Source organism: Dromiciops gliroides, chromosome 1, assembly GCF_019393635.1.
Source record: "Dromiciops gliroides isolate mDroGli1 chromosome 1, mDroGli1.pri, whole genome shotgun sequence".
Taxonomy (NCBI): Eukaryota; Metazoa; Chordata; class Mammalia; order Microbiotheria; family Microbiotheriidae; genus Dromiciops; species Dromiciops gliroides.
In genome coordinates this window covers 15528187-15589134 of record NC_057861.1, presented here as the reverse complement: position 1 = coordinate 15589134, position 60948 = coordinate 15528187, and the positions used below count along the sequence as shown (strand labels likewise).

Sequence of the window (60948 nt, the reverse complement as noted above, 5' to 3'; positions counted from 1 at the left end):
TCTGAGACTGAGGAGGATCCAGCATTCTGGTCCAAACTGCCTCGTACTCTAAGCTAGAAATTTAACCTTTTCTGGGCCCAGGGAGAAGAAACATAGTATTTTCTCCCTCTCCACTAAGAGACCCACCCACATGCACAATCTGAACTGGGTTCATTTTGGTGGGGGTGGGGCAGGAGCCTGACTCTAGAAAAATCAAACAGATTTCTTTTCTCAAATTCTTTGGTTCATTATATTCCCCCCATGGGGCAGCTAGGTGGCGAAGTGGATAAAGCACTGGCCCTGGATTCAGAAGGACCTGAGTTCAAATCCATTCTCAGACGCTGGACACTTACTAGCAGTGTGACCCTGGGTAAGTCACTTAATCCTCATTGCCCCACCAAAAAAACAAAAAAAAAGACTCCTGGCATTATATTCCCCCCATCCCCACCCCTGCTCCCTAGGGGAAAATCACTTAAAATATAGTATAGAGTCTCCCCAAAGGGTAGAGCAGAAAAGTACTCAAGGCACAATGTCAATCAGATATGGAATAGGTATTTATTTCCTCCAGACAAGAGAAATGCTAAACAGGAAAGGCTCTGTCCAGGGCACTGTGACAGAAGCTTAAACAAGCAGCAGCACGGTCATGTCCTCCTAGGAAGCTGAGACTTAAATGTTAAAACACGCAGCCCTTGACAAAAAAGGAAGATAATAAATGTTGGAGAAGCTGTGGGGAAATTGAAACACTAATGCATTGTTGGTGGAGCTGTGAACTAATCCAACCATTCTGGAGAGCAATTTGGAATTATGCCCAAAGGGCGATAAAGCTGTGCATACCCTTTGACCCAGCAATTCCACTTTTAGGTCTTTTTCCCAAAGAAATCATGGAAGGGGGAAAGGGACCCACATGTACAAAAATATTTATAGCTGCTCTTTACGTGGTAGCAAGGAATTGGAAGTTGAGGGGGTGCCCATCCATTGGGGAATGGCTGGACAAGTTGTGGTATAGGAATACAATGGAATACTATTGTGCTGTAAGAAATGATGAGCAGGAGGAGTTCAGAGAAACCTGGAGGGTCTTACGTGAGCTGATGATGAGTGAGATGAGCAGAACCAGAAGAACATTGTACACAGTATCATCAACATTGAGTGTTGACCTACTGTGATGGACTATATTCTTCTCACCAATGCAATGGTACAGAAGAGTTCCAGGGAATTCATGATAGTAGAGGATCTCCAAATCCAAGAAAAAAAAAAAGAACTGTGGAGTATAGATGCTGATTGAACCATACTGTTTCTTTTGTTTTGGGTGCTGTTGGTTTTTTTTCTATTTTGAGGTTTTGCATCACTGCTCTGATTTTTTCTCTTGTAACAGGACTAATGCAGACATAGGATTAATGTTATTATGTGTATATATATATGTGTGTGTGTATATATCTATCTATCTATATGGATATGGATATGATATATAGATATATAGATATAACCTATATCAGATTACCTGCTGTCTAGGGGAGGGGGGAGGGAGGGGAGGGAGGGAGAAAAATCTGAAATTGTAAAGCTTGTATAAACAAAAGTTGAGAACTATCTTTACATGTAACGGAAAAAATAAAATACCTTATATGTAAAAGAAAACAAAAAACCACGCAGCCCTTTATGGGACCTCGGAAGAGGCACTGTTACATTTCCCCTCGGTTCTTCACTGTCCTAACAACTCCTTTCAGGGCCGTGTCTTCTGGCACACCGGGCCAAAGGCTGGGCTCCTCTTGCAGGTGATCTCTTTTCCGCTGCCCAAAGCAGGAGCTCCAAACTTTTGGAACCCATAAACCCACCTTGGAGACAGGACACAGCCATCCTAGGATCACTGTTCAGTCTCCTGGACCCGGAAAAGAATAAACCCTGCAGCCCCAAACCCAGGGTCAAGGCCACCTAGACAGGATGTGTCCTTTAGTTGCCGTGTGCTCAAAGTTGGCTGTTTCTGTTGGGCTGCGAGAATGGGCACTAGTGGCCACACAGGAAATGAACAAAAGAAAAGAGTCCCTTCCCCTTGGAAAGGTCCCCTGATATAGGGGCCCCGGGCGTGGAGTCAAACTGAGCCTCAGATGCTTTTTAGCTGTGTGACCCTAGACAAGTCACTTCCCCTCTGCCTGCCTCAGTTTCCTCATCTGTAAAGTGGGGATAAAAATAGCACCTCCTTCACAGGGTTGTGAGGATCAGATGAGGAAATAGTTGTATAGCCCCTAGCAGATGGTGCATCGATGTCAGTCATTATGATTGTCATTGTTATTCATCTTCCTGCTTTATGGCCCAGAAGGGGATGCTCCATCATCTCTGGAGCACTCATCTTCCAGGCTGATGGAGTCATTCTTGGCCATCCCAAAGCGGCTCCTTTGTCCCCAAAGCTCTGCAGCGAGGGCATGGTGCGTGTGGCTGGCAGAGGAGGCAGAGCCTTTCAAGGCATTCAGTGTTGCCATTACAAGGGACCTCAGGGAGCCTGACCCAGGCTTCCCTCTGGGGAAGCCAGCACCTCTTGAGGCAGCTCATTGCACTTTGGGATGGCTCTCACTGTTAGCAAGCGCTTCCTGATGTCAAGGCTAAATTTGCCTGTGTACTTATGGCTTCTAGTTCTGTCCTTGGGGTGGGGATTGGGGGGGGCGGGCAAAGGGAACAAAGCTGATTCTTCCTTCAAGTGACTGCTCATCGAATACTTGAATTCACCTATCTTTGAAGGGCAACTAGGTGTTGCAGTAGATAGAGTGTTGGGACTGGAGTCAGGTCTCATCTTGCTGAGTTCAAATCCAGCCTCAGACACTTACTAGCTATGTGACCCTGGGCAAGTCCCTTCACCTGTTTGCCTCAGTTTCCTCATCTGTAAAATGAGCTGGAGAAGGAAATGGCAAACCACTCTAGTATCTCTGCCAAGAAAACCCCAAATGAGGTCACAAAGATTCTTTTCCAAGCTCAATTAACCAGTCGTTATATGGGTACATGCTACATATCCTTAATAGAAAGAAAGCTCCTTGAGGTAAGGGACTGTTTTGTTTTGTCTTTGTATCTTCAGTGCCCAGGACAGTCTGGTCACAAAATAAGTGCCTAATAATCATCAACTGATTGATTGATTATGAACAAGTTGAATCTCCCCAGTAAAAGTCTCTTGGCTCCAAGAATTTTTTGTCTGTCCCCTATGCCTGAAACACTTTCCCTCCTCCGCTCTGACACCTTATCTCTCTGGCTTTCTTTGAGTCCCAGCTAAAATCCCACCTTCTACAGGAAGCCTTTTCTAACTGCTCTTAATTCCAGTGCCTTCCCTCTGTTCATTTTGTCCTATTTCTCCTCTACAGAACTTGCTTTGTACATATTTGGGTGCAAATTGTCTTCCCATTAGATCCCCTCCCTCCCTCTCTTCCTTCCTTCCTTCTGTTATGGGCCCAAAGCACCCCAGAAGTTCTCTGGGGTACATCAAGGAACTTTCTCCTCGAGAAGCTAAACCAAAGGACAGACACACCTAAAGAGATAAGCGGAACCAGATTGGACTGAACTAGCTTCAGGACCTCCACCTTTCATTCTGGTCTCCCTCAACCCTGGGGAAATAAGACTAGGTGTGGCTGCTGCCTTTGTGTCCTGAGGAGATGGCTTGAGAGATCTGCAGCCACTCCTCACCCAACTCCTCCAACCACCACCAGTGGGGGATGGTCCTCCCTCACTAAGGGAACTTTCCACAGTCACATGGTCACCTCCATCGGTCCTCTATAAAAGTATCTGCCTGTCTCCTGCTCGAGGAGATTGGAATCTCAGAGCCAATTTCTGTGCCATGCCTTTCTCCCCATGAGAAGTCCAAGGATTTCTCTCATGGTTTCCTTTCCCTTCCCTTCCTCAGCCCTGAAATAAACTACCATCTTATTCTAATTGCTTTTGTGTGCAAGAGGGTGTAATTTCTTTTTTTTCTTTTTCTTTTTTTTTAGTGAGGCAATTGGGGTTAAGTGACTTGCCCAGGGTCACACAGCTAGTAAGTGTTAAGTGTCTGAGGTCGGATTTGAACTCAGGTACTCTTGACTTCAGGGCCGATGCTCTATCCACTGCCCACCTAGCTGCCCTGAGGGTGTAATTCTTTAAAGAGGAATTCCTAAGGACCCCAAACCCCTAACCCCTTTCCCAGACCCCTATCCCTAACCCCCTACCCCATTTTCCCCATGACACTTTCTTCCTTCGTTCCTTCCCTCCTTCCTTCCTATCTTTTTTGGACACAGTCAGGGTTACACAGGATCATATAGCTAGTAAGTGTCTGATGCCAGATTTGACTCAGATTCTCCTGACTCCAAGGCCATCTACCCATCTCTATCCACTGCGCCACCTAGCTGCCCTTTGACCATTAGATCATGAGCTCTTTGAGGGTAGGGACTATCTTTTGCCTGTTTTTATTTTGTCAGGGCTTGGTGTAGTGCTTGGCACATAGTAGGCACTTAATAAATGTCTATTGATTAGTTGATGGATTGATACACTGGAAATTCTTTGAGGTCAGGAATTATTTCATTTTTTGTCTTATATCTCCAGTCCTTGGCATACTTCCTGGCACATAGTAAATGCCTAATAAACATTTATTGACTGACTGACCAACTCTATAAGTAAGTAGCCATCTAGCCAAAAGAGGCCTTGGATGTGATCCAGCCTCTATCATTGTATGCACACACAATGCTAGGACATTTTCTTCCTCATGCTTCTCTCCTCTCATCTTTGAGATAAAACTCAGAGCCTTCAGATCTTGCCATGGCATACAACTGTCTTCTCCTGACTCTGTGTCAATGCGATCGATTACTATCCTGCATCTCATTCTGGTTGCTAGGAGGGAAGTTAAGCAGGGGTAATCCGGATGACAAGCAAAAGGGGAGTGAGGTAAAGTGCTGGATTTGGAGCTCAAATCCTGCCTCTGACATAGGCTGCCTGTGTCAGACAGGTGACTTGGTTCCGCCACCTGTGTCACTTCATCTGGTTGTTGTGAGACTCTGATGAGATCATATGTATGGGATGCTTCAAAAGCTTTAAGGAGCCATATAAATGTTAGTGATTATGATTAGTTTTCCAAGCATTGAGCCGATGCTCATGGAAATATGCTTCTTGATCGGTTGTGTGGAGAATGGATTACAGCAGGATTCCCAACCAGCTGTCGTGGTGTCTAGAGCTGAAGCGGAAGGCAGAAGGAATGCTCTGAATGCATCTGAGAACGGCAGCAAAGAGCCTTGCATGGTTAGTTGTGGGCAGCTGGGAAACAACAGCGACAGACAGGCTTGTCTGATGAGCAGCTGCAATTTAATTCAGATCAATTTTCGTCAGAGAAGGCCAGATGAAAAATCATGCCATTCACTCCGAAGTGGCTGTAATGGAAAACCAAATCGGGGGAGAAACATTTGTGAAAGCTTGGCATTTTTGGAGTGTGAGACCTGGGTTCAGCATTGGATCTTCCACATTCCACATGTTATGGTCTTGGGTAAACTAATTTCTGGGGCAGCTAGGAGACACAGTAGATAGAATGCCTGACTTGTAGTCATCTTCCTGAGTTCAAATCTGGCTTCAGACATGTACTGGCTGTGTGACCTTGGGCAAGTCATTTCATCCTGTTTGCCTCAGTTTCCTCTTCTGTAACATAGGCTGGAGAAGGAAATGGCAAACCACTCCAGTATCTGCCAAGAAAACTCCAAATGGAGTCACAAAGAGTCCGACACTACCTCAACCCCCCCCCCCCCCCCCCCCCCCCCCCCCCCCCCGACAAACAGCAAAAGTCCATCCCCTCATAACTAAACGACAACAAAAAGTCAATTCCCCCCTAAACAACTCTTTTTCCCATCCCCTCAGGACTAAATAATAAAAAGCTGATTTCCATCTTCTCGCATTAAACAACAACAAAAAGTCAATTCCCACCCTACCAGCCCCCAATCAACAAGAAGTCAATTTTCATGGCCTCACAGGCCCTTGTAATGGAAGTTGGGCTCTTTAGCCTATGATTCAGATTGGCTGTGCTCAAGGCTCTCCCCACTCCAATTCATCCGGTATTCAGCCTCTAAAGTGATTTTCCTAAAGCGCAACTCCGATCCCCTCACCCTAGTACTGCCTAAACTCCACCCGCTCTCTATTGCCTCTAGAATCAAAGAACAAAATGCTCTTCTCGCATTCAAAGCCCTTCATAACCTTTCCAGCCTTCTCCCGCCTGACTCTGCACACGTTCTCTTGCTTTCAGTGACACTGGCCTCACAAAGACCCCCTCCCTACCTCTTGGCTCCTGGTATTTTCTCTGGCTGTCCCCCCATGCCTGGAAATGTTTTCCCTCCTGCTTTCCCTGGCTTAAGTCCCAACTAAAATTTCAGCTTCTGCAGGAAGCCTTTCCCAACACCTCTTAATTCCAATGTTTTCCTCCTTTTAATGATTTCCTATCTATCTTTTTTGGTATATTTGTTTACTCGTTGTCTCCCCCCATTAGACTGTAAACTCCTTGAGGGCAGGAACTGTCTTTTTGGCATCTTATTGAATCCCCAAGGGTTTAACAAACGCTTATCAATTGATTAACTAAATGCTCGTTGATGGAATTATCAATCCACAACCCTGAAACAGTTGTAGAAGTGACTTCCCCTTTTAATTTAAAAATTTCCCCCTGTTCTTATGCAAAGAGTTTCCTAGCCAATCACAGAAGAATCCGCCCTTGCCCAATATGGCCGCGGAGGCGTCAGGAGCTGGGGCGGGGCCAAAGGTTGCTTGAATGGTTTTACCCGTTTCCTTCTCCCCACCCCCTCTGAGCCTGAGCCAATGGAAAAGCCCGAGTTGTGGACGAGATTAACTGGTGCATTCGGGGCAGGGAGGGAGGTCTGGTGGCTCGGGAGAAGCCGAGTTTGAGCTTCTCGCTTCAGCGCCCTGAGGCGGGGACCAGCCACGCTCGGAATGGGTTGGAAGCTTCGTAAGCCCAGGGTCGGCCGCCGGAGCGCCCCGGACGACCCCGGCCTGAGCAGCCGCAGGTCGAGCCTCCCCCCCGACCGGCCCGGGATGGTTCGGCCCAGCCCTTCCCTGTTTGGGACAGTTCGGGCGGAGAAGTCGCGGGCGGAGCGCGCCGGCGTCGGGGCGGAGGCGAGCGGGGCGGCTATCGGCCGAGGCCGGGGGCTTCGGGCGGCGGAGGGCGAGCGAGCGAGCGAGCCGACCGGGCCCGTCCCGGGGGCTGAGAGCCTGGGGCCGGGGGGGCCGGGGGGGCCGGGAGCCGGGAGCCGAGCTTCGCGCCGGGCCTGCAGTCCCCTTCGCCGCTCGGGGTCCCCCGGGGCCAGCCGGGGCCTCAGCATGTCCTGCGGGGGGGACGGCCCCAGCAGCCAGTTCCCTCTGCACGCTCTGGTCTGGAACAATGACTACCGGCAGCTGGAGAAGGAGCTGAACGGCCAGGTGAGCGGGCTGAGCTCGGGGGGGAAACTGAGGCCCGGACCGGGCTTGGGGTAGGGAGCGTCAGGGGATCTCGGCTCTATCGACGCCGAGGGGAAACTGAGTCCAGAGCCGGCCCGGGGCCGAGAGCTGCAGGGGACCCCGACTCACTCCATGGATGGAGGGTGCAGAACTGAGCTGGGGCGGGGGTCTGGGGTCAAGAGCTGCAGGAGACCCCGATTGCAGCTCTCTATTTTTCCGGGGGTGGGGGTGGGAAGGGTGGGCTTGAAGTGTCGAGAGGTCCTAGGCCTCCGGGGTGGAAGGATCTTAAGAGACCCTCTCGTCTAGCCCCCCCCCCCCCCCCGTATGTGCCCGGGGAGAGACTCCCGAGAGGTGGCAGCGTTGAGAGTGGGAGGGACCTTAGGGGCCATCTGGGCCAAGGACAGTCAATGAGCCCTTATTCAGCGCCTCCGGGGTGCCAGGCACTGTTCTGGGCGCCCCGAGATCCAAAGACAGGCAAAAGACAATTGCTGCCCTCGATGAGCTCATAATCTAATGGGAGAGACAAGCTCGAGACGGAAGGCGGGCTTAGGAGAGATTAGGAAAGGTTAGCTGCACCCCCAAGGAGTCTGGGGGCCAGAGAGGAGGGAGGGTGCTCTGGGCATGGGCAACAGAGTGGGGAGATGGGAGTGGCAGGGTTGGAACAGGTTAGGAAGGGCTTTGACCTCCAGGGGATTTCCTTGTTCATCCTGGAGCGGATAAGGAGTTTTTATTGAGTAGGGGGTGATATGATTGGATTTGTGCTTTAGGAAAATCAATTTGGTGACCGAATGGAGGATGGATTGAAGGGGGGAAGGGAATTGATGCAGGCACACCTCCCCCAGCAGTAGTGCCAGGCTGAGGGCCCACACCAGGATGTGAGGACTGGGTCAAAGGAAGGAGGGTGTTTGTATTAGGGAGATGTTATAAAGGGGAAATAGCTAGGTTCTGGCAAAAGATTGGAATTAGGGTTGAGAGTGAGGATTTCAGGCTGACACCTGGGCTGGGGGATCCGAAGGATAGGCTAGCCCTCTATCTGTACAGAGGGGCCCTAGAGAGGATTTCGAGCTCGACTGGGAAGACCTTTCAACCCTCAGAGCTGTCCAGAAGTGGGGTGAGACAGCTGCCTTGTCCTGGGAGGGCTCGGGATGGGGAAGGCTGAGCTGGATCCACTTCCCAGCTCCTTCCAGCGCTGAGATTGTGGTTCTGGATCTTGGGGACCATTGGTGTTCTTGGCATGGCATATCTCCTTCATAAATGCTTGGTGGGGTCATTCGTTTCAAGCCCCACACTGTACAAATGAGGAAGTGGGCCTAGCAGACCTTCGAAAGGCTTGCCCCAATTGGCCTGCACGCTGGACTTTGTTCTGTTCTAATGCACTTGAGCATCATCCTTGGGATCATAAACTATGTGGAGACTGCCTGTCTTACTGCCTTACTCGAGTGCTTTGGGGTCAGGACCTGGCCCTTGACCTTTTGTCTCCTCCAGCGGGAGCTTTGGACGTGATGATTAGCCATATTTGTATGGCACTTTCTTCTCAGTAACCTATGTCAGAGGTCAGGCAGCATCATTATCCCCTTTTTACCTGCATGGAAACAGACTCAGAGATGTCACACAGCCAGTAATTCTTGGGGCACAGTCTTCTTTATGCTGTGCCAGGCTCTCTCTCTCAGTGAGTCGTAATTAGCGAATGTTTGTTGTATTGTGTTGTCCAGTTGTATGGTGCCAGCCTGGCACCGTAGACACTCTGGTAGTGAGTAGTTCAGACCAGGGAAGGACATTGAGTGGTGTCTCTGAAAATCGGGGCCTCTTACTATCGGTGTGGGTCACTCTTTGGGTCTGAGGCAGGTGTGCCAGGGCATTTGTTGGCTCTAAGGTCATCAGGAAAATGCAGTGGAGAAGCACAAATGATTTTCATTTGGTTGGCTGAAAAAATCCGCATGCTAAGCATCGCCCAGTTGAGTGAAAAGTTGCTGCCAAGCATGGGCCTTCACCCTTGCCAGGAATCTGCCCGCTGCTGTTCTCCTAAGACAGCCCACTGTAAAAACACCCAGAAACCCATTGAAAACCAGGTGCCTTTTCCCTCCTGGTAACAATGGCTGGTACTTGTTTCTTGCATTTTCTCTGCCCAGACTGGTTGAGTTTCTTTGTAAGGTTCATCCCTTTTAATTAGGTGACACAGTCCCTGCAGAATAGTGAGATACTTTGGCACACCCCCTTGTCCAGATGATTCACTAGCCCTGGACCGGCCAGCCTAGTCCTTCCTGACTAGCCATTCACTGTTCCATTTCCTTTCCAGCACAGTTAATCCTTTTGGGCTTGGTCTTATTGAACGATGGTGAACATATGTCTTTTTAAGTGTTCAGGGAGGACTTGGTCCCTGTTCTGATAGTGGGGTCTTTTCTAGGTTAAATATTTGGAAACTCCCAGCAGCGTTTTATTTCTGGCTCTGTGGGGGTGGGGAGAGGAAATGGCTGTGTGTGATGGGTGTGGGCGTGTGTGTGTCCATCCCCATGTCCCTGTGCACACACAAAAAGAAAGTAGCTCCAGATCTGAAGCCTGCTTGGAAGAGTCAGGAAACACCGTCCCGTGTCTGCATACTCTTTGCCCCCTCCTCTGGCTTTTTTCAGGCTGTTCGGATACCACCTCCTAAGACTCTTCAAAGTGATTTTGTACAATGTCATATAGACTTTCTTTTTCTGAACTTAAAGACCACATTGAACAGGTCTTTGCACATTTATGGTAGAACACAGAAGGACAGTTGTATGAATCGACAAGTCTCTTTTATCGACTGCTGGTTTTTCTTTTCCAGTCTGTCATAAGATCAGTCTTCGCCTGTACTCTGTGGCTACTCCTCTGTGTAGGTCTGGCATCCTCCTGACCTCCCAGAATGTCAGCACCCTCCGAAAAGAGGCTCGCTCATTTTGTTTTGTCTTCGCGTCTAGCCCTGGTGCCCAGCAGCTCATGGAATAGGGACTGAATTAAATTGTGTCTTGGATATATTTTAGTGCTTGGCATTTTAAAGTAAGCAAGTATCTTCCCATGGGTGTCTATATATTCCCAGAATTCACTTTAGGTAAACAGTGGAATTAAGATGCAATATAGTTCTTTGCTAAATCATAAACAAGACGAATGAACTAGGTCTTAATTTGTAATGGAAAATATCGTTTAGTTGAAAAATCATTTTGTTTTCTTTCTGTTAACAGTAGTCAAGTAAACTGTTCACTAAAAATTCTTCATGGTTCTTGACTTCAGCTAGTCATCCTCATCCATGTGGTCATGGAATTCGCTTTTTTTTTTTTTTTTTTGGTGAGGCAATGGGGGTTAAGTGACTTGCCCAGGGTCACACAGCTAGTAAGTGTCAAGTGTCTGAGGCCAGATTTGAACTCGGGTCCTCCTGACTCCAGGACTGGTACTCTATCCACTGTGCCACCTAGCTGCCCCGGAATTCACATTTTATAATGATTAGATTCATTTCAACTTTTCACACAACTGGGCGATGCTTAGCATGTGGATTTTTTTTCAGGCAGGCAGGTAGGCAGGTAGGCAGTCAACCTTTATTTAGTACCCCTTCTCTGCCAGGCATTGTGCTGATGGCTGGGAGTACAGGGACTACAGTCTCTGCTCTCCAGCACCATGTCTCAGTCCAGTGGGGGAAAGAACGTGCAAACAACTATGTACAAATAAGCTATGGTCAGTATGAACTGAGGGAACAGTAGCCCCCCCCGCTTGTGAACTAATTGCTGAAAAAGTTCTGCAAACCCTTTTCAGCTCTGCAGTGAGTGGAATTGAAGTTTGCTGCCTTGTTGTCAAGATGTCTGGCGTAGAGGGAAGCAGAGCAGTTCAGAGAAGGGATGCTCACTTGGGAAATGCTGAAAGTGTGGTGGGTGGTGGGGGAGGAGACACTGGATCTAGAGAAGAGCAGACATGGGTGGGGATGGTGGCTAATATGCTGTCATAGCCTTCAAGTGTTTCAAGAGGTGCAGTGGGACAGGACCAGGAGCCCTGGGGGTGGGGGTGGGTGGTGGATGTAGGCATGGGGTGTCCTAGCTGTCCGAACCCTTCACTGTACCCTGCGATGCCTCCTCCTCCCTGGACGTGTTTGGGCCCAGGCAGGGTGACCGCTTGTGGAGAGGGCACAGGGAGAAGTACAGATAAGCAGTGAAAGTGTTTGCCAGGATCCTCTTTCTCATTTGCCCACAGTTTAAGGTTTGTGATGGCTTGTTTGGAGTAGCTTCTGTGGTGGGGGTGGTGGTGACCAGTTCCTTAATTTAGAATTTGTTACTTTTCCTGTGCAAAGATTGTCTCTGCAGAAAGTACATGACTGGGTCTTACCACTCCCCTTCATCCGGGGCTACCAGGTACCATTCAGTAGATGAGGAGTTAACATGCTTTGGAAAGTGCTAAAACCAAACCTTGCTTCGCCATGCAAGCTTCAGGCCACGTATCTGTAAAATGGGACTGTCTGTAGTACCTTTCTCAAAGGGCTGTTGTGAGGATCACATGACCCTAGGGAAATGGAAGGCTTTGCCAACCTTCCAGCCCTCCCTCATCCTTATGCATTTAGAGCCAGGGGAGACTTTGGAGATCACCACCCCCTAATAACCTGCAAGACTTGGCCAAGGCATTTATCTCCTCAGGCGTCTCCTGTACAATGAGTGTTGGTGGTGGAGATTCTCTCTGAAGGGATCCTCCATGTTCAGATCCTATGAGATGGACGTGGGCTTCCTGCATTGCAAGGAGTCAGAAGAGCTGGGTTCAAATCCTGGTTCCCCTTCTTACTTGTGTGATCTTGAGCAGGTCATTTATCTTCTCTGAGACTCAGTTTCTTAATTTGTAAAAGGAAAGACCTGAACTAGGAAGAAAACAGTTATTAATCACCTGCTGTATGCCAGGCATGGTGCCAGATGCTTCACAAACATTAGCCCATTTGATCCTCACTGTCACCCTGGGATCTCTATTTTACATTTGAGGGAACTGAGGAAGACAGAGGTGAAGTGACTTGCCCAGAGTCACACAGCTAGTAAGTGTCTGAGGCTGGATTTAAACTCAGGTCCTCCTGGCTCCGGGCACAGTGCTCTGTGCACTGTGACTCATTGGTTTCTAAGTGCCTTGTTCGAGGTCATACTCTTAGTAAGTAGCACACCTGAATTAGCAGAGCAGCTACTCTGACTCTGGATCTGAGGGGCTCGTCACAACATGCTGCTGGCTCCCTAATTATATTAGGTAATGGGTATAAACCACTGCACATAAGACTTACTTCCTGCCTTGGCTTCCATTTACTCAAAGCTTATAGTGAAGCCAAATCTTCATTGCCAACCAGAGTGGTGGCCTGTGCTGCTGTTTGGGGGTTAGCACTTCTGGAGAGAGGAGAAAAGCAAAGATTTAAGAGGGAGAGGGAGAGACAGAGACAGAGGCAAGAGACAGAAACACAGAGGCAGAGAGGGAGAGAGAGAGAGACAGACAGACAGAGCGAGCGATCGAGAGGGAGGGGGGGATCCTTGGTGCTAGCAGCCTTGTCCTGTGGACATTCTGAGGGTGCTAGCACCTGGTTTGGGCTGCAAGCTGTGTAACCCACATGCCTAGGGATTGGAGAGCCCAAATAGATCTTGCCATTGTGAAATGTAACAGGAGTTTCCTCCCAGATTTGTACTTGGGGCGAGATGGGTTTTTGGTTGGAAGGACAGGTTGATATGAAAAGGCAGATTTCTGTTGGCCTCATAATGAGACCGGAAGTCTTGTCTGTCAGATTCCCTGCTTCCCTTTCTTTCACGCCTTCCATCACGTGAATGGGAATATCCCCAAACAAGTTAGTGTCCGAAAGGGTTTTCTTACCTTGTTCTAGGAACAACGCCACAGAAAAAGTAAACGCTCATCCAGCTGAAAGGGATGAACACATTTCTGAATGTCTGTGTGCCAACTTGAACCCAGAGACCTTGGCCTTGTTTCCAGATGAACAACTTGAGGCCAGCCGTGAAACTATTCAAAGCACTCTCAGCATTTGGCAGAAAGAGAAAGCGATCCAGTGCATCTGCCTTCAAGGTCCTCTGCTCTGCATGTGGCCTCGAAGCTTGGTGGCCACAATGAAAGCCATTTGTTTTCTGGTCATTGCTAAGAGTTTATGGTAAATGAGAAGTGCCCCCCTTGGACACTTAGCTCTTGTTTGGACTGCACGATGGGTCCACAGTTTGTTATGGAACCAAATGGAAATCAAGCTTCTCTGCTCAGATGGCTGTTGGCAGCATAGTGGTGTTTTATAGCCACAACCAATGACATTTTTGCTTCCTTTAAATTTACTTGTAGCTGAGTTGGGTTGGTGAATTTGGGCGATAGAGCACTGTGCTTGGCATCAAGAAGACTCTTCCTGAGTTCAAATCCAACTTTAGGATACTTCCTAGCTGTGTGACCCTGGGCAAGTCATTTAACCCAGTTTGCCTCAGTTTCCTCATCTGTAAAATAAGCTGGAGAAGGAAATGGCAAACCATTCCATTCCATTATCTTTGCCAAGAAAACCCCAAATGGGGTCCCAGAGAGTTGGACGTGACTGAAATGATTGAACAACAAAAATTCTAGTGACCTTTGCTCCAAAGATGAGAAGACCCTCCACTCTGTGCTGTTTCTGGACCTCCCAAGGAAATCTCTTGTGATTTTAGAGCCTGTGACAATCTCAGGAGCCCAGTAACTACAGACCTCCTCATCGGGCCATTGCTTAAGATGGGGAAAACGAAAGGCCAGAGAAGAACTTTTGGACCCAGAAGTCAGTTAGCTAAAGTAATGATTGTGCACCTGAGAGACTTGAAGTTCAATTTATTTGACCTTCCAGTTTCTTTAGGAAGAGGGATGCTTTTTATTTCTGCACAGCCTGAGGCTGAAATGACCTACCCGGAAGACTGATTTAGCTGCTTGGGTGGGCCCTGGAGTCTCTATCCTTGAGGGATGGATTTAAGGTTAAATACAGGACACTCGTGTGCCCTGAGGTAATGTGTCATTGCTGCGGCAGCCCCTGAACTTGTCTGTTAGCCATAATGAAATTTGAACTGAGGCCTTTTCATATGGGAAGTGAAAATGGAAACGCTAATGCCCTCCCTAGGATGGCTTCATTATCCGAAATTGGCTGCATCTGCACACGTGTTCGGGCCTCCTGTGTGTGTGGTTAATAAGGATGACCAGCTGATCAAGGAGAGGGGGAGAGGAGGTAGAACCAGGACTGGAAATAGATGCTTCCCTGCAGCATCTAATGCATGCCTCTCCTCTGTCTTTGTGTATTTGGGGGGTTAATTTGGATTCTTTGTAGATTTAGAATTTCTCTATCCTCTTCATCCTCTGTAACAGAGGTAGGTACATCAGCAGTGATATATAACTGTAGATGCTACATACATGTTATATGTTCATGGGGGTCTTTGGGCAAATGCTCTTATCACAAGCCCCGAAGGAGGCCCAGCCAGATGTTCCCAAATGGTCAGTGCTTTCCAACACTGAATTGCGGAGAATTATGGGCCCTCCTGCCACGTAAGCAACATTTCCTTTGGCATCCAGTTTGATAGCGAGATTGCTGAGATGCAGTCCTCTTTGTAGCATGTCCATTTGTTGGTCCCTGAACAAAGATCTTCTATTTCGACAGTCTAAGGAGAGTGTCTTCTTTTCTGGGGCCATCTTCAATATAGAAGACGATGCCACCCCCCCCCCCCCCACCTGACCCTCATTTTGTGGTTTTCTTTCTTATTAGAATGTGAGAGAAATTCTAGCTGGAAGAGTCAGGGAAGGCTTCATAGAGGTGATACTCAAGCTGGGCCTAGGATTACGATTGGAGCGAAATGAGGGAAAAAGATACTAGAACAGTTTGAACAAAGGCTTGGAGGTAGGAAATCTTGTGACAAGTCTGAGCAATGACAAAGTAGCAGTTAAGATTTGAACTTTAAGGAGAGAAATCTAGCAACAGTGTTGGCAGGACAGATTAGAGAGAAGAACCCTATTAGGAGATTGTTACTAAGTAATCTAGGTGAGAATAACAATGTCAGCCTTGGAAGGGCTCTCCCAGACAACCAGGCTCTCTACCGAAGGCTGGCAGGGAGTCATTGGTCCTGTGGGAAGACTTTGAAGTAAGGGTGACTGCCTCCTGAGACAGCCCACTCTGCTTTGGGACACCCTTGTGGAGTTTTCTCCCCACCCCGCATCAAGCCTGCACTGTGTCTTCCCGGTTTGTACCCATTACTCCTATCTCTGCCCCCCAAGGTCAAACAGAACGAGTTCAATCCGTCTTCCAAATGGGTATCTTCAGATACCCAAAGACATGGTGGCCTGGGCTGAGAACTTGGCCAGGGAACAAATGGGCTAGAGATTACAGGGCTCACTTCAGCAGAGCCTGTGGGTTGATGAGATGGGAGAGGAGGAGTAAAGAGATGACAGTTCAAATGATCATAGCTGACATTTAGATGGGGCAGGAAAGTCTGCACAACCCATTTGCTGTTATTGCAGGAGACAGCAATGTTAACCCCGTGGGGCTGCTGACATGCTTCACAAGGGTGTGATAAATGCCGACTTGACAGGAGGGCACCGCAGCACACATTGGTGTCACGGTGGGAGCCTCAGACCCCAGGTCTGGTGCTTGCTCTCCTCTGATGGAGTCATGGTGGGCGCAGTCAGAAAGGGTTATCAATAAGTGCTTTGTCCTGTAGGCAAAGCCATGGTGGCATTTCATTTCTCTTAGAGCTGCTGGTGTCTCTTTGGCTTTTGCCTTCTTTTTGTACAACTAGTTTTCTCCCCAAGGATTGTTTCCTTAGGTGGTGCAGTGGACAGAGCCCTGAGTCTGGAATCAGGAAGATCTGAGTTCAAATCTAGTCCTAGGCACTTATTAGCTATGTGACTCTAGGCAAGTCATTTCACATCTATTTTCCTCAGTTTCCTCAACTGTAAAGGGGGGATAGTAATATCACCTACTAGGGTCGGAGAGAATTTTTGTAAGATGCTTAACTCAGTGCCTGGCACATAGTAGGTACTATATAGATGTTATTTTTGTTATTAATGTTATTTAGACTGAGGACGTGGCACAGTGGAAAGACTTCTGACTCTGGAGTGAGAGAACCTAGGTTCAAATCCTGCCTATGTTGTGCACTCCTTGTGTGACTTTGGACAAGTCACATCCTGACCTTGGTCTTCAGTTTCCCCAACTGAGTGTTACAGGGTCCAGAGCTCTGTTTATGAGCCTATCTATACCTTTCCTTGTCTTGACTGCAGATATTTTGATCCACCTTAAGGTGCAGACTTTGAGCTGGGAGAGGTGACATGGCCATGCCCTCTGCAGAGTCAGCCTGGTGCTGAAGCTGGGCTTGCCTTCCCACTCTGCTGTCCCCTTTTCCCGTGACCTCATTTTACAGAGCAGCCTGGTGACCGCTCAGCCTACTTCCTGCTCTGTAAATTGAAGGCATTGGAGGAGATGACATCTGAGGTCTCCATTCTGACCCAGTGGAGGTCCACCTTCTCTGAAGCCAGAGCTGGGGGAGGAATAAGGGGGAGAATAAGGAGAGTCCAGCCAGTTGTAGAGGCCAGGAATGAATGCCTGGAGTTCGGGTGGCCATATTTCACATTCTCTTCCCATCCGCACCTCACCTCACAAGTCCCTCTGCTGGTCCTGAGGGCCATCGATCTGATCCGGTTTGGTTTGAGCACTGCTTTGGTGGTTTGGGCCCAGGTGCTCATCCGGTAATACGTGAGGTTTGGTGGCAATCCAGCTGGCTCACAGCCTTGAGAGTCATATCAAAATTGTTTTCTGTACTTTCGGTTTGATTAAAATCTGGGACTTCCTGTTCTCCTTTGAACGATAAAATGGTTTTCTGTGCATTTCGAAGCTGCCCCCCGGGTCGTGCTGTGGCGTGTGATCGCATGTCAGCCAAAGCCCCTCTTCTCACGTAGGCTGAACCCAGGGTACTCCCGGGTGAAGGACTTCTCTGCTTTGGTTCAGGCTTCTCAGGAGGGCATTTGCCAATTGTATTTAAGTCTTTCTGCTTACTTCACAGAACGTGGAAGCCCTGGATCCCCGAGGTCGGACCTTATTGCACCTCGCTGTTTCCTTGGGACACTTGGAGTCAGCTAGAGTCTTGCTCCGACATAAAGCTGATGTCACAAAAGAAAACCTACAAGGATGGACAGGCAAGCATGCATTTAAAAAAAAAAAGGCTCTCATTGAAGGTCCTTTCAACACACAGCCAGGCCCAAGTCACAGTGTTGTTGGATGGAGATGTCATTAGCTTACTTGAGACAAGAGGAAAAGGGGAGGGGGAGAGCTCTGAATGGATGCTGCTGGCTGGGTTCAGCCCAGTGGTCTCCATTCTGTTCCTTGGCCTCTGGCTCCCCTGGGAGGGGGTTGCTTGTCATGCCCAGAAGGGCAGCTCTCAGCAGGGCCTCATGCCACCTGGCAGGCTCTCAGGCTAGGGCAAGATCCCAGGAAATCCCTGTGTGGAAGGACCGGGTGGGGGGGGTGGGGGGTGGCGCAGAAATGATGGAGAGAAGGCCATTCATTCCCAAGATCTGCTCTTAGCCATTGTCCTCAGATGCCTGGGCCTGTTAGATCCCAATTATGTGATCACACTGTTGCAGCCACCCCCAAAAAGAGAACTCGGTGGTAGAAGTGGTTTGTTGGTTCAGGCAGGGGTGCGTCCTTCCTGCTGGGCTGAGGGAGGTTGTCCCCAGTGACAAGGCTGGCCCTATAGGATAGCAGACTTTGTTCTGATGAGCCAGGCCTTGGAGGCTCTGCGGGGCCAGTGTCCTGAGGCCTTGCTGTGGGTGTGGGGCTGGCCCTGGGGCCTCAGAAGTCGTACCTTGGCAGGGCTCCCCCATGGAAGGGTGTTGAGGATGGACCTTGTACCAGGCTGTTGTCTAAGGACAAGCGTGTAGAGTTTCCTTACCAGGTTGGCTAGAGAGGTGCCTTTTTTTGGCCAAGGCATACCCTCAAGGACTGTCTGCCAGTCTTAGAGAGGGGCTGCAATCTGCATTGGTGGAGGGAGTACCCACACCAGTGAAATCACAGATCCTCCAGGTAGCATGTGGTACCTCCCTTTGTGGGCGTTTTAATGGACTTTGCTCTTTGGGGATTTCAGTTTTACACGAGGCAGTGAGTACTGGAGACCCCGAGATGGTGTATACCATCCTTCAGCATCGAGATTACCACAACACTTCGATGGCACTGGAGGGTGTCCCAGAGCTGCTCCAGAAGATCCTGGAGGTATGTGGATCGGGGTGACTTGGTTGGGCCAGACCCAGCTTGAGTCCGCTGTCAGGGTAAGGAGAGCCTGACTAGGGTTTCGTCTAGCCTGAGTTCCGCCTTGTCCCAGAGCAGCTCAGAAACTCACCTGTATGCACGTAGCCTTAGAGGGGGTGGCGGCACTCACAGCTCACATGACTCGCACCAGCTTAATTAGATGGTCCTTGTCAGAATCTGAACTTGAACTTGGCTCTTCCTGACCTTAGGAACAGGTACTAATGAAGATAGAGGGTCACCACAGATAGATGGTCAGTCAGGGCATTCCTGTCTCATTCCGCCTTCTACCATTTACCCTAAATGAATATTTGGTACCATTTTTTTTCTAGATACTCTGTTGTCACCTTAGGCATCAGACTCATTAATTGTTCATTTTTGTTGCAATTGATAGATTTTCTAGGGCATCCTTGCTCCAAGTATGATTGGTTGGATCCTTTCAGGAGGTCTGTCTTTTTGTGAGAATACTAAGACCTTATTTACCAATTAAAATACCCCTTCTGGGTGGGGGTGGATTTTCTTCATCTACTTCACCCACAACATGTCACCACAAATTGAATTCAGGAGCAGTTCTGAGGATCCTGCTGTATTCTGTTGAATCAGACATTAAAGAGATTTCAAAACTAGAGAAACCAGTACCACTCTTCTCATGAAATTTTGTTCCATTTTGGAAAGTAAGGTTGATTTTTCATAAAAATACATTATTTATGTTATAATGGGTTATTTTTAAATAAATTAAAATATTTTAAATATCAGTTTAAATTTATAATATGGTAAATACTGATAGATATAACCCATGTAAACATTCTTTGAGGTCCTCAGTAATTTTTAACAGTATAAAGGGGTCCTGAGACCAAAAGTCAAAATACTGCTGGATTTTGATTTCCATTTCCTGTGATATTTTCTTCCCGTCTTCCTGTGATTGCTGGAATTTTTGATGATGAAGATGGTAACAACAGCAACAGCTGGCATTGATATAGCACTTATTAAGTGTCAGGCACTGTGCTAAGCACTGTACAGATACCTCATTTTATCCTCACTACACCCTTGCAAGGGACGTGCTGTTATTATATTCATTTGATAGATAAGGAAACCCAGGGTCACATAGCTAGTGTCAGAGGCAGGATTTGAACTGAGGTCTTCCTGACTCTAGGCCCAGTGCTCTGTGGTGCCACGTGGGGTGAGTGCCCTTGGTTTGTACCTGTTCTCAAGTGGGAACGCTTTCAATGTTTTATGTTGCATGTAATGTTGGTTTGGGCCCTCAGGCTTTTTCTACATCTGTTACTCTCATAGTTAATAAGTTTTCTTGTTAATCACAAGCCTGTAAATTAGGGACCCAAGGGTCCCTAGACATCACCTGGGCCAGGGGTGTCAAACTCAAAAAGAAATGGGGGCCTGAACACAAGCATCCCTGTGGATGCATATTGACTTAGTTTTAAAACAGCACATTATCTGTGTTTTATTGTATTTTTGTGTCATTATTAAATATTTCCCAATTATGGGTTGTTTTTTTTTTGGATAGGACAGTGAGGCTTAAGTGACTTGCCCAGGGTCACACAGCTAGTGTCAAGTGTCTGAGGCTGGATTTGAACTCAGGGCCTCCTGAATCCAGTTGAATCCAGGACCGGTGCTTTCTCCACTGTACCACCTAGCTGCCCCCCCCCCCATTACGTTTTAATCTCATTGGGGTTGCACTTGGGAAAGTTGTGGGCCACATGCTGGATATCTCTGGTTTAGTCCAACTCCCTCATTTTTCATAAAAGGGAACCGAGGTGAAAGGGGAAATGTTGGCCTGAGGTGAGACATGTAACAGATGTGGGATTAGAATTCAGGCCCTTCCTGGGCTTCCCCTGTGGCATATGACCTTTAATAACATGTGTTGGGTTCTGTTCTGGGCACACAGTTGATGGAGGCAGGTGACGAAGCTGGGGGGTATCCAGGGGGGGCAGTCAGGCTGGAGGAAGGTTAGGAGGATCAGGTGCAGGAACCAGGAATGTTGAACGTGGGGAAGAGAAGACACTAGGGGTCCAAGAGCTCTCTACTGGACGAGCTCAATTAGCTGAGACCAGAAGCAGCTTCTGGCCACATGTAGGGCAGTGTTTCCTAATGATAAGAGTGACCTCAGGGGGGCCTGGCTTCCCCCTCATGGGAGGTCTTACATCAAAGGTTCTGGGACCCTGGGGGTGGGGATATTTTCTGGCTCTGGTTTGGCCCCTTCCAAATGGGAAACCCCGCCTTACTGTGCACGTGTTTGTCATGTAGCACTTCCCAAGGTGGACCATTCCTGGCATTTGGGGAATTGATCTCGTTTTGTTGTGACACATTCCTGTGCTGTAGTGACAGTGCACTGTTATTTCATTGTCTTTTTATGAAGGTCATATATCTCAGAGTTCATTCCTAGATATGTTACTGTTATAAAAGTTTCCTTTGAGGGCAGCTAGATGGCGCAGTGGATAGAGCACCGGCCCTGGAGTCAGGAGGACCTGAGTTCAAATCCGGCCTCAGACACTTAACACTTACTAGCTGTGTGACCCTAGGCAAGTCACTTAACCCCAATTGCCTCACTTAAAAAAAAAAAGTTTCCCTTGAAAAAAATGGTTTTCACATTCTTTATAGGTTGTAAATGATTTTTGAGGACTTATCTCAGATCTGGGAATCATACTGGACGCCTTTATTTTCTCATAATAATTAGTTTGTCTGGTAATTCTGAAGATACATCAATGAGCCTGATTTGTGGTGAATTTAGCGTTTTTGTTTTTCTCCTGCAGGCACCTGATTTCTATGTGCAGATGAAATGGGAATTCACGAGTTGGGGTAAGTGGCCGCATGGTTTGGATTTATTCCTCCTTTAAAATGTAAGGACCCCCATCTCTGCCAATGCTTTAGGAAATAGGTGCTCCTCCAAGATGTCTGTGAGGCAGATTTCTCATTCATGAGACATGGGACGTGACTGCTTTCCTTTGACTTCTGCGAAGCTCCCAACTTCCCCGCTTTGCTTCTCTGGGCCTTCTGTGTCTCCTCCTGAAGGAAGGGTCTCGTAAAGCCTTAGCAGGAGCGAGGCAGGGCTCTGCACCATGTCCTTTGGGAAGCAAGGGACATTTTTACAATGTGAGTCATCCCCAGGGTGCACTGATCTGAGGAAACCTGGGATACCTCCTCCAGCCACAGATTTACACCAGTGGGCACTGCAGGAAGGTTTGGGCTGCCTGCGGGGGGACGGCCAGGGCATTTGGAGGCAGGGCAAGAAGGATGGGAAGCCACCTTGTATCCTACCTGAAGGGAGTCAGGAAATGTGATTGGGGTAAGGGGTAGGAGAGTGATGGAGTGCTGCCTTTCCCAGAGAGCTACAGGCAAGGCACAGCTCTCACTGGGCACAGTGGATGTTGGTCTCATTCTGGTACTTAATGCCTTTTGCAGTGTGGTCCCAGTCTACCTTTCTAGACGTTCAGAATATGCTACTCCCCCTTACACACTCTGTGGTTCAGTGAGATTGGCCCATTTAGAGGCCCCAGATAGTGCAGCAGATGCCACCCAGGGCTCAGAGCTAGGAAAAGCTGAGTTCAAATCCAGCTGCAGACACTTTCTAGCTGTGTGACCCTGGGCAAGTCCCCTAACCTCTGTTTACCTCTGTTTCCTCAAATATAAAACAGGGTAACAACACTCATCTTCCAGGGTTGTTGTGATGGTGAAATGAGAATTTTTGTAAAGTATGTTGTAAAACTTAAATTCTATATAAATGTTGGCTAGCTATTCCTAAAAACAATACTATCACCTCCCTTCCAGGGTTGTTGGGAAGATAAAATGAGATATTTGTAAAGCACTTAGCATGATGCCTGCCATATATTAGGCACTTAATAAATGCTTATTTCCTGCCTCCCACCTTTCTTCCTCCTTCCCCCTCCCTCCCCTTATGCCTGGATATGCCTCATCTTCATGGCCATGTCTCAGAATCCTCAGCTTCCTTTAGATTTTGCTTACATGTCAACTCCTTCATGAAGCCTTTTCTAACCCCCCACCTCTGGCTTACAGGTGGTTTACCTTGTCTCACATTACCTTGTGTTGATCATTTACCTGTGTGTGTGTGTGTGTGTGTGTGTGTGTGTGTGTGAGAGAGAGAGAGAGGGGGCGGGCAGCAGGGGGGTTTTGTGCAATCTATTTCTGAGTGTACACATAAGATTCTTGGGTGCAGGGACTCGTTTCACTATCCATATCCCCACCGATGAGCCCTACACACAGTAGGACCTTATTGTCGATGGGTTGGTCTTCCCATCCTGCTCAGCCTGTCCTCTTGGGTGTTGGGGACTAGATTTCTCCCCCTTTGGTATTAAAGTGAAGATTTCTTGCCATTGGCAGTTTCTTTTATCTTTTTAATTTTTAATTTTTTAGTGAGGCAATTGGGGTTAAGTGACTTGCCCAGGGTCACACAGCTAGTAAGTGTCCTCCTGACTCCAGGGCCGGTGCTCTATCCACTGTGCCACCTAGCTGCCCCAGTTTCTTTTATCTTTAATGAGTTTTATTTGTTGTGCATATTTTCTTTTGCAGTGCCACTGGTTTCTAGGATATGTCCCAATGACGTCTGTCGCATTTGGAAAAGTGGGGCCAAACTGCGTGTCGATATCACATTGTTGGGCTTTGAAAAACATGAGCTGGATAAGAGGAAGACGTAGTTTTATTTTTAAGGGCGAGGGTGAGTGGTTCAAAATTTCTAGTATTCACTCAATACCTTGATTTCAACCTTAGAAACTGCTTCCAAATTAATGTTGAAGTTCATTTGAATGCATGTAGGATTTTGTTGTGGTGATAATCACTCTCCTATTGATACCTGACAAGAAACCCAAACAAATCCGTTTCACGCTCATCAGACACTTATTTCTTACCTTGTGTTGTTATGTTTCTGCATGTCTGGCTCATTTCTCTAACTAGACTATAAACTCCTGGAGGGAGGGAGCCATCTGTTAGGTCTCTTTGTGTCTCCTCAACCTTAGCACAATATGTGGTGTGGCAGGCTCAAATAACCTATGACCCACAGTAGCTAATCCAAAGCCTTGGGGAAATTATTTGATTCTAAACATCTTTTAAAATATTAGATTGTAAGCTGATTTGAATATCATTTCAAGCACACTTCTTTTTTTTTTTTTTTTTTTTTGGTTAAATGAGGGGATTGGACACCTACATTTATTTTGTCTGTGAGGTCCTGTTTCTGTGATTCTAAGGTGGCCCAAATGCTTGTTGGGTGCGAGGGAAAGCCAGCCAAAGAGAAACCCATGTTTGGGTCATTGAAAACTGATTTACTATTATTTCATAAAGCAGGATCTGGGAGGAATAATCTGGAGGAGGATGAATCTTAACAGCTTCTTTCTCTTCCCATCTCTCGCCACACTCAGTTCTCCTTCTGTCTCCTGTTTACAGATAGCTGGGCGGAGCTGATGGAAATTAACCATGATGACAAAGTTGTCACGACCGAGCATTTCGATCTCTCTCAAGAAATGGAACGCCTAACGCTGGATTCTATGAAACCAAAAGGGAGGGAAGTAGAGAGGCGCCTCACGTCTCCGGTCATCAATACCAGCCTTGAGACCAAAAACATTGCCTTTGAAAGGTACTAGCTCTGTATGTTAATGACCTACCATTACTGTACCCTGAAGTGCCACTTAGGCATTATGGAAACGAATACTGTGTTTGGGATATTGATAAAGTGACCTGAGAAATGCCAGTGGGTTAAAGCCACTCTTGGTGCTCTAACAGGCAGGCGTAAATCAGATGATGCCCAGTATGGCCCTTGATTTTTATAGTTCGTTAGTCCAGAAGTCTTGGGGAAAATGTGTCTCCATCTTCATCTGTATGTGTACCCCTTCCTCACTGATCTTTGTGGAGTCCAGAGACATTTTAATTCTTAGATCCCCTTCCCCATCCGCATCCTGTGCCACATGTGAATGGTGTCTTTATCTCTCTGCATTGGGCCAATGTTGTGTTGAATGTAATTATTAGTTATGCTACCATTTTAACAACGATAGGTTTGTGTTTCTTCTTATGAGCCTTAATGACTTAGAGTATGTATCTGGGAGTTGTTTCATTCTTTTCTTTACTCTACAGGAAGAGCCATTTAAAGAGCCTTGTGCCTCAGTTTCCCCAAATTGCCATTACCACTGATTCACTTTGGTTTCATTCATTCATATGCCAGGGGGGCCTCATAAGAGAAGAGAAAGATGCGTGGGGCAGGTTTACATGGCCTCACTATTTCTCGTGCACATTGGCCTGTGTGTTTCTGGGATAGTTCTCAGACGAGGGAACTCAGGAGAGCCCTGGTTGTTTGCCTAGGACATCACACCCATTTCTCTGTAAAGCAGATTCACACATTCAGTGGCAGTTTAAGTTAAGAATGAAAGCCCATTTTAATTTGTTCAGATTTTTTTTTACTATTTCCTCTCTCTCTTTAATGCATTTTCTTAACTCTTCTACCTTTATCCTATAAAGATTGAACAAAGCAGAAGGTTCCCTGGGATCACAGCAGGAATTGGAGCTGGAAGGGGCCTGAAAGGTCATCTGGTGCAGGCCTGTCCTTTTACCTGTGAGAACAATACCAGAAGAGTACAATGATTTGTCCTCAGTCACATGGGCAGTGTGGGTCTTCTGGCCCCAAATCTTGTGTTCTCTCCGCCATTTCTTCCTATGGCCAGCTTGGAAAGAACTTGGCTGATGATGCCTGTGGAGTCAGTGGGCTTGAGGGCAAAGCTAGTCTTTCCCTCCTCCTGCTCCACCAAATTCCTGTGGTTAAGGAAAATGGGCCACAGTGTTTTGGTCACGTCAGCCTTAGTCTCCATTCTTTTCTCTGGCCCGGTGCCCCTCATCTTTAATGACTGTGAGGCCTGGGGCTTAGCTGGGCTAGGAGCTAATGTCGATGACCGAGCCCCAGTGAAATTGGGGGAAGGTCCCTGATGTCCCAGCATCCTCCTGTGCTGTGGTAGTTCGTGCGCCCAGGTCTCTTTTTATGTGTTGCTAATAAATACAGCTTAGAGAGGCTTGCTCCTAGGTAAAGATGGACTAAAAAAGGCCAGGGTATATCCGTTCAACTGGGAGTCAGGAACACTTCGTGTTTGTATAGTCATAACATTTACCCTTTTGCCCTGACTTTTACCAAGGCACAGATCGATAAAATCAATTAAATGCATAATTCGAGCATCACTATGTGCCGAGAGAAAACCCATCATCCAAGCTGCCTTCAGGGAGCTTACCCTCGGCCCCATGGTGGTGGGCTGCCGGCCGTTCTGTGTGCTGGGCCCTAGAGGTGCGGAGCTCCTGTCCCTAGGAGTGTGGGCCTCATGAGGCCCTCCGGTGTCAGATGAGGAAAGGGGGGGGGATGGGGTGAAGGGAGGCCCAGAGGACTCTTGGCTGGGGAGGGGAGCAGGGAAGGCATCCCAGGAAGAGGAGGAGGAAGTGCCGTCCAGTGGGAGGAGATGGGAAGGGCCACTGGCCACCCTTCCTGGAGGCTCCTTTGAATGGCTGCTGAGGAGACTGTGGGCCCAGCTACTTTTCTACAGCTCTGCTCTTGTGGGCATCCACAGGGGCCGGGTGGATCAAACTTCTCATCAGACTTTTTTTTCCTCCCCTCATTGATGGTTGATTTATGGTCATTTTTCTCCATCTCTTCCTTCCAGTCTATCTCTGGATTGGGGTCTTACACAAGAAGATGAAGCCTCTGGAAGTAAAGCTTTTCTTTGACAATGTCTGTCTGGGTTGAGAGAGGCGGCAGCTCTCTGGAGGAGGGGTCTGGCCCCAGGTGGTTTTCTCCTAGTTAGCAAGGGGGGCTCTAGTCTGCGTGACACTTTCCGGCTTTAGAATGAGGCTGGAGAGGAGTCTGGAAAGCCTCTGAGGCCTTGTCACCTTTCTCCCTGGCACTGATCCGTAGACAAGCAGAGAGAAGCCGGAGCTTAGGCAGAGCCAAGGGAGAAGGGATTTGTCTTGGCTCTTGAAATCACAGTCTCATTGTTGAGAGCCTCTGGGGTTTAATGGCATCTCCACACCAGCTATCCCCTATTCAGAGGCCAGTTGGGTCACAGGGCAGCAGGTAGGAAGGAGTAGCCACTGCCATGGCTCATGTGTTAAACAACAAAGTCCTTATCAGGGTAGGGAGAATGAAATGGAGGACAGAGGTCTAGAATTTCTTCTTCTTCTTCTTCTTTTTGCAGAGCAATGGGGGTTAAGTGACTTGCCCAGGGTCACACAGCTAGTAAGTGTCAAGTGTCTGAGGCCGGATTTGAACTCAGGTCCTCCTGAATCCAGGGCTGGTGCTTTATCCACTGTGCCACCTAGCTGCCCCCCCAGAATTTCTTCTAAGGCTGGACATCACATGGATTAAAACTTCTAGGATAAACAATCTGGAGACGTTTAGAAAGAATTAGGAAATTGGTAGAGATTTCTTACTTTCTTCCTGTCCATTTGTGACAAAATATCAGATAAATGGCCCATGGGGAATGGGAATGCATTTCAGAGGCCCCTCAAGGTCCTTTTCCCCTTGGTTCCTTCCCTTCCTTCCTTCCTACTTCCCTTCCCTTCCTTTCTCTCTCCTCTTTCTTTCTTCCTTCCTTCCTTCCATGTAAACTCTCAGGCCTCAGGATTTATTACATGCCCTTTGAGGTCTGCTCTCTCTACCCCCTCTCAGGGATGTGGAGTCATTAGGTAGGGGGAGAAGGTGATCTGCTGAGAAGCCGCGAAAATAAAACCCCTTCTGTACTCAGTTAATGTTGGCTACAAAGATGTCTGATACAACAGGACTCCATGTTCTTATCTCTCTTGATGCATGCCATTTTATAATGATTCTTTTAGATTACTTTGTAATACCCTTATGAAAAGAACTTCCTTTATCAGGCAATTTAAATTAAAAATGAGGGTATTTGAAAGTATAAGAAATAAATGCCAGTTTGGTTTTCCTTGTGATTTGGATAACTTGGCACCATAATTGACTGCTCCCCACACTGAGTTAGAGGGGAATAGAAGCCGGGCAGAGTGTGACCAGCACCCAAAGTGTAGGGAAGCGTGGTCTGAGGAAGACCTCGAAGGAGGGTGTGATGTCCTAGACAAAGGGGCGGAGCCTGGCAACATCTCCTGAGTAAAGGGGTAGAGTTCCCAGTGGTTCTGCTCAGGCCTCTTCTGTAGTGAGCAGCAGCATTTGGCAGGAACACGTTGAGTTAAATGATTGGGCATTTGGGCGCTTTGCCCGAGGCTCAGCTGCTGGTGCAGTACTGAGACAGGACAGAGTTGGAGTGTTACTCAAATGCCACTTTCAGCAACCTGACGTCGTATGAATCACGGCCCATTAATGGCACAGGCTTTAGTGGGTGTTCTGAGTGGCCACCAGAGTGATGGAATTTCCCTTCCCTCCCTCTTCCCTCTCTCCCTCTTCTGTTTCATTGTTCTAAGAATTCCTAGATTGAGGAACATGACTTTGTTACAGAAGTCAGAGCTGGTGGTGATGAGAGCAAGTAGCCCCTGACTCAGGGCAGTCAGTTTCCCCTCTCATGAACACTCCAGGGGGTAGAAAGTCATACCTGAGCCTTTGATCACCTTTAAGATGGGAAAGGGCCTCACACAGATTAGTCATTTGATTCTTGCTCCAGCTCTGTGAGGTAGAGTTCCAGCATTGTTCCCATTTTGCAGATGAGGGAACTACATGGGAAGGGGGAAGTCACTTGTTCAGGGTCACACGTTAAGAGTCAGAGCCACCATGGATTCCCAGGTGTTCCTCCTGGCCCTGCCACCCGTCTTCCTCCCATGGCACCCACCTGTCTTGGGCTTCTGCTGAAGAGTCTCCCTGCCAGGACTGGGGCCTGTTGACTAGAAAGTGTGGGGGGAAAGGGGCCATGTGGCATTTGCCCCCTTTTTGCTTTAATGTCAACAGCTGTAGTTTCCAAGGTTCTTGATCCCGCATCTTTTGCTAATAAATTCAGCTGGAAAACAAAATGCAAAGACTAGAGGGGTGAATCTGAATGGCGTGTTGTACATGTGGCAATTTGTGGTGTTCACTTTTTATCAGAACTAAATCCGGATTCTGGGGCTGGAGGACAGATAAAGCAGAAGTTGTTAATGGTTACGAAGCAAAGGTAAAATGAAACTCTTCAAATAAGATTTCATATGGCTTTTGAGCTCCTATGCAAATGAAGGTCTCCTCTAAGACCTTCCTGGCACTTCAACCCTCAAGATGATTGGGGTCTGGGGGGATGACTTGCATAAGTAACTTCTACTGCGTCTCTTCCTTGGGAAGACTTGGCTCATATAAAAGGGAAGCTCTTTTGGAAAGAGAGCGAGTACAGACTCTTGGAGCAAAACCTAGGCCAGCCCTTTAAAAAAAAAAACCGCTTCCAAAATTAACACCCTTGTTTACTTGGTTTTACAATGAACTTTTTTTTTAATACTAAAAATTGGCTTTCATTAGTTTTTTTAAAAATTATACTCACAATGGAAGTTTCTGCCACTTCAGTCATTACATCAAGGATTGGGTTTTTTTTTTTTAATACTGGTAGAATAAAGTTTGTTTACCTGAGATTCTGTACACTACAGCTCTGATAATTTTGGCCTTTCTTCTGAGCTGTAGCCCAATGATGAATGATGATTCATAATGATGACTCAAAGGCAGAGTAAGAGCCTGAAGTGCCTTCTGAATTCAAAGCGTTGTGTTTGGCATTGATTATAATTTTTTGAAAACTGTGGCAATCCCTCAGTTGGCTATCAACAGGAATGCTGTTAACCAGATATTTGGTTAACCAAAAACATCCCATTCCCCAACCATATTGGTGTTGGTTAAGTGCCATCCAAATAGTTTAAGAAAACAACAACAAACAACCCACTGTTCTCTGCTCATTTCCTTAGTCTTTAGGCATCCGTTATTTCCTTTTGTCCAGCAGATGGCTACCTATGCCAAATACTCTTAGAAGCTGATTCTATTAAGCACAATAGAGATGACCGGGATTTTAAAGGCAGTAGAAAGAAATCCAGCCAGGAAACCTTGCTCACTGTTCCTTTGAAATGGGCGAAATGGATCCCAGGATAGAAAACTGTAGGGAGGACCCAGGACCAGCAGGGTGTCGGATCGACCTCTCGGGATGTCACTGCCTCACTTCCTGAGTGGTTTGTTATTGTACTTCCAAGACACTAGCTTTGTAGGTTTGATGGTAGCCGGGGGTCCCCAGAAGTGGAGTTTGTGTTCACCGTTTCCTGTTTTTTTTTCCTATGGTTCAGAATTTTTGCTCTTGGTTGATTTTTAAAGTTCTAATATGAATGTTCTGATTTTCTATGGGTAACTGTTGTCTTTTTTTGGACATTTTCCCAAGGTGTACACAGTAAACAATGTAAGTGTGATAACCAAAATACGGACAGAACATTTGACAGAGGAAGAAAAAAAGAGATATAAAGGTAACTTTTTGGGGGGTTGGGCCTGAATGACGGAGCCTGTTGTTGAGTAAAGAGAACAGGAAGCCTACATTTTCATGTATTCATTAAGAAAAAAAATCACCCAGTTAAGGGTCATTGTTGGCGTTAACCCTTCTTAAAACCAGCCATAGGACCTTGGTTATGTTTTATTAAGGACAATTCTTAGGATAGACTGATTGTTAGCATTTATCATTGGAATGCCTAATTAATCTGAGAGGTAGTGAAAGAATTTCAAGTCAAAACTTCACTGTGTAGGAGATGTATTTCTCCTATCCTGAATGATGGAAATTTGATGCCATGTTTCTTCCCCCCCCCCCCCCCGGGGCAGTGGGGGTTAAGTGACTTGCCCAGGGTCACACAGCTAGTAAGTGTCAAGTGTCTGAGGCCGGATTTGAACTCAGGTCCTCCTGAATCCAGGGCTGGTGCTCTATTGACTGCGCCACCTAGCTACCCCAATTTCAGTTTTTTAAAACTTTTGCTATTCATTATGCCCTTATAGAATCAGAAATTTGAGCAGGAAGAGACCTTGATTAACAGAATAATAGTAAAAATTTCATATTTGTTTCCATATGGAAGAGGTTTTAGAGATTTATTTCAATGTGTGGTAGTCTTAAATCATTTTTCCTAATGTTATTCCGTTTTAAAAAAGACAAACCCAAACCTGTAATGGACTCCTTTCTCTCTCTTTCTTCCTGTCTTTCTTCCTTCCTTTTTGTTTGTTTCTTTTGTGGGGCAATGAGGGTTAAGTGACTTGCCCAGCGTCACACAGCTAGTAACGTGTCGTATCTGAGGCCAGATTTGAACTCGGGTCCTCCCTGAATCCAGGGCCAGTGCTTTATCCACTGTACCACCTAGCTGCCCCCCTCATTTTTTCTTTACCTTTAGAAACCATCTCTTCTTCCTCTCCTCCAAGACCCTATTCCAGATGGGGATGGGAAGGCTCAGAGTGTCAGGTTTTATTGGCAAGTTATAGTGGAGTTAGAAGTGGGAACCCAGGTCCCCTGATCCTTCTGCATGAAAGACCCCACATTGAGTGGTCATCAGTCAGTCCATTAACAGGCATTTATTAAGTGCTGATGATGTGGGCTGGCCTGGCCTGCCCTGGGCTCAGTGCTGTGATAGAATGGTGAGAAATGAACAAGGCAGGCGCTGTTAGGAGCTTCAACCTTCTGATGGGGGGGGGGGGGTTAAGCTAACAAGGCTCACCCAGGTAGGGAAGACCTTGGCAGGTGAAGGAGCTGGCCCTTATACTCTAGTCTCCTCCTCTGACCTCTCAGCCCTGGCCCGATCAGACAGCGTTGGCAGACCAGAGCTTTCTTGCTGGGTGAATATGATTGACACATGGCACTTTTGAGTTAGTGTCTGTTTTCCTTCCATAGATACTGACAGGAATCATTAGAAATCTTGCTGGGGACTGTGGAACACCAGTTTGGTGCTCAAGGGGTAAGTATAGGGGACACTCAAGACTCCCTTGAGTCAATCTGGGAATTCCCTTTGCCAAGGGGCTGGTGAACACTGAGATGGCCCAAAGGAGAAGTCAGGTTCTTGGTGAGGAGAGAGAGACAGAGATTTTTGTTTTTCCTTTTTACAGGCATTCAGAAATAGAGCATGAAGGGGGACGGGGAGGATTATGGGCAGTTGTTGGGCATTGTGGGCCTCCATCTGCCACAGAGGATGGACTGTGGCCTCTGTCTAGGCATTTTTCCTTGTTAAAGGATTGCTACAAGAAGGCATTAATGGAATGGAGAGAGATGACGCATATTTTCTTTCTTTTTTATTTTTTTGGTGAGGCAGTTGGGGTTAAGTGACTTGCCCAGGGTCACACGGCTAGTAAGTGTTAAGTGTCTGATACCGGATTTGAACTCAGGTCCTTCTGACTCCAGGGCAGGTGCTCTATCCACTGTGCCACCTAGCTGCCCCTATTTTATTTCTTAATTATCAAGATGGAAGCCTTCAGACTCATTAGGCTGGGTGGTGGTGTTTTTGTGAGTCACCCCCATGTTTTATGCAGTGGCTTACAACGCATTGAAAGGCATTAAGCATTGGAGTTGCTCTCTGATGCCCGTGGGCACCATCTCTACAAAGCCTTGGTCTCAGGGGTCAGAATTGGCTGGAGGGCCCGAGTATATGTCATGCTCTCCTGGGTCACTTTTGTAGGACCTCACTACTGAGTGTGCAACAGCAAATAACCCCACGGCCATCACACCCGAGGAGTACTTCAATGAAGACTTTGACTTGAAAGACCGAGACATAGGACGTCCAAAGGAACTTACGATCAGAACCCAAAAGTAAGATTCTCATTGCTGCAGGCAAATGAGCTGGGGCCTGCGGTTCCTGAATCGTCTTTTGTTTGGCTGCATGTTTTTTGTTTTAGTGCCTGTAGCGTTGGGTGTTTCCCCTTTTCATTCCTTTACATCCCTCCTACCCCCAACCCTTCCAGTTCCAACATTTTCCAGTTCTAGAGTATGAAGTCACTAACTGAAGAGTTGTGAGCTATACCCTGCCTGTTCCTTGGCCAAGTTCCTTTCTCCTGCCCGGTTAAATGAGGGGGGAGGTTCTTGCTTGTATCCCTGTTCATGCCAGTGATCCTTAGTCTTCGGGAGGAGGTGGTAGTCCGCACCACCTGTTACTCCATTCCTTTAAAACTGCTGATTCTTCACTCAGTCCACTGTCACAGGTCTCTGAAATGTAGACTTGTCCCACTCGCCTCAGGGCCAGGGTCTTCGGATGTTAGCATTCTCCAGAGTTTTGTTTGTAAACATAACTTCCAAATGTGGAGATGCTTTGTTACAGTCGGCACTCAATAAATGTGTTTTGAATTGAATTACTGGCAATGTTTGTGAGGGAGTGAGGTGGTGGCATCTAGCCTGTTGTGTCTGGGGGATCTGATTTCCTTATTAGCCAAAGAATGAAGGGGTGAAAAGCCCTTGTGCAAAGCACTGGGCTGAGTGAGGGCTGAAGATCCTCTCAGAGCAGAGAGCCCCTGCCCCCCTTGGAGTTCATTCTTGTTTTGTTTTGTTTTGTTTTAAATTATAAAAGTATTTTATTATTTTCTAGTTACATGTAGAGATAGTTTACAACATTTGTTTTTATAAGATTTCTAGTTTCAGATTTTTCTCCCTCCCTCTCCTCCCTCCCCCCTCCCCAAGACAGCCAGCAATCTGATATAGGTTATATCCTGGAGTTCACTCTAACATGGGGCCAACAGCCCGGATGGGTGGGGAGGGGGACTCACAGGCCGAGGTGACGGCTGAATGTTGTCTCTGTTGACCTCACAGGTTTAAAGCCATGCTTTGGATGTGTGAAGAGTTCCCCTTGTCTCTGGTGGAGCAGGGTCATTCCCATCATTGACCTGATGGCCAGAACCAGTGCCATTTTGCTAGGCTGAGAGATTTCATCACGGCTTGAGTTCCCGCCTGGGTTTCCTGTCAAAATTGGTACGTCTGCTTCTCTGGCTGTGACTTCCTGTGTTTTTGTGAACTCAAGTAAGCCCAAGCCATCAGGATGCAGGCAGTTTTGGGGATGCTTCTGCGGGAAGTAAGAGGTGTCAGGAGCCCACTTGTTGTGAAGAAAGGCCCCCAATGGGGATGGTCCTTTTTGTAGTTACTGACAAACTTGATGCTGTGGTGCTAACGTCTGTGTGCTAATGGGCGCCCCTGTTGTTCCTGAGCCTCTGCTGAGGGTTAGCATAGTGACTCGTGTACCAGCTTCTTTTCATTACCTCCTTGCACTAGCAGAATAACCCTTTAGGGGACTTGTGGACTTGTGATGTGTAGTTTGTTGTTCTGCATCCTTTTAATCTACACTCTGCTCTCTGGTTCTGGGATTCTAGGTAGAGCGAGTCTTCATGTGGAAATAAAGGTCGTTTGTTTGGGAAAATAAACCACTTATTTTTTTTTTGTGGGGCACTGAGGGTTAAGTGACTTGCCCAGGGTCACATAGCTAGTAAGTTGTCACGTGTCTGAGGCCATATTTGAACCTCAGGTCCTCCTGAATCCAGGGCCCCGGTGCTCTATTCACTGTGCCACCTAGCTGTCTGCTAAACCACTTAATTTTAAGGCCCAAAGAAGATAGATTTGTACTATCTGTCTGATTCCTTGGTGGTTTTAATGCGAAACTTAAAATCAAACCTTAGGGGCAGCTAGGTGGCACAGTGGATAGAACACCAGCCCTGGAGTCAGGAGTACCTGAGTTCATATACGGCCTCAGACACTTGACATTTACTAGCTATGTGATCCTGGGCAAGTCACTTAACCCTCATTGCCCTGCAAAAAAAAAAAATCAAACCTTAACATGCCAGTCCTCCCTTCTGAAAGGGGCATGTTACCAAGTGGAGGTTCTGGATTTTGTTCCTTACATTTAGACACATTTTAATACTAAAATTGGCTTTCATTAGTTTTTAAAAAATACTTTATCAGGCAGTAATCTCCTGGTGGGAGGGAGCCAAGTGTTAGGTCTCTTTGTGTCCCCTCAACCTTAGCACAGTATGTGGCATGGCAGGTCCAAGATTGTAGGGTTGGAAGGTCCTGGGCTGCTCATTTGTCCTCAGACACCCTCATGGGTCTGTGGGTGCTGGGTTAGCCCCAGCTCTAGAGGAAGCATGAGTGGGTGTTAGAGCCTGAGGGACCAGAATTGAGGATGTGTCTGTTCATGAATTTTTTTTGTGCAGGGCAATGAGGGCTAAGTGACTTGTCCAGGGTCACACAGCTAGTATATATCAAGTGTCTGAGGCCAGATTTGATTCAGGTCCTCCTGGATCCATGGCTGGTGCTTTATCCACTGCACCACCTAGCTGGCCCATGAAATATTTTTTAAAAAGTGAATCTAAACCAGTTGCTTTACAAGGGGAAGTAGACATCAATGTATTCTAATGAAAATGGCTTTTTTTTTTTTTTTTTTTTAGAAATCCATTGTTTCATGTCTTGAATGCACGGATTACATTTGGAAATGTTAATGGCTGCAGCACAGCTGAGGAGCCTGTCTCACAAAACATGAATGGGGGACATGCTGACCCAGGTGAGCCAGGGCTTGGAGGGTCTTAGGTTTATAGGAGATAAAGTGACTGGCCCAAGGGCACACAGCCACTGAGCATCTGGGCAAGATCTGAACCCAGATCTTTTTGGCTTCCCAGCCCAGGCCCTCATTCACTCTGCCATGTTGCCTCTCAAAAGGAAAAAGTGAAATGTTGTGAGAGTTTTCTTTTTTCATTCATGAGTAATTCTCAAGAGGTTTGTTTGAAATGAAGTGATCATATTTCAGATCTGCTGTATTCCAAAATGTGGCTGAATTCTTTTTTTAATTATAAAAGTATTTTATTATTTTCCAGTTACATGCAGAGATAGCTTTCTACATTTGTTTCATAAGATTTCCAAATCTATCTCCTTCCTCGGATTTTCTGTCAGTCTGGAACTCTCTTTTTGCCCCTTCATGATTCCACTTCTTGTAGATGTGTTGTCTGCTTGCTTTGCGGATCGGCAGCACTTCAAGGCAGGGACCTGCTGTAAAGCAGTGACATGCCAATGGATTCAGTAGGGTTCTCCACCAGCTCCTGCCCCTGTTTGCTGAGATGTGTCGTCAGCTGCCCCTTGGTCTCTTCCTTTTAAAAACAAACACCATTAGAGACTTATTATTGAGATTGTAAACAGGCCACGGACTGCTTTAAACTCCCATGCACAGTGACGCACAGCCCAGCCAGTTTTGTATTTCTCCTTAGGCTGTCACTCTGCTTCTCCTGAACTATTTGCTTTGAGTGGACACAAGGTGCCAGCTCTGGCAGTCTCCCCACCAGCTCAGTGTCCGCATCTTCTTCTTGTGTTCCAGCTTCCTTGATCTCTAACTTTGAGGTGGATCAGTCTGTGTTTGAAGTCCCCGAATCTTACCACGTCCAAGATAACGGCAGAAACATGCACTTACAAGATGAAGATTATGAAATCATGCAGTTCGCCATTCAGCAGAGCTTGTTGGAATCCAGCAGGAGTCAGGTGAGTGAAGCTCCTGTCCTGGTCCAGTCGGGTCCATCTGTCAGGCCTTGGCTTTGGGACGTGAATTCAGGCAGGGGCTTCAGCATCCTCCCAGAACTCTGCACCACTCCTGTATGTTTAGCTTGTGTTACTTTGTGTTGCTGGCATGTGTGTCCATGTCTCTTCTCCTCTGTCGGGTCTTAGCCTTGTTGTGCCTTTGATCATTGCACAACAACTGACCCATGTGAGCCCAGCTATTCCTGGCACTGAGCTGCTTGCCAGTGATCACAGGGTGAGGAGTGTGAGGGAGGGGGCATCTCAAGGGTCTCACAGCCATCTCAAACTCAGCTTATCTGAAGCAGGCCTAATTGTCTTCTTCCAGACATTACCTTCAAGGCCCCCACTGTCCTTCTAGTTCTTAGGGCTCAAGCCCCAGGATCCTTTCTCCTTAGCATCCTGAGCCTGCATAGGCTCATAGGCTGGGTTTTGCTTTGTTTCTAGTCTCTCACTCCCCTTTCTCCTTCCAGACAGCCATCCCTCTGTCATAGGCCCTGCCCTTCTCACACCTGGATTCCCCCATACAGTAGCCAATGGGGGCCCTGCCAGCTTCAAGCCCCTTCCAGGCCAGCCATCCTTCACCTTTCTTCTACTTGTTCTCTGTTAAGCTTATAAAGGTTTTTGCCTGAGTGTGCTTGGCTAGGGGTGTGTGTGTGTGTGTGTGTGTGTGTGTGTGTGTGTGTGTGTGTGTGTGTAAAATACTGTTATGTTGGTGTAAAAAATGGGGGAAGCTCAATCTCAGAGACAACTTACTTTATTGTGATTGTTCAGTAAGGGATTGGAAACTGGTGGTTTTTGTTTTTGGTTTAATTTTGGATCAGATGAAGCTCTTCCCCATCAATTGCAAATTCCCACTTAATTATCATTTAGTAGGAGTCTCTTTTTTAAATGGGAAGTAGCATCATCAATGCTTTACTCAAATCAGGTACTCTCCATCTATAGTGGTCACTAGGTCTATTGACTTAGTAATAATAACCCCTGACACAAAAGGATGTAAGGTAAGTTGGGCATGACTTCTTTGGGAAGCCATACTGGCTCTTGGTAACCGTTTCGTTCTTCTCTTGATGTTCACTGTCTCTTAAATGACCATTCTGTAATTTTCTCAGGAATCAAAATTGGGATCATTGGCCCGTTAATGTGCAAATGCTATTTATTGTCTTCCCCATACCTCTCAATTTTAGGATTTCCCAATTATCCTGTATATAATCTGCTCTGTATATACCTATCTGTCTTTTGTCTCCCCTGCCACCTTATAAGCTCCTTGAGGGCAGGGACCCTCCCAGCACCGAGCACAGTGCTGGCACATAGTAGGTGCTCAACAAATGTTTATTGATTAACTTTGTGAATGCTGAGACATTTCTCCCTCTTTCACCGGTGTGGTACCTCTCCAGTTTGCCATGATCTCTCCAATATGTGACTGGCTCAGTGATTCACATCCAGTAGTTCACTTGGTACCCAAGGATGTAATTCATCTGGGTTAGATGATCTCAGTTCATCAAGTCAAGTTGAAACATATTTATTAAGCTACCAGTCAGTGCCAGGCACTGTGCTAAGTTCTGGGAACCCACAGACAAACAGTGTCTACCCCCAAGTTGCTTACAGTAGTCCAGTATGCAAACAATGATGTATGAACGAAACGTCTATAGGGCAAGTTGTTTACAGTCATAGAGGAGGACTTGAAGGAAGCCAGGGAAGCCGGGAGGTATAGATGAGGAAGAGTATTCCAGGCCTGGGTGACAGGGAGTGAAGACGCCTGCTGCCAAGAGCTGGATTGTCTTGTTTGAAAGAGGTCGGAGTCATGGTGGCAGAGCAAAGTCTAAAGAGGTAGGAAGGGCACTGCTTATAAAGCGCTTTTAAAAAGCCCAAATAGGGATTTTGTCTTTGTTCCTGGAGGCAAGAGGGAGCGACTAAAATTGAAGAGTTAGACTTGTACTTGGAGAATTCTTTGTTGAATGGTCTTTTTGCAGTGGAAGGCTTTCCCATAACTCAGTATATTCAGAAGTTGAATTTTCACATGTTCATCCCGTTCTATGCTTCAGACAATCCATAGCATATGGGAAAGAAAATCTGTAAACATGAATGTATTTCAGACTTAATGAACATGTGAAAATTCCTGCTAGATAATAGTCTCAATATTCATTAATTGTAAATGAACCAATTTCCCACATCGATCAGACTTAGAGAATGTTTTTTGAACACATTTCTTTACTTATGTACTTGGAGTGCCACACTGATGGGGACACTGTCTCAAAGATATTCTCTTTGCTACTGCTGCTGCTGCTGCTGCTGAAAAAGCAATTGTGCTTCCATGAAGTTTTTCTTGGGGGTGATTCTCGCCCAGAATGTTCCTCCTCATTGTTTGGTCCCTTCCCTGGACTGGAATGACATTGCCAGGCTTCTCCACACCTGAAGACCCGGTATTGCCTCATGTGATTCTGGCAAGGATGATTCTCTTAAAGGAACGCTCAGTTCTACAGCTGGTTCCTCATTCTCAGCCTGGCTATATGCTTGCCTCGATGTCCCCATTGCCAACCCAGGGGCTTCCCCTTGCTTCAGATGGGAGATCAGGCCGCCTCTTTGTACTTACTGGGGATTCACACTCTTCTGTTTCCAAAAGGACTGGAAGTAACAGGATGTAAAATCATACAGCAAAATGTGAAACCAGAGCCAAGACCATAGGAAAGGTGCTGACCCCAGAGGTGGGGGAAGGGGAGCAGGAAGTTTGAGATGGGCCCTGGCACTTGACCCTCAGTTTTCTGCTGCTCTCAATAAAGGGGGGAAACAGTACACTGTAAGTTTTTCATATTTCTGATAAAATAGATCAACCTGCTGAGACAACCTTTAGCTTGGAAGAACGTTGAGTAGGACTTTATTTGAAGAGTCCCTGTGTACATACAGGCTATTGCGTCACATAGTGGGACGGTGTTTTTATGGCTCCCTCACAGAAGGCATAGAAAGGCTGTTGGAAACAAACGCTTCTTGGGCCAGTCCTTCCCATGTTGTACGCACTCTTCTGAAGATCATCTGCTACAGACCTGGAGCCCGAGGGTCTGGGATGACTTGCCTACATCACATGCTTTGCTTCCCCTTTGGCTGCCAGGTGGTGCTTGGCTTTGGTTTGGGGAGTTGTTCGCGTCACCAGACGTGAGGGAGACAAAACCACTTCCCCTTGTGAAAATGGAAGAGCCTGACACGGGGAAGTCACCACTGCAGGCTGGGGAAGGGCAGCAGACACACCTGGTCAGTGGTAGAGTTACATTCACAGTAAAAATTCAGAACTGTGCTGACTCTTCTCAGACGTTTGCCTAAGAACATGGGGACAACGGCAGGACGCACCAGTAGCAGAGAAGGTAGGAGGCCAGGGGTACATGGAAGGGGCCTGAACACCCTCTTCTCCCCAGGGCATCCGCCTCCATGGGACAGTGAATTCAGCTGCTCAGCCCTCTTGTGCAGAACAGGTCACTGGGTGTCAGCCTCGGGAGGCAGCGCGCTGAGTCAACCACAATGCCTCGACGACTATGGTTTCTTTAGTTGTTCTTGACAGGACGATTGCTGCCAACATCCCTGCTCCCGCCGACATGGCTGATGCCTCTGTTTTGTCTTCCCAGGATGTTCCGGGGCTGCCTTCAAATGGGGGACTCACCAGTGCACATGTCTATGACTCGCAGTATGAAAGGTAATGAATGTCCTTGGGCTCCTTCAGAGTGGCAGAGCATCATTCCAACATCTTTTTATGAAACAAGGCATCCTTTACGTTCTTAATTGTTTCTAAAATCTTATTTTTGATATCCTTTGTTTTCCCTATGCCCTTCACCTCCTACTTCTACCCAGCAAACCAGCACCTCTCAACAAAGATCAGAGAAGAAGGCAGTTCAGTGTCTGCAGCATTCCGTTCCCATAGGCCCCTATCTTGGCAGAGGAACTCTTGTTTGCCTCAGCTCTTTGGGGGCCCCAGCTATCAGTCTTTCTAATTTCCATTGTCACCATCACACATGTTCTTTTCTGACTCTCCTTCATGCCCTCAGTTCACCTCTTCCCGTTCTCCTGTAAAATTTTTCTTGTGATGCAGTAATGTTCCGTTCATTGAAGGACCACTGCTTATTTAGCCATTCCCCAGGCATTGCCAGTGAGTCTATTTGGGGGATGGATTTTGTCTCTAAGCTTGCTGGGACAGGGAGCTTGGTGGGGAAGCTGCCCCTGCCTAGTGCAGCCTGTGGCTGGCTCGGCCTCATGGGGATTGCTTACACAGGCCCAGATTGGAACCCATTGTGGCTTGATGGCTGTGTCCTTCTGGGGACCCTCTGCAGAGGGACCCTCTGATCAGCAGGAGACTTGGCCTGGGCCTTGTAAACATTTTGTGGGGATCACAGCAAGCCCCAGGCCATCTGTCTTGTCCCCCTTTCCTTGTACCCCATGCCCTCCTCACATTTACCTGCCCCAAGACGGTGTGTCAGTGGCTTTCAGACTGCACACTGGTGCCACCCCCTCCCCCCTCCCCGCCACGGTTTGGGTCACCTAGAGCTTGGAAGCTTCTGAGATGGCGGCATCCCATGAGTCACAGCTCTGGGGGGCATCATGAGACTGGTGCCTGGGGGGCTGGGATCTAGCCCACTCCCTGCGGTCCACAGCAGGCACTCTTGTGTGGCTGAATGTGAGGGAGAGGGTTGGAAGGAGAAGCGGGGAGGCGTGCGTCGAGAAGGGAGCTGGGCTCACGACCGACCCCTCGTCTTTTTCAGGGCCATTCAGGAGAGTCTGCTCACTAGCTCCAATGGTTTCCGACCCAGTGGCTTGGAGGAGGCAAGGAATTTTGACACTGATTTGCAGCTCGCCATGGAATTGTCTGCCAAAGAGCTGGAGGAGCAGGAGCTGCGGCTCCAGGAGGAGGAGGCCGAGCTGCAGCAGGTCTTACAGCTGTCTCTCACCGAGAAGTAGACCCCCTCCTGCCCCCTCCAGCAGCTGGGGCCCTGTTCCGTGGCCCATGGCCTGTGCCTGGGCCCAGATCTCCAGGAAGCCAGCTGCTGCAGCCACCTCCTTGCTGGTGTGCTCAGAGGTGTTGTTTCCAGTGGGCCATTGTCCGAGGGGGTGGTGGGGCAGAGCTGCCCCATGTCCGGCGTCTCCAGACTCATCCCCTTGGCCGCCATAAGCCGGTGATGGCTCACAGCTCTCCACTAAAATCGAACCCAACCAAAAACTCTGCCAAGGTTCATAGGCTCCTGTTTATTAAGGAAGGATGAAAAAATACTCCTACTGTCAAGGTGCTTTTATATATGTGTGTGTGTACTTGTACGCACACATATGTGTGCTTGTACATGATACACACACCTGCACACAGCATTATCACGTCAAAGCAGAATATGCTTTGTGAGGATTTGAAAGAAACTTCTCCTGGCTCACAAAGAAATTGGGTCCATGCAGATCTCCTTTTTTTTTTTTTTTATGGCATTCCAAACCACCTTGAAGTGGGATTTCTGGGTCTTCCTGGATGCTTGCTCTGCCCACACACCTGGCTGATGTTGGAGAGGAAAAAATGTGCAGCATCCCTTCACATTCCGGTTTGGAGCTGTGTGTGACTGTGACGGCGGCCTTCCCCTCCCACGGTCTGCTCATCTGCTCTGGATGGGGGGAAAGCTGAGCTGGGAAAGGCAATTCCCCTCAGAGTGGCAGCTCCTCCAGCCCAGGGCATCACCATGGGGTCAGCATGTCCCCTAACCCCTTGCCCCTGATGGGGCACCCCCTAGGAATCTAGCTTTGGCAGTTCACCTGCTGCATATGGAGATGAAGGCGGCCTGAAACCCCAATAAGAAAGTGTCCTCGGAACGTGCTGTCTCCAGGGAAGGGAACTTACACCAAAGTTCATCAAGAAGTTCCAGCTGGGCCACATTCTTAAGGGAAAAGAATGGGATTCTAACGAGAAGGTTCACTGTTGCTGCCCAGTGGCTCTCAAGCAGCCCAAAGGGAAAGTTCTCATGGCTTTTTACAGTTCAATCAACATCTTTCTGGCTATATATTTTTTTAAGAGACTCTTTTATTACTTTTGAAAAAATAAAAAAAATCTACCCCCACCAGGTAGCAATACAAGTATATATTTTAACCAGGTTTTCTCAGGCCTTTTTTAAATACCTTTAGCTATTTAACTATTTTGTCTAGCCTGTCTGTACATACCCACCTTACCAGACGTAGAGCACTGTTGAATAGAAGCGACTACACTCCACACTGTAGGCCACAATAGTTGTTTCTGTGTGGCTGCCTTTCAGCATTGATACTTGATGGGCCATCTCAGCCCCTTGTGTAGACTTGGCTGCCATTCTGTGAAGTGGCCTGGGAGGTGGAGGGGCAAGGGGTGGCTTGGGAAATCTCAGGATCCTCCCATCAGGGTTGCCGGTAAGATGTTTCTAGTCACAGAGAACGATGTTTTTTAATGCCTTATAGTCACCTACCTTCTTATGTAACTGTCTGATTTAAAATTCCTTCTATGCACAACAAGGCCAGTAGAGGCTACAATGCATTTATCTCCAACTATGCAGCTTATTAGTGTTTTTTGCAAACCGGACTTTTAACTTTCATGGAGTAGTTTGTTGGGAATTGTTGGCGAATGGATGAAGGCACTGGTTCACAGAAGTGAATCACTGTCAGACTTGCCTGCTTGTTTAAGGTTACCTTGCTGCCTGTTGTAGAGGGAGGGCCTCTGGATCCTCTCCCTGTTGTCAGCCCAGTTTAGAGGGACTGTCCAGCCCTGTGTTTCTTACATCACTGTGTACCAGAGATTTATTCATGTGTATGTGTGTGCGCTACTCCCTTTTAACTGCAAATAAAACACTGCTTCCTTGGAGGGTGTTCTCTCAGTGTTTCACTGTTAGTCTCAAGGACCCCCCCGCTTTTTGAGTTCTCTGTGTACTGTTATGCGGAAGAAATGCAAAGAGCGTTGGCGCGGGGGAATGTAACTTATTTTGGTCCGTGAAGGTGCTTTGATTTCCTGTTTGGATAGTGTTCTCCCTTCCCTTCATACTTTTCCCTTCTCTCCTTCCTTCCTTTCCTTTTTCTTCCTTTTCTCTCCTTTTTTCTCTCCTTTTGTTCTCCCTTCTTTCCCTTTTTCTTCCTGCCTTTCCTTCCTGCCTTCCCTTCACTGATGCTATGGTTGAAGGTCATTAAGAGCTGTTGTGGACGAAAAGTTGACCACCCTAGGTGCACAAAGACTTAGGCCGCTCCTAAGCCTGTACCCCAAGCCTTTCTCACCCAGGGAGGGCCTAGTTGTGTTGGCATTCCAGTGAGAGCCATTTTTGTATCACAACAAAGCACTGGAGAAGGACTGCATGGTGTAGTGTTAGCACATTGATAAAATTCCTACACAAACCCAGAGTTGCCTTCCCACTCTTCTGAAGGCCGCTGGTCAAGACAAAATCAGGCGCACCCCTCTCTAGAAAGGAGGAGGCATCCAGAGGTGTCTGCTGGCTCCACATAAAGAGAGTGGAGGGCAGGGTCACTGCTGGTTTTACATCTTCCAGGCTGGGGGGATAAGCCTTTTTTGAATAAGAAAGGAGCACCAGGCTTCAAACATTTCTTTAATGGGATTTAATATATTGTCTCTTGTAAGGGGCTAAAATTCTAGCTAGTCTGTCTAAAATATCTAATGAATGGTCGCCAAATAGATTATAAGCTTTAGCAAGAGTTAGACTTTTAAGCATTTATTAAGAATAAGAATTTGGTGGACGAGAGAAAGGCCTAGATTCAGCTATCTCAGGGAGCCAATGTCTCCAGCTCCTCTCCCCCCTGAGGTCCTCCAGAAAGAGGACCGAGAGCAAGCCTCCCCTCTTTTATAGACAGTAACCACGAGCAAATGTCACTTCCTGATGCCCCTCAGACACCTTCTCCTCATGGCAGAGCTTTCCTACAGTAACTCTCCAGCAGGTGGCGTCATTCCAATCGTTACACTCTTTATGCCATACTTCAGGGGATCTGAATTCTCTTTGGCATGAGTTTGCAAAACAACCTATTAGTAACCTCATGTTGCATTTATCCTCATCCAGTCTTTTCATAGAGCAGGGATCTGTCAACTTGTTATTTTTTTAAAAAATACTTTGATAATTCTATTTCAGTATAATTGGTTTCCTTTGTAATCCTTATTTTATTTTGTGCATTTAAAAAACATGATTCTGAGAAGGGGTCCATGAGTTTCAACAGGCTGCCTATGGCGTCTGGGACACAAAAATATGTTAAGAACCTTTGCCACAGAACTTCTGACCAATGAAGGAGGCCTTCCTTGAATTCTTTTCCTATTTTGTGGACACACTCTTAAAACGTTCGAGCCATCCATCTCTTGTTTTTTATTCAATTTCAATTTTTTCTTTCATTATGAACCTAAGCATTATCAACCATAAATATTTCAACCTACAAACAGCAAAAGGGAGTTACATTTGAAACTGTAGATGGTAAGATAGCTTTTTTCAAGTAAGTTGTACATAAGCTATTATATTTAACACGGTGAGAAAATTGCCTTGTTTTGTGTTCTCTTCTGAAGTTTTTTGTTGTTGTTCTGTGTTTTTAAAATGCCTTGTTGGTCTGTCTTTTGTGGGGGGAGGGTGTTTGTCTCCGTTAACGTTCCTCTCTTTGCTGTGCCCTCTCCCCCTCCTGGCCCCTTTTTGTAACAAGTTAAGGAAAACCGAGCAACATACTTGCTGTGTTTTGAGAGTGTGTCATTTTGCACCTCTGGTTTGTCACCTCTGCCAAGAGTTACTGCATTTTTGGTTACTGCAGTGATCAGAATTCTTGTTTTTCAAGGTCATTCCCATTTACAGTTAATTTTGAATATATACATTATACAAATTTTATATATATATCTATATATATATGGATGAATGAAAAAGCATTTGTTAGATGCTATGTGCCCTATAGCACATGGCCTTTATGGTCACATGGAAATGCCGACTATGCACAAATCTAAGAGCTGAAGATACAAATTGAAAAGGAAGCGCAGTCCTGCTCTCAAGCAGTTCCCGTTCTAACAGAGGAGGCAAAACTGAGTGCTGCTAGGTGGACCATAATGCCACAGTGTACTGGGCCTGGAGTCAAGAAAACTATCTTCCCGAGTTCAAATCAGCCTCAAGATACTTCCTAGCTGTGTGACCCTGGGCAAGTCACTTCACCCTGTTTACCTGTTTCCTCATCTGTAAATGAGCTGGAGAAGGAAATGGCAAGCCACTCTAGTGTCTGCTTGGAAAACCCCAGCTGGGATTGGACACGACTAAAAATGATTGACCATCACCAGCACCACCACACCACATATAGGTTTTTCTTTTTGCAGGGCAATGAGGGTTAAGTGACTTGCCCAGGGTCACACAGCTAGTAAGTGTCAAGTGTCTGAGGCCAGATTTGAACTCAGGTACTCCTGAATCAGGGCTGGTGCTTTATCCACCTAGTGCCCCGGGAGGTTTTCCTTTTAAGTCAGATAGCAATTTCACTGGGTATAGGATGTAGCAATTAGTCTTCTTTAGTGGTCTTTCCATTAGTAAAACCATATCTGTTTCTGATGTAATTCTAATATAGATGGTTTTCCTGATTCTAAGTTCATAGTATCATATGCAAATCTTCCCCAGCTTCAAATCATCATTTATGATGTTATAATTCCATTTCATTCACCTATCAGTTTTATTAAGCCGATCTCCACATTTTAGGTACCCTTTATTTCCAGGTTTTTTTTTTTTTTACTACAACAAAAACTGCTGTTCTGAATCTTTCCCTCTTTAGGAGATTTTCCTTGGTAGTGATATCATTGGGTCAAAGGTTATGTCCAATTTTGTGACTTTGGGGGAATAGTTTGGTCTCAATCTGCAGCTCTACCAACAGTGCTATCCATCTAGGGATCTTCCTCTTGAGAGGTGGCTAGGCTACCTCCTTTTCTAGGCATGCATGATCTTGTTGGTATATTATTGTTTTTTGGGGAGGGTCCTTATCGTGATATACAATATCCAGACTGCTTCAAAAACCTGTTCATGGTTGTCTTTTTAAAATGGAACATTGAGCATTGATGACACCCTCTATAAATGAGCAGGTTACTCTCCTTATTGATAGTCTCAAACCTCAAGAAGACTGAAAACTTCATTGCACTAGGGCAGGCAGGCAAAGGAAAGCTTGCTTTGAAAGGGATTTTCCCAGACTTGTGAAAATACTATGGAATGACTTCGTTTTCAGTTTCCTGAGGCAGAAAACAAGGGAGCCCTAAAGATGAAGATGTAGAATGTGGAAGCTGTAGGAAGATTGTCTGGAAAGAGTTTTTAGAAACTAATACAGTGCCTTTCATTTTGCATGTGAAGAAACAACAACAAATGATAGGAGTGATGAATGCAGGATCACAGACCTAGAATCCAAAGGGACCCTAGGGCTGGAGGAAATGGGGGTTGGGGAGACTACCCTTGGTCACACAGGTAGTCAGCATTAGAGGAAAGATTTACCCCCAAGAACCAGTGCTTGGCTTCTCTTGATGGCCTCGGGCCCCCCCCCCCCATCTTTCTACTCAACCACACTTCCTCTCTATGGCATGGATACAGTCAAGAATCAGTCTTCTAAGAGCATTTGGGTAAGAGAAACTGTGTAGTCTTCATTTTTGCTGGCACAGTTCACCATTGTGTTGTCCATCACCATCTTTTTTTTTTTTTTACCATCACCATCTTTCTGCCAGAAGCCTTTTCTATAAAGGCCTGCCAGTTTAATCTTAAATATTCTGATTTCATGGAAAGATTAACTTCTAAGATTAATCAGATTCAAAAGGGGGATTTGAACTCGTTAACCTTAAACTGTTCTAGAAAATCTTACTGAACAATAATGTCTCCATTCATTAAAAAATTTGTTTAGCACCCCACTGTTTGTAGCATCAATACTGCCAACCAATACCCTTGTTGTAACTGTTCTGAATCTGCAAATGAGTAACTTAATTCTACAACTTTGGCATTAACTAAAGAAATACTTTTAAACAATAACTTCCTAACAAACAGCTTTATTCTGCTAGATAAGCTCCTTGGAAAATAAAAACCTAGATCTTTTAATTCCTAGCTCTAAAGAAGTTTGTGCACGAAGCAAACTTTCACCTATAGACTCCATGACTCATTTTATCACTTTGAAAATACTTTATGTAGGGGCGGCTAGGTGGCACAGTGGATAAAGCACTGGCCCTGGTTTCAGGAGTACCTGAGTTCAAATCCGGCCTCAGACACTTGACACTTACTAGCTGTGTGACCCTGGGCAAGTCACTTAACCCCCACTGCCCCGCAAAAAACAAACAAAAAACTTCATGTAGTAGCATTCAAATTCCCATGTGTGTTGTAGAGAATGGATCAATAAGAGAAGTTAGCCTTACAGTGTACCCTATAAATAAAATGGCCTGAATAAGACCACTATTGTTTGAAGGTTGGCATTTTCATAGCCAAATCTTTTAACTGGGTCACATCGAAGTCCACCCCAGAAGCAGCTTTTTTTTAGCCTTTGACAGACTTGATCTATGTGGTGGTTCTTGCCAAAAGATAGTGACATCACATTTTCTTTGAGACGTATTTTAAAAGTTTAGGAAGTTGTACTGAGACAATTGGTGGTTCAGTGGAAAGAGTGCTGAGCCTGAGTTCAAATTTAGCCTCAGACACTAGCTGTATGACCCCGAGAAAGTCACTTAACCATCATTCTCCTCAGTTTCCTCAACTGTAAAACAGGGCTAACAATAGTGGTTGTGAGGCTCAAATGAGATATTTATAAAGCACTTAGCACAGTGCCTGGCACATAGTAGACACTACAAAAACTCTTGTTTTCTTCCTTGTGGCAGAAAGGTCCCTGGACTTAGACTCCCAACACTTAACCTTGGTCAAACCAGCGCAGTGATCATAGCACACAGTGAATTTGGAGTCATTGGGGTGGCTTCCAATCTTGTCTGGGCCACTTTCATGATGACGGGCATGACAATATCTCTCTGGATTCTAGTCCAACCTAAAGGGGTTGGATGAGATCTGAGAGATCCAAGGTCCCTTTTGGCTTTAACTCTTGATACTATTTAGTCACTTTGCTTCTCCAATGAGCCCATTTTCTCATGAGTAAAAAGGGTTGTTATGAGGAAAGGGCTTTGTTTTAGGTATATATATATATATATTTTTTTTTTAGTGAGGCAATTGGGGTTAAGTGACTTGCCCAGGGTCACACAGCTAGTAAGTGTTAAGTGTCTGAGGCCGGATTTGAACTCAGGTACTCCTGACTCCAGGGCCGGTGCTTTATCCACTGCGCCACCTAGCCGCCCCATGGAGGAAAGGGCTTTGTTAATCACGGTACTCCAGAAACATCCTTGTGCCATGTCCTCCCTGGTGCTGACGGCGCCTCATCCTTACCTTCCCTGTAAAAGTGTGCTGTGCTTACAGTGGGAGAGAGTAGGATTTGTGAACTTACGATGGGCAGTTCTCATGAAGCTCACCATCTCTCCCTAACTTTATGTCTTAATGAGTTACAATGGTGGAAAAGCTTTGTCCTGGCTGCTGAGGCCAGTCCTGGGGCTATGTTCAAGCACAGAGAATGTGGGGAAAATGCCACATCATTTTGAGGGATGATCAGAGTGGAATTTTGGTGAAGTCTTTTTAATTAATAGTATAATAGGGGGGCAGCTAGGTGGCACAGTGGATAGAGCACCAGCCCTGGATTCAGGAGGACCAGAGTTCAAATTTGGCCTCAGACACTTGATACTTACTAGCTGTGTGACCCCGGACAAGTCACTTAACCCTCAATCCCCCCCCCCCCAATAGTATAACAGCCTATCAAGATTAATGATTGTGTTGACTTTTTAAAAAATCCAGTGCAGCAGATACTAGGAAGCAAAGAATTTGAGTTGGAATTTGCCAGCACCCTGAGAAAGGTGATAGGAAAAATAGTGTATCCATAGGGAATTTTGCCCTTGAGCATCCTGCTTTTTCTAAAAGATTTTCAGCAACATCTTAATTCCCAAAGTGGTTGCCTAAACTTCCATAGAAGTTGAAAGATGGCTGACATCTTAGTGTAAAATAACTTACAAGAGAAGTAGGTTTCAATTATATTCTCATAAATTAATTTGGCTTTGGCCCTCCAACTTTTTTATGTGGTTGTAGTAATTGTACATATTGTCCACCTGGTTCTGCTTACTTCTCTTTCCATACAAGTCTTCCCATGATGCTCTGCAGTCTTCATAGTGTCCCTTTGTTGTTGTTCAATTAAATCAGTTGTGCCCAACTCTTCATGACTCCATTTGAGGTTTTCTTGGCAAAGATACTAGTGACTTGCTCAGGGTCACACAGCTAGTGTCTGAGGCCTTCCTGCCTGCAGGCCCAGCATTCTGTCCACATACCTTATGGCTCAGCAATATTCCATTATATTCAGATAACTCAGATGGCATTCAGTTTGTTTAACCATTCCCTAATCTTAATGCCATAACTATTGCATTTAAGTGCTTGCTGTGTGCCAGACAGTGCCTTCTTTCTGCTAGGCGAGAAAGCTACCAGGACAAGATAACAAAGGAGTTTTGATTGATGGTTTTCAAGGAGAGAGTGCTGTGGACCCCAAGTCAGACCAATGTCCAGCCCAAGTCTCACCCTAGGTAGCTGTGACCAGAGGTGAATTACTTAGTTTCTGAGTCTCAGTCTACTCCTTTATAAAGTTGGGGTTCGATTCATTTCAACAAGCATTTATTAGTCTTCCTATTTGAAAGGTCTGGGTTGGTAAGGGCCCTTCTACCTCTAAATCCTACGTTCCAATCATTTTCTGATATAACCATCAGCTGTTGTGGTAGATATGCCTATTTCAAAACTCTTTCCTTCCACTTAAGATGCAATTCCAAAAAGACGGTAGGGCTAGGTGTGTCTGTGTGTCCGGGTGTGGGGGGAAGGGGGGTTAGCTGAGACTGATTCCATAAATCTCCAACTTTGGGAAAGGCCAATCACCATTACGGCCAATCCTAACCTCCAAGGGTTAATTGTGAGTAAAGCATGGCATCAAATTGTGAACTTTTTTTTTTTGGTGGGGCAGTGGGGGTTAAGTGACTTGCCCAGAGTCACACAGCTAGTAAGTGTCAAGTGTCTGAAGCTGGATTTGAACTCAGGTGCTCCTGAATCCAGGGCCAGTGTTTTAGCCACTGCACCACCTAGCTGCCCCCAAATTGTGAACTTCTGAGAGAACTTTGTGGTCCCCATTCCACGTGAGATGTTGGTAAAGAAGGGATAAGGGAATCTTGGGCTTAATAGGTTCAGAACATACCTCCCCAGCAAAAGGGTGGAGTTCCCCATGGTCAGATGGTAACAGCAGGTCTTTCTGTGCAGCCCGTTTTGGCTTTTAGGAGCGCTTTCCTTAAAACCCTTTAGTAGGTGGTGTAACACACATGCTTTTAAATGTCCCACTCTACTTCTACTAATGCTGCTAGCCTCCAGCCATTCTTTGTCCCATGGTGCCCTTTGCTATTTATTCCTTTTCAGCCTCAGTACAATTTGTCATTTTTTCCTTCAGACCCTGAATATGAAGCTCTGAAGAATCACAAGCAGCAGCCCAGCCGGTCCTCATGGCCAGAAAAATAACAGCTTTTTTCTTTCTCCACAAATTAAATGTAGAAATTTTTAACGGCAGGTTCGGGGTCTGTTAAGGTTTTAGTGTATTATTATCTTCTCCCAGGGAACCTCTATTCAAATGAGACAGAGGGCTCTGCTAATTCACCTTAGGCTATGTTCCTTTAGGCCTGTCTTTAAAAAGTCAAATGCATGACTGACCTAGCCTAGCAACTAAAGCTCACAGCCCCAACTGACAATGAAGCTGAGAAAAAGTAGAATGAAGTGAATTATGTGGACCAAGAGGATTGGTTAACTGTGGAGGTTGCTCATCCCATGTCAAAGTCAGCCTGTTTATCATTGGCTTCTCACACTGTAACACACTGGACTACAGATGGAGCAGATCTAGGCATATCAAATCAAACTCATTTAGTATGGTGGGTCCTCTCCCCCTGCATCAATACGTGGCTTCTGCCCATTTGTTCCCATCCATATTCAGAAAGCTCTAAGGAAAACAGATTTGTGGGGAAACGACTTAAAACATTATTGGGGGGGGGAGGGCGGCAATGAGGGTTAAGTGATTTGCCCACGGTCACACAGGTAGTAAGTGCCAAGTGTCTTGAGGTCACATTTGAACTCAGGTCCTCCTGAATCCAGGGCTGGTGCTTTATCCACTGTGCCACCTAGCTGCCCCCTAAAACGTTTTTTTTTTTTTGGTAAAGGTTAGGTAAACAATAAATTAAAAATCTTAAGTACATTGTTATGTAGGATTTCAGTTTAATTCTCATTTTGCTTGAAAACATAAAATTGGCAACCCAAATAAATTGCTATTATGGATAACAAAACAAAAAAACATCAAGTCCTATGTTACCAAGGCTTAATGCACAAATATATGTGTGCGTGCACACACACACACACACACACAGAGAAACCACTATGCCAGACCCTGGTTACAAAAAGCCAGTGTTATGTATCTGAATGGGATATAAAGTAAAAAATTCTGACAAACCAAAATAAATCCAGCAGTTCTCAAATAAATACGAATGGCGCTTTTGTAGTTACAGAATAAATGTCATATCTGAAAAAAACAAAACAAAAAAATCTTCCAGTTCACTCTAACAGTGCAAAATAATAGCAGCGATTTACAAAGAGTTAAGATTTAGTTTGTGTAAACACTCATGTCCACTATACACAGTGGACAAGCAAAGCTGCCCTTGAGAAGCCAGGTCTGGCCATGGCTAGAGTGCCAGCTTTCTTTAAAAGAATCCTAGGAGATTTGTTTGGGTGAAGTTCATAATGAGGCTCTGGCTTTAGAGTTTACATTTAAATGTCAAGCTTGACACCCATTTTTAAGGTAAAACTTTCCAGGTGCGAAGTATCTTATTTGCTTTCTGAGCATCATCACAGGGCCTATCTGAGCACCTTTTTTTCTAGTGGGACTTTAGATCTTGGCCTTTTCAAACAGCTATTAAATATGTCTCAATGCTTAAGATGTAGACAAGCACACACAAAAACACACCTAACCTTTCCAGTTAAACACCAGTGCCTTCTAGGCATATGGGACATGCCTGGCTGATTATGCTAATACTTTTAAGGGGAAATGTTATTAGAGTGAAAAGTTGGGAATGAAGAAGCTGATGCAATAGTTAAGTGCAGACAGTTGTACCAGAGCCCTGAAAAAGGTTTTACCCTCTGAGTTTTACTAGGTCAACCATGAACCCAGCCATTAAAAGAAAATTTGCTCTTGTCTGACAGAACATGAATCCTAATGAAGTCAGTTTGACTTCTCCTTATAACATCTGTAAACATTAATGTTCTTACAGACACTAACAAAAGTAAACTTGTTTTCTTGTTTCTTAAACTTGATGATTCAGGTCTGTTTTCTATTAATCACACCAAAAGCAAAAATCTCTAAGTGTCTGATTATTTACATACAGTGTGAGGAAAAAAAAGACTTGTTAGTGGTTGGTTTCTCTAACTCATTTGATTACAAGCAGAAGCTCTTGCTGTACAGTCCTTTTGTCTAGCTTCAGAGCACATGTGGGTTTCAAGTACTCTGGTTCTGATCCCAGCTGCTCCAGTGGCCCCCATGTACCACTGCTTGTCACGTTCCCCCAAGGCGTCTGCAGAATTCACTTGCTCTCCAGTTAACGACGGCGAAGGGGCTTGTAGACACAAATGGCCATAAGTATCATAGTGACCAACAGGATGCTGAAGATGCTTCCCATGAGCACTGCAAAAATCAAACACCAGATCGCCTTTGAATGAGAGATGCAAATTCTTTAGATATTCTAGGATGCCCTGACCTTTAACATAGGCCAGAGGGTTCTTAACTGGTCCATGGATAGGTTTCTGGGGGTCTGTGAACTTTGATGGGGGAAAAGACATCTTTATTTTCATTAACCTCTAAATGAAATCTAGCATTTTCTTCAATTATTTAAAAACATGATTCTGAGGAGTTTATCAAGTTTCACTGGAAGGCTGTAGGGGTAATAACCTATGACTCCCAAAATGTTTATGAAACTCTGAAAATAGGTCTCTCTTAGGTGTGAATCTGGCCTAAAAATCTGGCACTAATAGCTCATATGTGCAAAGCACTATATTTTAGATGGTACTTTTCTCATAAAAGCCCTATTATATTTAGGGCTTTGTGATTCACTCAACTCAACCAACTTGACTGCCTTGCAAAGGTTAACAAAAATTGTCATACTTCCATCAGTACATTTATCCTTAAGAGTTCATTTCACAAACAACAAAACTTTCTCAATACTTAGGTGAGAAAGTGAAATCTGCCTGACATCTGAGCCAAGAGCACAGGCTTCTAGGCACTAATCATTTCAATACTTAGAGTGCTTTTAAACCTTCTAACTCAATTTAGAAGCCTGCCAACAACCTTAACATATGTATACAGTACTGGCATTGAGTGACTCTTAATCCTTTTTCTAAGACGCCCCAGAGTAATGTAGCTGCTTTTCTTGGGAAGGGAGGGTTGTAAAGTTATCAACTGTTCATTCTAATTCATTTTCATTTTTAAAAAAATCGATATCATAGTTAAGATGGCATAGGGTTTATTTACAATTCCAGAAACTCAGGAGTTACTGTTTTAGTAAAGCCATAGGGAGTGAGAAGTGTCTTTCATTGGTAAAGAGAACTCCCAGATGAAGAAAATTCTTCTCCCAGGGCGGGTCAGGACTGATCTAAAGATAACTGACCAAAGAACTGAGAGATGCAGTGAATGGTCCAGGCTCACACAGCCAACAGGTTCCCTGACTCCGATGCCGGCAGCTGCTTCTCCCACCAGGCCACAAGTGATACAGAGAGGGGGCAGCTAGGTGGCACAGTGGATAAAGCGCCAGCCCTGGATTCAGGAGGCCTTGAGTTCAAATCCGACCTCAGACACTTGACCCTTACAAACTGTGTGACCCTGGGCAAGTCACTTAACCCTCATTGCCCCACAAAACAAGTGAAACAGAGAGCAGGAGTCCGAGTCCTGCTCGAACCGCACCCCGGGACAGCTCGGAAGCTCTCACCCCCAAACCGGCCACAGTTTCGGTCCGTCGGGCTTAGCTCTCCAGAGGAGCAGCGTCTTCCTAGGCACTATTGAGACCAGAGGCTCAGAGGCCTCCCCGCCCCGGGCTCGGGTTCAGGTCCCACCTCCGACACGCACTGGCCTCGGGGACCCCGGGGAAACCCCTAACCTCAGGGCCCGTCTGCATCCATGGGAATCCCGGGTCCCCACGATCGAGGCCGGGAAAACTGCGCTACATCAGGCTGGCAGGCGGGCGGGACAAAAGAAATCGCCGAAGGACCTCGGGAGGTGCTCGATTAGGGGCGAGGGGCAGGGGATTAGGAGCGGGGAGGGTCTCCCCCCCCATCCCAGGCCAAACGTCCCCCGGCGCCCAAAGCCCTCCCCCTCTCCACCTTCCCAGCGTCCCCGGGGCGGCTTAAACGTGGGTCTCGCAGACTCCCGGGTCCAGCATCCTCTCCTCACCTCCTGCCCGGGTTCACCCAGTTACCGCGGGATTTGAACCCAGGCCCTGGAAAACATCTTGGGGGCATATCTGCTTTCACAGGCGAGGGCAAACTGCCCCACATCTCTCCCGCCCCCGTCCCCATCTGACAGTCCCAGAGGACGAACTTCTCGTTAGGAGGAAAGAGGTGGAGCGAGGCCTCAGACCCCTCCCAGCGGAGCGACCCCCCGGGGCGAGTCGCGCCACGTGACCAGGGACGATACGAGCCGGTTCACGTGAGCGTGTGCCGCGCCACAGCAACAAGCGGGGGCCGCGGGGGGTTTAGCCGGCGCCGCCCCTCACCTAGGTTCTGCCCGCGCAGCACGGCGTACGGCCGGCTTCGCTCCGGAGGCATCCCGGCGGGGCTCGGGGCCTCCGCCAGCCCCGGTAGGACTCCGCCCAGCCCGAAGCCCAGGAGCAGCAGCCAGCGCCGCCTCGGGGGCCAGCGACCCTCGGTCCGCCGCAGCTGCATCGCCGTCATCCCCAGCGCGCGCCGCCGCCGGGCTCCGGGGGCGGGACTTCCGCCAAGCGCCCAGGCCACGCCCTCTCGGCTTCGCGTCACTGCGCTCCCGCCTCCGCCCGGCCCTCCGACAGCTCGCGTAAAGTCCGTTAAGCAGCTGCGGGGCTGTTGGCCCCGCCTACCCCCGAGTGGGCCCTTATGATTGGCTTCTCCTTTGAGACCCGCCCCAAAGGAGCCTTCCTGTAGTTGTAAACGCTCCTCTTCCTCCTGCCCCGCCCAAGGCATCACGAGCCCTGGCGTAGTCCGTTGGGGCGGATGGAGGAAACGCAGAGCCCGCCCCACGCCCCCCACAGTTAGCCTCTTTGATTGGCGCCTTCTCGCCGCGCTCAACCACTAAACGGCCTGTGGCGACGCGCCGCTTGTGCTACCACAGGCCCCGCCCACCCTCGAGTTCGCCCAGGGATTCCTCTCGCGGCGCGCTCCCCTCCCCTCGCACGCTCCGTCCGCCAACCGCCGGCGTGACGTCAGGCGGCCGGGCAACGCTCCTCTGGCTCAGTAGTTCTCCTAACGGCTCATTCGCCTCCGCGGCGCCCCCAGCGTCGGTCGTGCTCTGCCGAGCTCCGCCCAGGTCCTGGAAGAAGACTGGATTTGGAGACCATTCATCAAAAAGCATCGCTCCAGCGCCCCCTGCCGTGCGCGGCCGGGCGGGCCGAGCCTGCGAAGCGTCTCAGTGAGACTTCTCTTGATTAAGCCTCAGCCCCGTCGTCGGAGCTGCTGGATGTTTGCCGCAGCCCGAAGTGTTATTATTCTCATTTTATAGATGAGGAAACTGAGGTTCTGGGGCCAGCCCGTAGTCACTCACTTAAGTGTCTGGGGCTAAGCTTGGGGAGCAGCAGCGACCTAGATTACACCCCCAAGTTTTTGTCCCAGCTTGTTAAATGGGGTCACCCCCTGCCTCGCCCACCGCCCCACGAGGTTTTATTTTCTAAACTTTTGTTTCTAAAGCTCTCTCAAGAGCTTTAAAATGCTTATTAAATTTTTTTTAAAGAAGGAGAACATTGAATGTTGCTTGGCTCAACTCCCTCATTTTACAGAGGGTGAAACTGAAGCCTGGGTCACCGGGGGAAGGGGTCTTATCAAGCTGCTGCAGGTAGTAAGCGGGTCCCAAAATCAAGGGCTTTGAGACTTTAGAGCTTCTTAAAGGCACTTTCCATTGTGCCAGGAACCGTGGATTTTGCAAACATTAAGCCCCTACTGTGTGCGGGGCACTGGGATGGATCCTGGCCAAGAAGGAGAAGGTTTAGGTAAGAATGGCCCCTACTCCTTAGCCTGTCTGTCTGTGTCTGTCTCTCTCTCTGTGCTTTCTTCCTCTTTCTCTCTGCTTCTCTCTCTGTCTCTGTCTCTTTCTGTCTATCTCTCTCTCCAGGGTCACACAGAAGTGTCTTGAGTCCAGATTTGAACAAAGTTGCTCCTGACTCGCTGCACCCCCTTAGCTAAGTCCCTATAGTCTCTTGGTGCTAAGCATAGCTATTTCTGCTGCACAGGTGAGTACGTTATTAGCAAGTGGTGGGGGAGGATTTGATGGGTTTTAAAAGAGGGGTCATTTAGGAAGAATACACAGGAGTCTAAAGGAGGCAGATGGACCTGGGGGTTGGAGAAAGCACTCCAGGCATGGTCACCAAGATGGAAAAAGGAGGAGGAATCAGTGGGAGGCTTGATAAATTCAACTTCACAAGGAACAAGATGGCAGGCAGGGAGGGAGGCAAGGTGGTTCAGCAGCTATTTGAAAAAGATCTGGGGGTCTTAGTGGATCGTCACTTCAATATGAGAAGCCAAAAGCGTATTTGATCTTGGCTAAATGAAAAGAAGCATGGATAGCTTTCAGAAATCAGGATGATTAGATCTGGTTAATTCTCATTGGGAGAAACCTGTTCAATTTAAGGGTGCTGAAGCTGGACAGCCTCCTGAGGGAAGGGCTGGCTAATCAAGGGCCTTGATTTTGGGTCACATGTTGGTGGAACAATGGACCTGGGAATGTTTGGCCCCCTAGCTAAAAGATGATTTGGGACAGGGAGCTGTGAACCAAAAGAATGAGGGCTAGGGAGTGGGAGGGGATGGGTTTTAGGCTTAAACATTGAGAACTGCCCTAAAGGAGAATATGGTGGGCTCTCCCTTCTTATTGGAGGTCTTCAAACAAAGACTAATAGTATTGGGCATGTTATGGTGAAGATTCCTTTTAGGATTAGATTGTTAACAGTTGGCTTCTGAAGTCTCCTGCAAGTCTCAAAATCCGTGATGCTGTGAATGGAGTAGATGTTTGTGAGTGAGGCTTGAAGTAGATGGGGTGGGGGTGAGACAGAACCTGGATTTGGATCCTGGCTCTGCTAATACCCCTATGACCTTGGGGTCTCATTTTCCTTAGAAATGGAGGTAGCGGACTCATCTCTTTGTCCCAGCTCTAAATCTGTGACCCCCGGTTTCTTCCTCAGCCTTTGCAAATCCTCTCTATACAGAATGACAAATCCTGGAATTGGATGAAAGAAGCCTCCATGGGCACGATGTTCTTCCAAAAGATTTTCTGGAGCACAGCAGATGATGAGGCTACCTCAGCCTGGACTCTGGTTGGATGGAAGTATTCCCGACGTAACCAAGAAGGGCCTTGAAAAGCGGGGTGTAAGATTGACCGTGGCCAGCCAAAGGCTTCGGCCTGCTGGGTGTTCCCAGCTGGAGTGCTTCAGAGATCTGGGGCCGAGAATGCAGGTTGGAAGCCCCAGAGATGGATCTTTGGGCAAATTGCTAAGACTATACAGTGAAAACTTCAAGCTACTGTTTAAATGAGGAAGATAGATTACGTCCACAGCTCTTCCAAGGCTCTTTTTATTGCTCTGTTCACTTGGAGGTCGAGTAACCAGACCAGGAAGCAAAGCTGAGAAGACTAACAACAACCTATCTTCCCTGGAGGTTGTAGTTTGGGAAATGGGGGGGTCAGCATTTTCTTCGGTATATCTGCCTTACAATTAATTTTAAGTAAATACCCCTCCCGCCTTGCTAGGATGCCAAAAATGAATTACTTCTAGCTGGTCAAGAGAGGTTCAGAGGAAAATGGGGGCTCATGAGCAGTCAGTGGTTGACTGGATGGCAGTGAACCCAGAGAGGTTTTGGGGGACCTGAATGTGACTATGCAGATTCTCCACACATGAATCCTGGTGGCCGTTTGCTTAATAGAAAACGTAATGCCTTGGAATGGCTCAGTCCAGGGTCTTGCTGTCAGGCAGCAAGTATCTAGCACCCCCAGATAGGTGATCTGAGGCCTCCACTTCTGTCCTTTCCTAACCACTGCCTGGAGATAAGAGATGGGGAGAGGGGGGTCCCCGTTAAAAAGCTGTTTCCTTTCAGAGCCGTGCGGGTGCCAGCCTTAGAGTAGCCAGCGGCCCCTGCTTTGGTGGAGCAGGGGGGGTGGGGCTCCAGATGTCCCCAGATGGGCTTGGTTATATGGTCAGATATATGTTTATCTTTGTCATGGGGGAGGATTCTAGTTGGGGTGGGACTCACTGGGAAATAAATGACTGAGGTTTAAAAAACTTGACCTTGGCCTGAATGGTACCATTTGAATGAGGATGGTCAAAGCCTGTCCCCAAAGCCCAGCAGCCCCCAGGCAGTCCATGATTCTGCCATTATAACTTGATTGTCGTGGCTTTTGAAAGCTTGAGGACGGTTGTCCCCTATCAAAATACAGTGTTCCCGGGAGGTTTTAAATGTTAGTTCTGAACTGAATAGAACCAGGAGGGAAGAGAAGGGGCCAGCAGGAGAGGGGAGGGAAGAATGGCCGATGGAGGCCCTAAACAGAAAGAGTCCCAGTTATTTCACGGGACGGCTTCTCCCCATGGTCTGCTTTTCTTAGACTAAATGTTATCTCCTTCGAGGGCTACAATAACAAATATTCTTAACTACTTTCATTCTGTGGTTGGCATCTAGCATTTAATGCTTTAGGGCAGCTAGGTGGTGCCATAGTGCAGAGAGCACTGGGCCTGGAGGCAGGAAGACTATCCTGAGTTCAGATCCTGCCTCAGACACTTACTAGTAGCGGTGTGACCCTGGGCAAGTCACTTTACCCTGTCTGCCTCAGTTTCCTCATCTGTCAAATGAGATGTAGAAAGAAATGGCAAACCCTTCCCAGATCTCTGCTAAGAAAACCCCAAATGGGGTCTTGAAGAATTGTTACACACGTGAAAACAAGGGAACAACAATAAAACATTATCTTCATGTATTAAACCAGTCTCAGAAACAATGGGAGAAAACAGTCCCCAGAACTGTCGATGTTGCCATTTTTGCCCCTTCAGGCCTAGTCCTCAACAAGATTGTAAAATAACTAAGGTCAGCCTTCATTTTGCTTCCTTGTGATATTAGAATGTAAGCTTCCTGAGGGCAGGGACCTTTCTTCAATGTCTTTGTACTAATAGCACTTAGCACAGTGCCTGGCACATGTTTGGGTGCAGTTACATTGTACAGAGTTAGTATTCATAGGACTGTTATTCTTAATAGACGGGAATCAGTGTATATAACTGAGAAGATAACAGAATAGCCAAGCAGATGAATGTAATGGAATGTTACTGCATCTCAAGTGACAAATACAAAGATGAAAATTATATAAAGTGATGTGGTAGTAGGCTTCCACCAGTCGTGGACAAGAGACCAGAGAAAGGATATGTGTGTGTATGTATGTTTACTGAACCAACTACAACTAGTGCAAATCTCAACAAAATATGGACAAATACACAGAAGAGAATCCGGGAGAGGACACAGAAGCAGACGTTTAGGGGAAGAGTTGTAACGTTTAAAAATTGAGCGGAAGTTTGTGGCTTCATGTAGAACTTTTATTTTTGTGTAAATGATTTCACAGCACTAACAGTGCTGGGTACATAGTCATTTATTAATAAATGCTTGTGGATTAATGATTACTTCGCTGCAATAATAAAATTAACATCCATATAACCCATATTTACATCAATGTGTATAATTGGGGTACAACTTTAATAAAAAAATAATGCAGAAGTGGGGATTTTTTTAATGGGCCTGATCAACTGAATAGATGTAATAGAAAAGACCCTTCTAGCTCCACGATCTGTAGACCTGGGGCTTAGCTCTAGTAGTCCAGTTCTTGTTTATTTAGAATTTCATTTTTCCCAAATTACATGTAAAAACAAATTTTAACATCGCTTTTTAAAACTTTGTATTCCAAATTCTCTTCCTCCCTCCCCACCCTCCCTTAAAAACTCAAACAATTCAATATGTTAGTCCAGTTCTTTATCTAAAAAGTACCTTTGTCTTCCTAAAAGCAAAGGGCCCCAAATATTATTTGTGGCTCATCAGTAAAAGCCAAATTCTATTGCTTAGAAGCAAAGATTGGACCCAGGAATGTCTCAGTCCCCAGTGCACTTAGAATTCCTAGCTGGGTCTCTAGTCTGCTTGTGAATTATAAATGCTTTTTGGGAGAGAAGATCCCATTATGTGTATAGAGTTGGTAACTCACTAAATTACCTTCAAATGAAGGAATCCTATGCCTCCAGGCAGAAGAAACCATTGGCTGAGCTCTTGTCATTCGTTCTGCGCCATTAGAAACTGTGTGACAACCACCTTCCTGCACCAGACTGGGTTTCCTAGGGAGGAAATAAAGCATTTAGCCATTTTTTAAAATGTCAGATATTCTCTCAAGGACCAAAATGCATGTACTGTAGACCATTTGTGGGAGAATTCTTTTTTTTTTAATTGTAAAAGTATTTTATTTTCCAGTTACATGTATAGATAGTTTTCAACATTTGTTTTTATAAGATTTCTAGTTTCAAATTTTTCTCCCTCCCTC

General features: G+C 46.7%; 2 protein-coding genes across 2 annotated transcripts; one reads left to right on the top strand and one right to left on the bottom strand.

The window, feature by feature from the left end:
* Nucleotides 1-7210: 7210 nt before the first annotated feature.
* ANKRD13A (ankyrin repeat domain 13A) lies at nt 7211-42922 on the top strand. The gene is given in 20 exon segments (XM_043976878.1): nt 7211-7386; nt 17415-17547; nt 18495-18619; nt 21421-21466; nt 23195-23289; nt 23291-23339; nt 24062-24251; nt 28683-28749; nt 29977-30058; nt 30591-30602; nt 31470-31519; nt 32234-32364; nt 33355-33409; nt 33411-33444; nt 33447-33475; nt 33477-33517; nt 34980-35092; nt 35897-36057; nt 39702-39769; nt 40830-42922. Coding segments are annotated over 20 exon segments (1776 nt in total). The 5' UTR covers nt 7211-7287; the 3' UTR covers nt 41026-42922.
* Nucleotides 42923-51371: 8449 nt separating this feature from the next.
* On the bottom strand, nt 51372-55373 carry C1H12orf76 (chromosome 1 C12orf76 homolog). Its single transcript, XM_043989882.1, has 2 exons — nt 54932-55373; nt 51372-52851 (listed from the first exon to the last, which is right to left on the bottom strand). Exons 1-2 carry the CDS (start codon nt 55371-55373, stop codon nt 52766-52768), a joined length of 528 nt encoding a protein of 175 aa, XP_043845817.1. The 3' UTR covers nt 51372-52765.
* Between the last annotated feature and the right edge of the window lie 5575 nt (nt 55374-60948).

Bases quoted from the DNA above. Each gene is read 5' to 3' on its own strand.
- C1H12orf76 (XM_043989882.1), bottom strand. From the start codon at position 55,373: ATGCCTTGGGCGGGGCAGGAGGAAGAGGAGCGTTTACAACTACAGGAA. The intron at 52,852-54,931 runs GTGAGGGGCGGC...TGATTTTTGCAG, and splicing joins GCTGCGCGGGCAGAACCTAG to TGCTCATGGGAAGCATCTTC.